This window comes from Rhopalosiphum padi, chromosome 2 (assembly GCF_020882245.1).
Source record: "Rhopalosiphum padi isolate XX-2018 chromosome 2, ASM2088224v1, whole genome shotgun sequence".
Lineage (NCBI taxonomy): Eukaryota > Metazoa > Arthropoda > Insecta > Hemiptera > Aphididae > Rhopalosiphum > Rhopalosiphum padi.
Genome location: NC_083598.1, coordinates 86,465,599 through 86,537,687, shown reverse-complemented (window position 1 = coordinate 86,537,687; position 72,089 = coordinate 86,465,599). Strand labels below are relative to the sequence as shown.

General features: G+C 34.3%; 2 protein-coding genes across 7 annotated transcripts; one reads left to right on the top strand and one right to left on the bottom strand.

The window, feature by feature from the left end:
* Positions 1-9,491: 9,491 nt before the first annotated feature.
* Positions 9,492-14,753, bottom strand: LOC132919117 (uncharacterized). Its single transcript, XM_060980464.1, has one exon. The coding sequence runs from the start codon at positions 14,751-14,753 to the stop codon at positions 9,492-9,494; it is 5,262 nt and encodes a 1,753-aa protein (XP_060836447.1).
* A 10,511-nt stretch (positions 14,754-25,264) lies between these two features.
* On the top strand, positions 25,265-67,318 carry LOC132920320 (homeobox protein caupolican). Of its 6 annotated transcripts, none has more exons than XM_060982609.1 (5): positions 25,265-25,627; positions 44,713-45,252; positions 47,179-47,285; positions 62,410-62,702; positions 66,355-67,318. In XM_060982609.1, the coding sequence occupies exons 1-5, from the start codon at positions 25,574-25,576 to the stop codon at positions 67,185-67,187; spliced, it is 1,827 nt and encodes a 608-aa protein (XP_060838592.1). In that variant the 5' UTR covers positions 25,265-25,573; the 3' UTR covers positions 67,188-67,318. The 6 variants fall into 6 exon arrangements, with proteins under 6 accessions (XP_060838592.1, XP_060838590.1, XP_060838591.1 ...); XM_060982607.1 differs by having other exon boundaries at positions 44,698-45,252; XM_060982608.1 differs by lacking the exon at positions 25,265-25,627 and adding an exon at positions 36,057-36,758 and having other exon boundaries at positions 44,698-45,252.
* Positions 67,319-72,089: the final 4,771 nt, after the last annotated feature.

The following is a 72,089-nucleotide window of genomic DNA, read 5'->3' as shown; positions in this document are numbered from 1 at the left end:
ACGCGTCACTTTTTATATACAGCGTGGTGGATGCGAGTGAAATAATATCGAAAAAATTGCTCTCACAAATGTCGAATTGCGCTCACTATATAATATAGTATATTATTTGAATATATCTATTGAACACGATATATTATACATATTATATATCGTGTCTATACGAACTCGGTATATAGTTTTACGTATGTTTATATATTTTTATCATCCGTTTCGCGATTTAATATGATATAATAATATATGTATATTCTTTATACGCCCCAAATACCTATATATATACGTATATACGCATATATACTGACGTATCGTATCATAGGGATTTAGTTAACAATTCGTATAACATCGCGAAACCATTTGACAAAACGTAATTTATTACGGGATATATCGTATATTCTATGTTTATACATACCTATTTATATATATATATAGATTGGGTGAATATAATGCATATATGTTTACGGAGTATTGATTTATTATGCGTGTAAACGCGTTTTTATTGATCAAGAATATATATATACGCGTATGTATATTCTTATATATACATATTATGCACACACACAGCCGTCTTGTTTATACTTAAAATGCCTACAGTTACCATTGCTATATCATATTATATATACCTACTTACATATAAAGGTATATTACATACACACGTATAGCATATACGTACTATATACTGCTGTAGCTTTGCAGGGTGCGCATATTCTGTGAAATGTTGCAGGTTTATGATATGTCTTTCAGCGGGCATATATATATATAATATTATTAAGTACGATTTCCACCGACAGTTGCGATATGTGTACGGTACCTTATTATAGGCACCCTGCATGGCTCCACCTCTGTTTTATATCAATATATATCGTTTAAATAAATTAGTTTGAACGTTCGACGACAACATTACCTACATGTATACGTATATAATATGTTTTATATTTATAATATTTGCAATTCAAAACGATTTATTAAATCGATGAAATGTTATGGTCGGCGGTGGTGGGGAGGGGGTTTGTACCATATGGCAATATCTTTTATATATATATATTAAAAAGTATGTCTGCATTACTCTGTATAGGTATACCTGTGACGTGATGTCCAATACGTTGCGGTGGCGATAGAACGCGGCGGTATGTTTTTCCGTTATTCGAATCGAGTTGTTTGGCTTGTGATATGTATTATATAATCGAGAGAAATTAATCAAAAACAAAAAAAAAACCGTTCAAACCGTTCAAACATTTAACGCGGTTGTGAGATTGTCATAGCGCTCTCTGTCGGTGAAACGCGGGCTCGATTTGTTTTATGTCATTATATGTATAATATTTATTACAAAGGCAGTAGGTACCTACGCGGTCGTCGTCAACAACCACTCTGGTTGAGAGTTGAAATCGCCGAGGTGCATTTAAATTTTAAATATTTAATGTACTATAATACATATAGATGGTATACAACTATCCCACGTTATAATGTACGTGATATAACCATTATGGTTTGTGAATATCTAACGTCGTTTGTCGCTTGTAAAAAATGTATTTTAATAATATATATGAGTAAAACAATACGATATCAGTTGTAGCGTCGCCGAACGACTATAATATTATTATAATCACAATGTAATATATTATTATGTGACTCGCTGTTATGTCACCTAAAAATTAACTGTGATGACTTATTCTTCTGGAACTGAAAAAAATATAAGTAGTACACGAACGTTCGTTTCATGAACATTTTCTAAAATTATATAAAAATGTACTCTACAACCTAACCTGTTCTGCGGGACGGTCCGACGTTTATAATAATAATAATAATAATAATAATGTTAAAGATATACCTACATTTGATTTAATTGTCATCACAAATGACGACCACTCGTCTTTGTCGTATAACAACTGTCCGTTTTGTCGTCGTTCTATCTCTCTTCACTTTTATTCGTTTTTTTTTTTTTGTATCCGTTCACATGATGTGTACAATATACACGCGAACATATATTTATATTTATATATACAAATAAAGAATAAAAAAAATAATAATACGAAACAATAATACGGTCCAAAGCGCGGCCGGGTCGGATGTTGTACTGTTTGTTTTTTGTCGATACTTAATTTCTTTTGTATATATATAAATATAATACGTATTCCCGAAACAGGCACCTGTTTAAGTGCTTAAACGTGTTTATTGTTCAATTAACCGTCCGAATTCATAAACAATCCGCGGCGAACATCTATTAATCAAACGGAACGGGTTTCGGAGACGATTTTGTATCACGATAAAATAATAAAATTCATTAGAAGAATATAATATAATGTAGTTAATCCTCTCCCCGTGTGCGTGTATACGATGTCTGTCTGCTGTCTTTCTCTCGGTCTATCCAACCGTCTCCTCGTGACTCTCTCGTTTTTTTTTTGTTTTTTTTTTTTAAATTTTTTTTCACTCTCGCGTCGACTTCATTCACTCTTCGACGGCGGCGGCGCCACTCGACGCAACAATACGTGTTATTATATATCACACGTATTCCATGTACATAATATTACATAATAATATAAAATCGGGTGTGTATACACTAAAACTTAATATACACTCGCGCGCGCGTATACCTACCCGCACACCGCAGCGCCGTGTTTTTCGTCGACTGCGGGCCGCATAGAGATTCTATCGATTCGACGCCGTCATCGACATATAATATGATAGAGTATTATACGAGTACGAATTGTTGTTTCGACGGTTAAAAACAAAACAAAATCGTACATCGTTGTCGTCGTTGTCGCCGCCGCCGCCGCCGCCGTGTATCCGTAACAGCAGCAGCAACTATCTTGTAACGTTTTGAATTCGATTTAGTCGAAGCGGGTGTATTTTCTTCTCTCTCTCTCTCTCTCTCTCGCTCCCTCTCTCAGCAGTCCGGCGCTCCCTCGACTGTTTCTCCCCGACCGTCGTCCAGTTCACCCGGTCGTTAATGGCGAATCCGTGTAACAGACACGACCAAAAATCCTGCAGGACAAGTACATCAATTAAAAAAGTATATAATATACAACTCGAATGCTATAGTCGAAGACATCACTGCACGCGAGCGAGCCCGTGTAGACGGTATTATATAACGACAATGGCGCGATAATAATAATAACAATTGTAAATATATAAACAATATAATATATTACAATAATATCGTATAGATTGATATTTTTATTAGCAGTAGCGGCGTTCGCATAGAATTATTGTACTAAAAATATTCTTCTGTTTATTATTCTTTGAAATTAAAATACGCAATAATTACCGCCTACCTACCTATGTACCTATTGTAATAAAAATAATAATAATATAAATACCGTTTTTTGGAGTACAATGTTTTTGTATACCGCAAAAATAACCATTAATATTATTTATAAAACGACGGTTTTAATATTTCGTGATATTATAATTATTATTATTATCGTGTGATTTCAGTATTGTATAGTCGACGCCTGTTATTCCGACAGGTATGCACGAGCGCACCACGCAGTCGCTAAAACGTGTGCCTACAGGTAACGCCTTAAAACGACCGTCTACACTCGATAGTATTTCTTCAATAATTAATTAAATGATTTATTAAATATCCCGCGATGAAAACTTTCTGCAACGGTCGTACACGGATGTAAAAACTTTTATTAGTTATTCAAGATTTCGTTTATTACACACAATTCTCGTTATTAATTTCTATTGTTGGTACCTGGTCATAAACTAAATCCATTTAATTCATATAATGTTTTCATCGGCCCGTGAGTTTGTAATTTCTATGTAGATTGTAGATATTATATTTTTACTTTTTATCTGTTGCATTTATATATGTAATATTTTAAATAAATAGATAATTAAATATTATGTGCATTCGAAATTTGGCCACTTATAATAATTGCTTTGTATTAACTTAGTTCAATTCGACAAAACAAATAATAATCAATGACCTTAGAAATTTTGCTCGTTCGTATGTTACTGAATCTATGCCAACTTTCTGTAGAAAAAAATTCCAATTTTCCATTTTTAATATATTAATTAGGTTTATTATGTATGTTAATTATATTTTAAAATTGTAGTTATATTTTTTACTTATTAATAAATATAATATTTATAGGACTAAACTTCGGTAAAAGTATAATAAAATACATTTTTATATCTAAATATTATCTATAAGTATTATTGTAATACGTATTATCGTAATATTTGGTAAATGTTGTATTACTTAAATCATGCAGTATAAGAAAATAAATAAATTTTTTTATGGAGTACCTCATTTTGAAAACTCGCATGCACAAATTAACTTTTATAAAATTTCAAAATGAAAAATATCTCAACTATATAGTTGCTTGTAAGTAGTCAATACTAAATAATATAATATTTATTTGAGTGCAAAGTTAAAAAAGATATACTATTGTAAAAACCACATTCCAAGGTTAAAATAACTCCAAATCTCTGTGTGAACAAATCAGATCTTGTATCCAGTTCAATGTACAATGCAAACATTGCAAACACCAAAAACTGAAAAAATCTGAGCTTAGCCCACGACCCAAATGCAATCGCATCTCTTAAATTAATATACGTTCGATGTGCATATCGTATATTAATACACTATTAAACTTTTGTGATACATCCTATATAATTATATATAACATTATTATATCGAAATTAAAAACTATAAACTATGGTATTTTATTGCAGTTAGATATATTTTACACACGGCCCGGTCGGACGACGAGGGGGATAACATATAATAATGATTATCAGACACCGCCGCTGTCGTTTCATGGTTAAACTATACGCGCGTACCTATATAGGTAGGTGCTGCCTGCGATATTATTATACATATATAATACAGCCAAACTAGCAAACGGCATTAAGACTTCAAGTCATATTTGTTTATGGTATGTACATGTCGTATTATTATAATAAGTGGTCCTCTACCGAACGAAAAAACAAATACAAAATACATATATATATATATATATATATACATAATTATATTATATTTCACGGTATCCTATATATATGTACATTGTACACCGTTAAGTGGTGTCGAACAGATAAGACGCCGCCGTCACTATACCGCCAAAGCACAGAGGCGTATAATAATAATAATAATAATATATATCGAACAAATATACGAAATCGGTGTACGATTGATTAAACGCCGCGCGCCCGTGTAAACACGCCACAAGTGTAAAGTAGTCGCCTCCAAATACGCCTATAGTATACCTAAAACGAATACGTCTTATCTCGGTCACTGGTCGGTAACCACATCGATAATGAACGTATTACACTGTACAATTATATATAGCACACGTGCTACAATGTTGCATTTTATGTATTTATATTGGTGGAAATCAGAGGTGACTGAGAGGTTTTGGTATTATAATAATATAAGCCCTGTATAATATTACCTATTACTAAAAAGCGTCAGAAAAATAATTTTTATATTTTTCTTTTTGTAAATATCATCAATATATCAGTGCTTGTAAACAATATTCGTGTTTATAAATGTTTAATTAATTTTAAAAAAAAAATCTTCGTTTCATTATAGTTATTGTTTGCGTTGATGACATAACCATTAACCAATAACCACTGGTTATTATAGTATATACTATAATATAGGTATAATACGCACTATGAAAAACATCCATTGGTAGTTTTGATTATAAAAATTGTTCTATACAATAATATACAGTTGTCGAACAGTTGTATGTACGTATGTAAATCTAAAGCATTTTTTTTTAACATTGTCTGTTATAGAATTGTAACTAATGCAGTTTTTCGAGCAAGTTTATATAGGCTAGAAAATATTTTATTTTTATCGCACATCAAGATATTTCAAAATGTTAGCGCCCCTCCCCCAGCATTAATTTTACCCGATTTCCGTTTATGTTTATAATGTTATATAAGTGTGTATAATAATATAATTAAATCGGCGGCGATGATGGCGTGCACACAGTTTTTTCCCCGTATAAACATATACGCGTTGTACCTATATAGCAATAATCGTATACATTATATATTATAATTATATTATATACATATATATTATAAGGTACCTACTCTCACTGGTTTTTTATTCGATATTTTTTTTTCGTTTTTCGTTTTTTTTTTCCACTCTTTACGATCTAGACGCCAACACGGCCGTTCCGGCGATGGGAATCACATCGCATTAATAAAAAAATACTTATATAGGTACGCACCGTCGTCTGCGGCCAGCGCCTCATCTCGACCTGCGGCAGCATCGCTGCAGTGTGCGCTGTATACGCGCGAGCACTATCGCTCACACGCGCATAATAATATAACAGTACGACATGTATATACATACATACATTATATATGCACCTATTCGACATTTATTATTATTATTATTATTATTATTATTATTTTATTTTATTTTTTCTCTCCGTGCGGTTCATTAATTAAAACGATCGTCATCGTCGTCGTCGTCGTCGTCGTTTCATTCAATGTACATGGCCAGCTCGCCTCAATGAACTCTCCATGCAGATAGATCGTTATCTTTTACATTATAAACACGAACCTCTTGTTTTCTGCCCTCCCTTCCCGTCGCCACTCGTCTCCGTGTAGTCGTCCAAGTCGTCGTCGTCGTCGTCGTCGTCGAAGGCCGATCGATCTCACCGTAACATCTTCGCCGAGTGTCTCTCCGTATGTGTGTGTAAAATATTTATAAATTACATCACGCAGATATATACGCGTGACGATGAGGGACGTTTTTCGTCTTCTATGGCCGCGATTTTATATCGTGAACGGGCGCGAAATACTATATGCACTGCTGCAAAGTCCTCGCCGGCCGTTTCCCGGGACGACGTCGACGGGTGCGTTGTCGTGTATAATATAACTAATATGTTTATGTGTATAATATATATATGTATATATGCGTATAGTTTTGCAATGGAAATTTTTCTGCAGAAAACTTTACAAAATGTTAACGACGTATATATTATTACACACACACACACACACACACACACACACATATATATTTATATATATATATTATATACATATCTAAATTCGCTTTGTCAGGCATGATTGCACGATGCGAAGACGGTCTGCGGCACATGACCGGCGGTGCAGTGGAGCGGTGCGCGATGATGGGCCGGGTAGACATCACTTATTTACACAGTGAAAGTTTGCGAGCTGGCAACAACTTTTGCGCAAAGTTTTTCAAGCACTCGTTTATACAAACTTCGGTGTTTGTCTTCACGGAGAACGCTGTGCGGAGTTTTTTGATAAACGCGTAAAAGTCGTTTGTCGCACGAGCGCTCGCGACTAAATTTAAGTGAACTTACAAAACCCCAGAGATAATTTCGAAACATTTTACATTTCATAAAGTGTGTATCTGCAAAGACTACGCTAGTATTGTATATATACATAGAATTTAGAAGTTGAATTATTGTGAAATTTATAAGTACACATTTTGTATATACTGTATATATATATATGTATCTGTAAGTATATATATCACGCATATGTTCATGGGCTCATGGCTAATGTACTTACACATGCACGCATGTGACATATACATATGCATATAAATTCATATTGATAAGATTCTCTTATCGGACTGCAATAATTATCGGTTGAATATGCATATATTATATAATACGTATCATGTATATGGTTAATAATATTTTTTACGCGGACAATATACCTATTACACGAGAGCCCTGTGGGTAAAAATACATTTATTATGTTATAATATAATGACCGGCGTTATATAGCTATATAATCACCGAGTATATTATATACTTACAAAAATGTAGTTTTTATAGGTATATTATAGTCGTGTATATAGGCACTGCTAATATAGGTAGTGCTATATAAATTATATACCTAATGAACTGCAGCGAAACGAGTTATATACCTATTAAATAATAGGTACCTGATTTCCTCACGGTATACTAATACATGTCTATTCTATAATATATTATAAAAATTAGTCGAAAAAACTTGTTACACGCTTTCGTCTAATTATTATTTTATTCGACAAACTGACCATTCGGCGTTTGATGCGATTTGCAGCATTACACCGTGCACACACCAGGGGATATCGGCACGTGCCTAACACCACAACCCACAAGTCTCCTTTTTTTTTATATATAGAATTCGAATAAAACGAAAACTGAATAATGAATTATTATCATCGGAATATAAATAAAGATAAACAATAATATTATATAATATTATATAACTATAATACGGTATATAACTAATGTGGAGATAGAGTTTGAATAACATAAATATTATAAATTATAATATGCATTATACGTACAAACTTTTCCTCCCAATTTAGAATTTTCTTTTATTTAATTGCTGAACTTAACACGTTCGCTGCGAACAACGCCAATTTACTGGATGTTGAAGATGTATTATTTTTACTGTAGATACATATTAATAGCTACTTTTTTACACCTCAAAAAGTAGGTAAAAGTCTAATATAAGGCAAATCAATTGTTTATTATACATATACGTTTATATTTATTATTAAATGTATGTTCAACGTATTACATAATGAAGAATTTACTGAACCAATATGAAAGGTATTTTATCTTATAAATTAATCAGATAATAAAAACAAAATGTTTTTGATGGAGACGGGATGAGGTAAAATAAATAATTTCTGGCGACCACGAAAACAACTTTCCTAAAAACTCAGCAACTCCCACAAATAAATCCTTTTTGCTACTGCTCTAAGTACACTGCACTAAGGGTGCAAATACGACGAAAATAATATATTATTCCTCGTTGTTTTTCGACTTGGGCGGTGCTGTTGTTACACATAAAATGCTCGACGTGTGTTGTTCAACCGCAGACGACATTTCGCATGTCGTTGGCATTTATTTATTTATTAGAAAAAACGGTATATACAAGTCCTGCAATGTACAAATTAACAGAAGCCTTAAACATAAAACATTTTCAAGTTTTATAAATTAATTAAATAAAATATAATGGCGTATAATAAAACACAATACCACACGAGTACAAATTGTTCGTAAAAAAAAATTGTCACAAATGTAAAATTTAATACAATATTATTTGTAAACTTTGTGTTGCGAGCAATGAAAACACTAATTTTGAATCATTGAACGACTTTTGCTTTATTGATACTGGTTCACTTTAACAGCTTTAATTAATATTAACTATGGCGTATTATACTGCCGTTGAGCAGAGAGCCCGATATGTCCACTACGCCGTCCGTATTAATACTGACTAATGCTTATCTTGGGTACATTATTGTAGGCACCCAAGATAGTCGCCGAGCATATCGAACATACCGGCCACCTTGAAATACTATGTTTCAATAAAATATACATAAATATAAATAATAAATCATGATGACAATAATAATTTACAATAATTGCAAACAGATTGCAATAATACATACAAATAATAGCAATAATAAATACAAATAAATTTCGATAATAAATAGTAATTGCTCACATAATGAAAATGATAATAATATACATGTGCAGCAATATAGATTACAATATATTGCCATCGAAAGGTAATGGACATAAATTACGCACAGCGCGTTTGAAGTCCCCGCGATTTGTTTTAACAGTCGCTACACGCACGTGATCATCTGTGCCCACATGGATTGCAATGACTCGACCTATTGACCATTGAAGCGGTGGGAGGTTGTCATCTCGGATGAGGACCACTGTTCCTAACTGAATACCAGGACCCTGCGACTTGGACCATTTATTGAGTCGTTGTAACTGACCAAGATAATCTCGGCTCCATCGGGACCAAAGATGCTGGGAAAGTTGGGCGACTCTTCTCCATCTCGACAAATTACTTAGAGCTGTGGTTGTTTCATACTTGTCAGGCAGCGCACGAAGAGAATCGCCAATGAGGAAATGCCCGGGTGTTAAAGCAGACATGTCGGATGGATCGGTGGAAAGGGGTGTTAAAGGACGGGAATTTAATATCGCCTCAATTCGTACTAAAACCGTATTTAGTTCCTCAAAGGTGAGTGATGCGTTACCCAGCGTTTTATATAAATGTGTCTTCAATGATTTTACTGCCGCCTCCCACAAACCACCAAAATGTGGGGAACGGGGTGGGATAAAATGCCATTGTATGCCATGCTTTGCTATTTCGTTGTTGACCTTATTTTGATGCTCCTTGGATAAAAATAATTTCTTAACTTCCTGTAATCGGTTATTAGCGCCCACGAAATTGGTTGCATTATCCGAATAAATGTCGGTACACAATCCACGACGATCGCAGAATCTTTGTAATGCGTTTAAAAATGATTGTGTAGTTAGATCGCCAACTAATTCTACGTGCACCGCCTTAGTAGCTAAACATACCCAAATGCAAGCATATGCCTTGTTCTTAGGTGCATTCCGACGTAGACTTACCTTTACGTGAAACGGTCCCGCAAAATCTACGCCGACCCTTGAAAAGGCTCTGGATGGTTCGACTCGCTCCTTTGGTAAATCACCCATAATAGGTTGCACGACTATAGGCCGATATTTAAAGCATTTTACGCAATGATGAGCGATCATGCGCGCGATATTTCGTCCGTTTAAAGGCCAGTATTTTAAACGAACCGACGCCAACATAGCCTGTGGACCGCCGTGTAACAGTATTTCGTGTTCGTGTAAAAATATTAACTTAGTAAAGTTGCATTTTGACGGCAGCACAATTGGGTGTCGTTGGAATACGTCTAGCGTTGACGCATGCGTCAGCCGGCCACCCACTCGGATTATGTCATTTTCGTCTATAAAAGGCTTGAGATGACGTAATGAACTTTTACAATGTATTAAACGTGAATTTTTTAAGTCAGATAGTTCACGGTCAAAATATATTGACTGAATTTGTTTTATTATAAAAATTGTAGCTACATCGTATTCGTTGGCTTGTATTGGTCCGTAATATTTATCAACGTATTTTGATAGTGTGTTTCGAATAAAACGTTTACAATATGCCACAACACGTATTAATTTTGTTAACGACGAAAATCGATCGTAAAATGTCTTATCGTGATCATTAGTCGTCGTTACACACGACGCGGTTTTCGCTTCCGTAATCACATCAATACTGGAAATAGTTTCTGTCCCTTTCATCGGCCACTTGGACGAGCTATCTGATAGCCATTTCGGTCCGCTCCACCACAACTCGAGATTTTTGATCTGCGATGGGCAGCATCCACGCGACACTATGTCCGCTGGGTTGTCATGAGTACCTACGTGGGACCACTCATGTATTAACGTGCGCTCGTGTATCTCTCCAACCCTATTAGCCACGAATGTTTTCCATTTAGACGATTGAGATGATATCCACGCTAAGACCACCATTGAATCGGACCAGAAAAATCTCCTTTTTATTGGCAGGTGTAAATTTGGCGCATACTTGGACGCTAAACGTGCCAATAGTACGGCGGCTAGTAATTCTAGACGCGGAATTGAAACAGTTTTCAACGGGGCAACACGTGACTTAGAACAGATTAAATTTGTAATACATTTGCCGTTGGTGTTTAGTACACGTAAATATAAGCACGCGCCGTACGCGGTCTCGGACGCGTCAGAAAAACCATGCAATTGGATATCGGCTATCTCACCGTCACCAACTAATGATCGGTTGATAACGAGTGAGTTTAAATCACTTAGTTTCCGATGGTTGTCTCTCCATTCCTTCTCGATATTTGACGGTAGCACAGCGTCCCAACTCGTATTTAATTGCCATAGCCGTTGAATTATTATTTTAAACTTAATTATTACCGGGCTAATTAGGCCTAGTGGGTCAAACACTGATGCTATTTCGGATAATATTACTCGCTTCGTAATACGCGTATTTTCGTCGAACGGCCGTATAGTATATTGATAAGCATCAATATTTTGATTCCAATACATACCTAATATTTTGGTAGTATTTTCAACGTCCATTAAAGTGTCATTAGCATTTACATTAATTGTTGCCGTATCAACGCCTTCTAGCAATCTAGGGTCATTACTAGACCACTTACATAATTCCATACCGGCTTTTTGTAAAACTTTAATTAAGTCATCACGTAGCTTTAGTGCTTCCGATATCGATCCTGCACCGCCTAGGAAATCATCGACGTAGAAATCATGCTTCAAAGCACTACAAGCTTCGGGAAATTGCAGAGCTTCATCACTTGACAGTTTGTCTATGCATGCTGTAGCCAAATACGATGCGGTTATTACGCCGTATGTCACCGTTTTTAAACAATATGTATTTAGGGGCTGGTCGGGATTTTCTCGCCACAAAATACGTTGGTAATCGCGTTGACTCTCAGTGACCCAAATTTGTCTGTACATTTTTTTAATATCTGCGGTAATAGCATACCTGTACGTTCTAAATCGTGCCATTATAGAAACCAATTCCTCTTGTATACATGGGCCCTTTAATAACACATCGTTTAAACTAAGGTTGGTGTCTGTTTTCGCCGATGCGTCAAACACTACACGTAACTTGGTGCTTGTACTATTGTCTTTAAACACGGCATGATGCGGTAGGTAATAACACTGATCCGCCGCTGGAACAGAGTTCGTGATCGACATATGTCCGAGCTCTATATATTCGTTCATAAACTTAACGTAACCTTCTTTCAGGTTTTTATCTGCTTGAAAACGTCTTTCCAATGACATAAATCTGCGCAACGCTCTATCGTACGAATTTCCTAACTTGAGCGCGACTTTAAAAGGTAACGCAACAATAAAACGACCATCATCATTTCGTTGAACGTTTTTTAAAAAATGCTGTTTACATGCACGTTCTTCTATAGTGTATAATTCATCGGACTTTACTTCTTCGAGGCGCCAAAATGCGGCCATTCGCTCTTCAAGTGTTTTTGTTTCGTATGTCAATGACGTGCGGATGAATAACGATACACTAGTTTCTACACAACAAACAGTAGAATGGGGCACTGGGCCGGAAATGATCCATCCTAATTTCGTATTCTGTAAGACTGGCCCGTGAGCCATTGGACGTATTTGCTCTTTATTAATTAAATCAAAAAATATTTCTGCGCCGAGTATCATATCTATGGCTTGTGGCGTGCCGAATGCAGGGTCAGCCATTGCTAAACCTGCGGGAATCTTTAAATTAGGTGCCACTATAGGCATTGAGGGTAAGTTTGTTGTCAATTTAGGTAAAATGAAAAAATCTAAATTTGACAAATAATCTGTGATGCGCGATTTAATTGTTGTGTTTACTATATGCGACGCAGTATGTGACGATTCGTTAATACCTACTACGGCACACGACGTTTTCGTGCGTTTTAATCGTAAATACTGTGCTAGAGCTTCTGTAATAAAATTATGCTGTGATCCGCTGTCCAATAATACACGACACTGTATCGGTTTGCGATCAACATTGTAAACATATACGGTAGCGGTCGATAATAAAATTTGACTATTATTGTTTTTACGGTAAGCACACGCACTCACTGATACGGCTGTATTATTGCTATTTTCGCCTTCCTTCCCGTCGTCGCGGTCAATAACCTCATTAGTGTGCGACGCGGTTTGTTTGATTGGCTTCTCGGAACGCGATAAATGTAATAATCCATTATGCGGGCGCGCACATATTGTACAGCGCCTCGAATGACACCTTTCTCCGTCATGTGATCTTAGACATATTTTGCATAACTTGAGCTCGGTTATTCGTTTTATTCGATCAACAATCGCTAATCCTAGGAACGACGGACAACGATAAATAGTGTGAGCTTGTTTACAGAAATAACATTTAATTTCGCTGGTAGCGGCAAATACGCTGGATCGCTTCTTTTTGTTCGGATAAGTTGCCATGCGATTATTTTCTTGAAGTGAGTTAATTTGTTGAGACGTCTCTACTGCCTCTAAAACGCGGAATCTAGATTGTAGAAAATTCGTAAGTTTTGAAATACTAGAAGCTTCTGTTTTTGAAGATGAGATTTCCCACTCCCTCATCGTCTTTGTGTCCAACTTGGATACGACCAAATGCATTAATAATGCTCCCCATTGACTTGGCATCTCCCCTAATGATTCTAATGCCTTCATATGACCTGATAATGTGTCAACTAACTTACGTAGTTGTGAGGACGATTCCTTTTTTATCGGTTCTAAATCAAAAATAGCTTGCGTATGTACTTGTATTAAAACCTTTTTGTTATCATATCGCTCTATCAAACTGTTCCACGCTGCATTATAATTGTCGGCCGTGGTTTGTATACATTTTATAACACTTTCGGCGTCTCCGGATAATGACGACCGTAAGTAAAAGAATTTTTGTATGTCACTTATCTTGTCATTGCTATGTACTAAAGCCGAGAAAATATCATGATACGCCGCCCACTCTGTATATGCCCCGGAAAACTGCGGGATCTCTAGCGGGGCTAATTTTACAATTGAATTAACGTTCGGGTTTGTAATTGCGGCATTATCGTTCTTATAAGGTATATGTGCGTTACTATCTGCATTGCTTGAACTCGCATTTGTACTGGTACTATCCGCTATTTTGAAGATCTTTTCAGATTTCGCAATGTTTTCAAAATATAAATTTTCAAATTCATCTCGATACCTTTCGTTGTCTTCATTTTCGCGATCCTCTTCCTCTATCTGTTGCTGTACGCACCGGAAATCTTCCCAAGTTTGCTTTGCTTTTTCTGTTCTTACTTTGATTTGGTCGATGTCTACGTTGTCACCGCCATTAGTTCGTAAGTATGTGGCGAAACGCGTTAATTGGGCTTTTATCTGGCCCCGTTGTGCGATAAGAGCGTTTAAATCGGACATTATTAGTATTAAGTAATACCTTCTACTAATGCTATGAACCTACAAGTGGACAATAGCTAATGTTACTTTATTACTATATGTTGTACGTTTCGTCCCGAACGTTTGCGCGCTATGATTAGGGAGATATAACGATAGCGAGCGCGCTAGATTGTAACAACGCGGATCTGTCTTATCGCTTGTCGCAGTGGCCTCGACTTATAAATGCCAAACTTCTATTTTTGCGACCTTTACTAATCTACGTGTTTTATTACGAGGACGATATATAGGAAATAACGCGGGGGAAAAATTAAAGAAGAAATAAATATAGAAATTGGCCAATTCTCTTACCTGAGCTGAAGGCTTGACTATTTGTTGCTTGACTGCTTGATGTGTCCAATACTTGTAACCTACTGGTGGCACTTGTGTATGGACATTAAACAAATTGGCAGTCCAATATGCTGACTTGAATTTCACGTTCGCGTTCGTGTATTCGAATCTAGTACTGTCGAAAATACACGAGAAATATTTGAAATTCGTCACGCGCTGACTTCACGTTCACGAACTCAAATTTTCGAAAAATACGTGAGAATACTATGGTATTGTACGAGAAACTATAATTCGGCTTTGAGTAATAAATACTGACTTCGACGTAGTACGAACACGTGTTTTAACAAAACATAACTAAAACACCGATTTTTCTTTATATGCGGTTGCGAAGGACCATGTTGCGAGCAATGAAAACACTAATTTTGAATCATTGAACGACTTTTGCTTTATTGATACTGGTTCACTTTAACAGCTTTAATTAATATTAACTATGGCGTATTATACTGCCGTTGAGCAGAGAGCCCGATATGTCCACTACGCCGTCCGTATTAATACTGACTAATGCTTATCTTGGGTACATTATTGTAGGCACCCAAGATAGTCGCCGAGCATATCGAACACTTTGAATGATGCCGATTTGACGCACTAACGCGTCTGTCGAACGACACGAATATATTATAATAATAAAATAACGGGTAAGTTTATTAATATAATTGTTTAAACAGCTGCACCGCGGAACGAATATATAATATTTGATCAAAAGTCCACATTAAAAGCGCGCGTCTCGTCATAAATAACCGTTCATAATATGAACCGCTATATAGGTACCTTCAATTAATCGTGTATATACTATGACATATAAATATGTACAATGTGTATGCATGTGTTGTGATGCCGAACAAACGTCTTGGAGTGCGTGCAGCAACTAGTGTGCCCATATCAATATATTAATGTATATTAGTTATATATATTTATTGTTTAATATTCGAATTGTCGCGACGGACGCGAACTATCGTTTATAAATAATTATATAGTCGATATTCATAAACGGCGTCGTCTAGTCGTATATAATAATATTATTATGTGTGTGCTCACAATGACAAGTCACACGCGCACACTATACGCCATACACACGTAATAATATGTATGTATAATCGTCGACAGGAACCGGGACCGCGTGATTGCGGAAGTCGACCGCCGCCGGTGTACATTATTGTTATTATATTTATGTATATATATATATACATAACGATATTATATGTTTTACCGTTATATGCGTATACACCCGCGGTTGTTCGCCTCGGAAGTGCAAGCGGCCAAGATGAGTCACGTCGCAGGAACCGGAACTTATTTCTTGGCCGTGTGCACACACGAGCGGGAGTGCGCGAGCTCCCGCTCGGGTATTATTCCTCCCGGTACATACACACACACACACACACACACACACACACACACACGTTAATCATATAATACATACATATATGTTATATTGACGCGTGCTGGCAAACACAATAGGAAAAAACATTATATATTTCGGTTTTTTTATATTATATTATTGTATATCGTTACGTTTTTTTTATCCATCGTCATTATTATTCCGCACGAACGTCACGTGTAATGATTATTGGTGATCGTGACTTCCTGCGTCTTACAACAAGTCGGGCTGACGCGATGACGTCGAATCCGTCCATTAACCGCGTCGAGCTCCACTATATTGCGCACTGCAGCACATCATAATGCATATGCGTATATGTATACCAATATATTATTATAATAATATATGTATACATTGTACATAATACGACGTATATATTATACCTATCTTAAGCTACCATATTTATACCATATTATTTATTTTTATCTTAATCATATTTAGGTATAAATATATATACGCTGATGAGCAGGCCTCGGATTAAAATATAATATAAATGTCAACGATTCTGCGTCTGCTGTATAGTTTATTCAGATAAATCCGGTAGTCACTAATTTAATTTAATATACATTCAATCGAGTACATGTGTCATTTTCACAGTCATTTAATTCGACATAACGTAATTTATTAATTCGTTTGTTATTTTATTTACGCGATGGGCGTTTTAGCTAAGCTCGTATTATATCGATATCGTGTAGCCGTGTAGGTAATTTTGTGTTTTACGAGACTGCGGAAAAATAAACTCACTTGCAGGGTTTGAGCCCGGGTTAGTCACTACTCACTATTAAAACGCCTATCGATTGGTTTATTGTGCGGTGTATATATATATAAGCGGGCGCGATCGAATTCGTGTACAGACATGTGTCGAATACGAGCTTTGCGAGATGAATTGAGAGGAAAAATAGTATAAAGTGTAATTAGGGGTCCGTCCGCACGAGGGTCGGCCTTGCACGTCGGCTTGTTTTCTTTGGTAATGGATGACGGAATTATCGCGGGGTTCGAGGCGTACGTCGAAGACTGCTGCTGCTGCTGCTTCTGCGGGAAAGGGCGAGTGGCGAGGATGTGCGTATAGAATGATTATTACCGAGTCCTGTCAAAATAATAAAATATATATCGTTAATTGTTCTAGTAGGTGTACGTGTAGAAAAGTTGATCATTGCAAAGCAGACTGCAGATTGACAGGCCGAGATTATATATAGAGAAATAGCCGTTCTGAAAAAAATAAAATATATAACAACAAAGCTGGTATTATACATGTATATATATATTGTATAAGGCCAAGGAGAAATAATAGTAATTCCTTTTTATTGTTAATTCTGTTGATTGAGGCGTAGGCGTAATCGAGTTATATAAAAATAAAACTCGTGGCAAGCCTCAATCATTAACATTAAAAAAGTAATATAATATACGAATACTTTATAGTTTTATTTAATATATACCGCACTTTCGGTAATTGTGTATAATAATATTTATAGTATTGACGTTCATTTTTCAGTAAACGAAACGACACTGCTATACGATGGACTATCTTGATGGACGTTTGGGTGGCAATGGAAATCGGATATGAACAATGTATATATGTATATAGTGACAACGCAGTAAACCGGATGGTTTCGGAATTCTAAAGAGAAAAACAGTTTTAGATCGATCAAAGACAACCCAGTGAGTGATAAAATACTTAATTATACAGGTTGTATTACAACCTGTATAATTTAAATACATTTAAATATAATTTTGATGATGTGAAGTGTTTAGATATATCCCTGCGATACACTCTGCATGTAAGCCATCATCTATCGGCTATATGAACATTAGCAGTTAAACGAATAGGTACACGAAATAATAATAAAAAATTTATTCTCCAGGATAACATGAAAATGTATTATATTATTTTTTCTATTTTTCTATTTTATTTTTTTTTAGGGGGGTGGTTGTTAATATCCATCAAATATTTGGTATTATGCTGTCATATGCTGATGCCATGAATGTACAAAATTTTACATTTAATATAATACGATATATTACTATAGCCTTAGTCATCACGGTGACCATAAATGTATAAAGCAATATAGATAATATTATTAGTTTTTTTTTATTGTACAGTTAGAGTATAATATTACACATGAACGCGCTGTGGTCTTATGGTTTTTTGAGGGAAAAAGTAACTCTCTCTTAATATGTTATACTTTTGTCCGTGTCTACAAGCACACGCACTTACTAAAATATAATGTAAAAGCGGCGGTGTTTTAAATGAAAAATAAAAAAAATCCCGAAAACGAACCCGCCCAATGGAAACTACGTGTGCACGCCCACGGTATATATGCTGTGCGTAACGTGCGAGAATCGTGCTGTACCTTATATTATCATACTCTCCGTCCGTATATACAAAACACATATACGTATATATAATAATAATAATAATAATAATACATGCGCATACGTAATCATGTCGACTCGAGTTTTAAATTATTTATACGATTTATATTGTTTTTTTTTATGCAGCCTCGTGCTTTAATTAAACGCGCGCCCGTATTCCGTGAACAATATTCGCACGCCGATATAATGATGGCACATACGCCGCCGACGACGAACACACGCATACAGCATAAACTTATATTTTTTTGCCAAAAAAAAAAAAAACGATTTCACGCGACGAGGTGAATATCTCTGTCGTTCGAAACGATGGACGTATATACTACAATATATATATATATATATATAGTCTCAAGGACCTTATTGTCCGCCGAACGCTCTTATAAGCCGCTTATGCGCGCACAAGTCCAAATACATTTACGATCGCCGAGTGTCATCTATATATAGTTTATTTTCCGTAGCGGAAGACGGAGAGCGATACGGACGGGGGAGAGAACGCGAAAAATAATAACGATAATCCGATTTCTGTCCACTAGTCGCTGTGTGTACGTTCGGGATTTCGTGATAAATATGACACGTATGTTTGACACGCGGATAAGACGCGGGAAATATATCACAATATAGATGGGATGACCGAGCCGTTATATATATATGAAAAACGATCGGATTTTCTAATACGCGATTTTGACGGGGGCAAACATTAAGGTATACTACATATTATATATGTGTGTATATAAAACAAATACTCCACAACCATAGACGTGCGCATAGGGGGTTCCGGCTGTGCCTGGGCACCCCCCGACATGTAATTGGGGCCCTAAAATTTAAGTCCTATAGCATATATATGGGTCCATATTTTAGCTAATGTTACTAAATATGTTGTAAAAAATTATGTTTTGGGATAAAAAAAAACAATACAACTTAAAATATTTTAAATTTGCGTGGTAAAACTTATTATGATTATAACAGCTAGATTTTATTGACTACAAAAGTAAAAATAATAAATAAAATATATTGAAATTATTGAATTATCTTGAAAATAGATTTTAGATCCAACTATCTAATGAAATATTATATAACTTGGTATTAGTAGTAATACTGCTGATTAATATGTGATATAATGTAAGTAATGTTTATTCATGCATTATAATTTATTAAAATATGTACATGTCTTGTTAAGAGAGGGCCCGAAAAAATTGTAGGCACCCCCCGAAGTTCAGGTCTGCGCACGCCTATGTCCACAACGCCCGTTTTTACGATCGACGGCGTCACCGCTACGTATACCGTATTACAATATTTTAATAGAAATACTACTACGAATACAGCGGACGATATTTCTATGATGTACAGTGGTAGTAGGTAGCTGGTACATAACGTTGCGTACAGTTGAATACATCAGGCAATGCTCCTATATTTTGCAATAAACGTTAAAACGACGATCAGTTCGACCGAAAATATAGTGTTTTGTTTCTTATATACTATCGAATCTCGAAGTGACGAATAACAGAATAAAATAATATAGCACTGTAGTTCGTGTAGTAAGAGAGGCGAACAGATAGAGCCGTCGGTTGCGCTTAGATACAAACACACGTGCGCTTCCGCACGATGGCAAGACGCGCAGTTTGTTGCGCCCCGGTCGACGACCGTGGTATATAAAATTGATGTTAGGTTACCCTTAGTAGTATAATAATATGTTGTCATAGGTAAACTGCTGTTATTATTTTCGTCAGTACCGCAACTACGCCTATGCTATAGATAGGTATGGAAAATAAATTGAGTTATACAATCAACGTTGAACGCTCGTACAATACACCTGTATTGCAGCTTTATTCGCCTATAGATTTGATTTTGATCTACGGCAGAACGACACTATATAGAAAATTCCATCAATCGAATTTCGCTACTTTTTACAACCGTTTAGATTTTTACCGATATAAATACTATGATAAAACAAAGAACTCGGTCTAATTTAAAAATATTTTTACACATTCTAACAAAATATTATTCTTCTTCTTCTTCTCTCTTCTGGCTTTATCTACTTTACAAGAGTTTTTGCCGCCATCACAACTTCACGCCACTTCTCTCGACCATGAATTGTATTTATCCAATAATTTACTCTATCATTTATTAACAAAATATACTGACATTATATCATTTAGATCATCGTTCACTCTGCAGCGTCGCATATATTATGACGTACGACTCGTACGAGTATATGAATCGTGTTTCGAATAATTGTAAATAATTGCGCTTTTGTGGTCACAGGCAGATCTTACGGTTTTGCTTGAGATTTTCCTTTGTAATCTGCAGGACTTGAAGATAATAAGTTAAGTAATGATAAGAAACTCGATGTACCTACATTAAAAGCAAAGTTATTACCGACGAGTGCGTTGACGTAGGTACATATATAATAGTATGGATATTATTGCAGTGTCGTCGGGGAGTAACGTTTAATATTGTTATAATAATATATTATTATTCTTTGTTTCGCACGGTCGTCCGTACAGGCTTATATATGGCTTGTACACGCACAGCAATATAATATCATAATATCGATTATATTATTACAATACGTCGACGATCATGTCACGTATTTTATTTCGTTTTATATATTATTATTTTTTTTTTCGGCACAAGCCGGTGTATGTGCGTGGAATATTTTCTCGATTCCGGCAAGTCGTGCGAAATCCGGACACGCGTAGGTGTACCTATATAGATATAAAATATAGTGTGTCTGTACACGCAGGTGTAATATTTACCAGTGCGCCGATACAGGTAATATATATACACGTATAATATATTGTGATAGAATATTAATTCAATTTCTAATCGTCGGGCTTATATTAATGTAATAACCATTATTTTTTTTTTTTTTGACAATCCGATATTTACAGGTCGTGTCTTTTCGTTATGGTAATATTTGACATTATAATTTAATAATATATACTGTCTGCACGTTGTCGAAAACTCGAATAATTGTACTATGTTATATATATTATGTTATTATTATATATGCAAAACAATGAATGATTCTTTGTATAATATTGTAAGCTGTCATTTTTGTTTTCTATTTATAGGTAGGTAGCTATGATGAAATATCGATACATTTAAATAAAACGTGTTTGGCAGTAGTGCGAATTGCCGGTTATTGCAGGACAACCCGTATAATAAAAAAAAGAGAAACAAAAAATGTTTTTAAACTTAAGTCTAAATAAGCTACTTACTTTAAGTATTGAACCAAACAATAAAACGCATTTAAAAGTATAATGATATACTATATTTTTGAGTACCTAAAAAAAATCTACTTTAATATAATATTATTATACGTAATAATAGCTAGCTAGTTCTTCAGTTAAACGCGTATCTATATGGTATAGTGGTGTAAGCATTTTCGTATGATATATCGGTAAACTTATATAAAGTGTTATATGTAGGTATAAGTGGAATATATCATTTTAAATGAAAACGCGTGTACTACATATCATGTACCTATGTTGTATGCATATGGACACATGGAAAATATGAATAATATAACTTATTATTGTATATCAACTCGAAAATTTAAATCTTTTTATCTCGTGCTAGAAATAACTACAGTACAGTATAATATATATATATATTCTCTGTTTCGCCCAAATAAATTATATTTGATATAACAACTTGAGTGTTAAATATAATTTCATAAAACATATTTATCAAATAAAACTAAGTATATGTAAAGATTAATTTATAATATCATTAAATTATTAAATAATTTATCACTCACTATATGTCCACATCATATTAGTTATTAGGTAAGTATTATACAATATTATTTGTACATTGCCATTGCTATATCGTTGTATGATACTTGACATCTATCAATATTTTTCTTAGTATAGTATTTGTTTTGAGCAGAATTAACTGTTAACTAAAATTAACGATAAACGAGACGTATTACAAGTTAGAGTAGTGAAAAAGTTGTTATATCTGCTTGTTATGAAAAAGTGAAACTGTGTAATTTTCTGCACCACACTATATATATATAAATAATAATCAATCATTAGTAAATTGTATATAGTTTTACAATATCAGCTCTATTGATAGATATACCTATATTATATTATATGGTATTTAAAAATAACGACGTGATTTTTTTGTAGTATTCTCTGTGGGCCTAACGTTTTTATCCACTTTTATTTATTATGATATTCCATTGTATAAACATAAACAAGTAAAACTAGTCGGAAATTATAAAAATAAATAAATTACACATATGATATTTTATTTATATTTTTATTGATTTAAGTGATTTTTTTTAACGTAAATTCATAATAATTAAACCCATTTTATAAAACCATCACTGAAATAGGTACTATGGTTTTATTTTACATAACAAGCACATTTATATTTCACTAGAACGAACATAATTCCATTTTACTGTACTAACTGTTGTGTAAACCCATATAATAGTATGAAAGTTGATTATCTATTCTTGTATTTAATTGGATATGTGTGACATATTATATAAATCAAAATCAAGTTAACGATGAACGAAGGGAAGACATGTCATAAATAATTGTAGTTTCTACTGGGAAAATCGAATAATGATCATGCTCTGTATAAATTTAATTTTAAACAAAACTTATAACTGTAAAATCATAAATTTTATTACTTTTTTTAATTGTTTTTTTTCTTCAAATATGTAAGTATAATACACATCAACACTGTATAAAAAAAAGTTTAACTACTCACTGTTAAATAAATTAAAAATAACATTATGTAATATAATATATAACAATTATTGCAAGTACGTTATAGAATAATAGTCTATTATAATATATTATTCTGCATAAACTATATTAACTCAAGTACATCAAATATAAATTATAAATATATAAATGTTATTATATACACAGGATAGTGGAGCAAATTGTATATTATAATATGGTGTATAAATTAGTTTAAATTATTACAAAAAAAATCAATATTATTAATATACTATAATTTTTTTTATCCGATTCTTAGCGTGTATACTATTATATATTATACGCGCGTGTAAATGATTAAAATGATTATATTATAACTACGTTTCGGAGCAGTGCAACAGCTAGGATACAATAAAAGTGCTGCGCTCTGTGAGCAGGGCGCCTTGATCTAGTCAGGAGAAGTTTGTAATATATACATGTATAAACACACACAGAAATAATAAAGGGAAGTCCTTTAAAAGATAAAAAGAAAAAAAAGGTCGTGAAATGATCTTTGGTTCGCGAGGTCAGCTTGTTTAACACGAAGACCCGGGACGACCGCCGCGCTCCGCCTGCGCGCTTCTTCATCTATATATAAAATGCCTCTCCACCACCTTCTCCCTCCTGCAGGAAACTCTTGTTTCTCGTTTTCCTCGGTCACCGCTATACCCGCAATATAACTCCGACTGTCCCTATTTTGTAGAACACACGGGCGCGTGTTGGATCCAATATATAACATAAACGTATAGTTGGGCGTATTTCGTTTTCGTCGAGCTATTCTATTTTTTAGAAATATTTTGTCACCAAAATGATTTCACAAATTCATCAGTAGTAAATACTTTAAACGTTTATAAAAAAAAGTTGTTTAATATTAATTGTACTTTAATATGATCAATTTTAACACAGCTCTGAAATACTTAATTTGCAATAAAGATAGGTATACTATAATTATTGTGCACCTATCAAAATCAACTTAATCCTGAAGATTTATAAATTAAATTCAATAAAATGTACGGCCTGTGAACGGGTTACTGATTTTAAAATATTGTTTTGGAAACTGTTCAACATATAATTGGTTTTCATCATAACATTCGACACCATCAACTATATATATTCATTTATTCATTTATTATAATTTACGGATTTATGTGTCCCAATTAGGTAACATGATAATTAATAATACGTTTTATACGAGACAATTACGATTACATTAATATAACATGATAATATTTTCAGAATAAAAAAATAACACTTACATAATAAAGGTATATTAACTATACGGCAATACGTATAAACAATTAATAAATATGTGTAACGTATTAATGTATTTTTAAAACAATAATTACTATACATAATGATATCTGAAATGAAAAGGTCTACCTATAATATAAACAGAGTTTCTAAAATGCATAAAATGAATATTTTCTGGCGAGAATTGTATATATTTAAACACAATGTAAAATGTTATTTAAATTTTAAATGAAACAATCTCGCTTTTCTTAATGAGAGATTGTTTATCGTTGTATGTAACCTTTTACTTTGCTGCAGGACGCAGGACTATAAGGGTATGGACGGGATGAGCTTTTTTTTAGCGCTGAAAATGGGTAGAGATGTACTTCGGCCGCTGCCGCCGCTGTACTACGCGTGCAGTCAAGCGCAGTCCGCGCGAGTCGCGCTCATCAAACGCTGACCGGACGCCGCGCGGGCAACATGTCGGCGAAACGCCTGCAGCGACGACGATTATTATACGACGACCGACGCCAACACTCCGAGGCCACTGCCGCCGCCGTGTTTTTTTCATCGTACTGCGACTCGACCTGTATTGCGATCTCGACGTCGTATCAATTATTGTTCCTGCTAAATTTATTACTATTGCAATCTCTGTGATCACAGTACGCATTTCGGGCGCCGTAAAAATTATTGTTTTAATATTATATATCATAAAAAAAATATACTTAGCCGCAGTTTTCGACACCGCAACCATGCAAATAGCAGTGTTTCAGGCCCGGTCGTTCTCCGCGGACAACGCCAAACCGGTAAGCTGCACATTAGATCAATATAAAACATTATTTCTATAATTTAATTTAATATTGTTTTCACTTATTATAATATTACTCTATATGTTGATATTTCGCGTTGTTCAGTATACTCTATCGTTTTACCACAGATTCCTATACGTAGGCTATATATTCTATATACTCTTAATCACTATTAAAACAACTAATACAATTTATATATCTAGGCATCTTAGAGAATTTAGAAAAATTAAGTTTTTAAATTTGTTTGATTTTATACCTGCAGGTGTGAAAAGTATTGTACATTGATTTAGGATCCCTAAAAATATTACATACTATTAATTATTAATTATACTTTATACGATCCCCGTGAATTATTTTTTATACTATAAATATAATAGGTATGGGCTAATAATATTATTCACCGCAAATTTTACTTGTTATCACTCTCGTGTATTTAGTATGATGTAATTATAAATTAGTAGATAATTTCGAAAGTATATTTATAAAAATCCGCGTCGAGTTTTCAAATGTATATAAGTAGGTACATACGAGCTCTAATGTAATATTCATTCATTAATTTCATTCATTCGTTTTATCCGCTTAAACTTTATTTTCAAGCTTTTGTTTTATACTTACATAAAAATAAGTAATTTTACATGACAATATATTTGTTATGATCATTATCTCCTACAATAATAATACGTTCTTATAGGCACCTATAAATTATGTTTTTGGTTTTTGTATTTAATATTCATGTCTACAATTTGTAGTGAAGCACGTGACCGGGTATGTAATATATATATATGTTAACCATATATAAAAAGATTATTGGCTTCGTTCATAAATTATGTATAGGTGTAGTTGTTGGCTACCTATATGGCTAGGTAGGTATATAAATATTATTAACATCATACTATTTTCGTAGTGTTTCTATTTGAATAATTATTATTGAATATTGTGATTAAAAATTATATAGATATTTATATTAGGTATAATATTCTTCACAGTATATCAAACTTTGTATACCAAAGATGTATTTATCTATGTAAATCTAAGTAATAATATAATATCAATATTATAATGAAGATTTTAAAAAATTAGTAATAATTTTTCTCTTTTAATACATATTAAAATCGACCAAAAATAAAAAGTACTGCAATTTATAGAAATATCATGAATCATTTTGATTGAAATATGTGTTTATATACAAAATCAAAATAGGTGCTAATTCGAATTTATTTATTGACAATCGAAAACGATAATTATCAAATTATATTATATTATATTTATATATAAAGATACATTTTAAAGTACCTATAGTATGTATGGTTTAAGGAGAATAAAGTTTATAAGAATATTAGTATAATAATGTGATTTCTTTATATCATTTTATAAAATATAAATAAAATAAATTCAAAGGAGAGTAGGTACAATAAGAGGATATTATGAAAAATCGTGTAATATAATTAAAGTATGAAAAATATATATGAATTTAGTTTGTAAACTATATTTATAGCCTTGTTAACTATATGTACATACTTATTTAAAGAACTTTTTTTGTAATTTATATCAACCTATGTCGTTTATTATTTATATATATATAGAACTTGTACAGGGTATAATAAACGGTTGTTTAACGGTGTACACTATACATATATACATGTTAAACTGTTATATGATAAATGCTGTTAATTTTTTCACTTCACGCCGTGACTATAATATAGGTGTACACGACGAATCTACTTACATTTCGTCACCTATCCATTAGTGTAGACGACATATAATAGTAAACGTTTTATTATTATTATTATTATTATTATTATTAGTTAACAGCTTGTTGAGTTGGTGTTTGCGTATATAATAATATATTATATGCGCATATATATATATATATATAATTATTGTTTGCCTATAATATGTAAATATGCGGTGCGATTGTATTTGTGCGTATGCGCCTCATTTATAATACGCCCGTTCAATGACACAGTTTTGTATAGATACACCTAAATTGTACTATATTCCTTATATAATATACACGTATTCATACATACATATATATATAAATGTAAAGTATATAGTATAATATTAAATAATTTAAGCACGATAACGCGTAGGTATACGTATATCTCCTATTATAATATCGAAAGTGGTGACTGTAATTCATCGGGGATTGGGTGTTTTACACGAACGGAATTATTATTTGATTGATAGATGACGGGGAAAAGCTCACGAGTAGTTATTTTTTTTCCCGGTGAAAATGTTAAGCGCAAGTCCGAACCTACAACGACAAGGGTGGTCCATCCATCATCGCCTACGATCCGCTCCCATTACTCTTTGTACACATACACACACATACATAAACAATAAGTATATATACTGCAGCAAAAGTAACATCGTCATTTTAAGAGCACATAATATGTTTGAACACGTTTCCTGTTGTCATATATATATACCTATTATTGCGATTTTTTTCTGCGGCGTAGGTGTACCTATATATACACACACAAACCCGCATATATATATATCTGTGTGTGCATAAACAGTATATATTATTCTACTATAAAACTAGCTATTAAATATATATGAATAAGAATATATATATATAGGCATACCAATTATGGATAATACTATATACAAAATTGATAGTGTACCTATATATAATAATATATAAATATATCGCGTGTAAAATAATAGCTTTATGGTTATATTATTTATTAAATTATGATGTCTATTATATGTATGCACATATTGTTATAAGATACTGTAATTTTAATTTATACATTATTATTACGTGTTAATTGACTCATTATTATACAATTTTAACGATATTATAAGTACATTAAAATATATATTATATATAATATAATATATATGATGTTATATTATATGAGCGTACTACGTGTTCCATCGTGCTTAAAATCTCGACACCGCTACGATATCGTTCAATAAAATATGACATGACTGCTTGAAACGAGTGCGATAGCCGATGACGGATAACAGCAATATACCTATAATATATATCGCATAATGGGATAAATCGTTTTTGCATATTAAATTATTAAAATATTATTTAAAATAACGGATTTTTACAATAAATTATGATAGGCATATTATATTATGATGCATAATAATATAATATATGTTTCGTAAAAATATATAGTGAACATCATAAAAATGCAAATAAAAAGCATAAAAATATAAAATTAATATTTTATTTATATATACTCATCTTTCAATTCATGCATTAACTGTATTGATTGTGTAAATTTATGTGCATAAATGTAAAATTTAAAACAAAAATAGTTTTGTTTTATTTTATTTTTACTAATGCGTAGTCACTTTATATAACTCAATTTGATGGGTAACCTATGTATCTAATATTCGTATAAAACGGCGTTTGGAGATAGTGTGTAATATACCATATATATTATGTTATTAAATATTTATCCTTATAAAACACCATCTAAAAGGCGACACAACATGAAATCTAATATAATAATAACATGTTATTATATATAGATATTAATATAATATTATACACAACATCTCTCGTTCTCTCTCTCTCCTTACTATATAAAAAGTGGTGACAGTAATCGCACGTTTTACTTGACATATATATAATGTACACAAAAGTTTTTAATAATATTATTATTATTTTCATGTAGTAACAGGTACACACACAAACACTTACACAAATGTAACTAAATATATTAAACACGCCGTTTACATAAAGTATATATATATTACTATATGTAGCTATACATAATGTAAATAAACAGTATTAGGTATATATTATGCATAAAATATACGAAATCTATACGCACACGGTGATTATTATGTTATAGTCAAATCGTACTAAATTAGATCATTAAATATACATATAAATTTACGGATTTGCTAGTTGTTATATATATATATATATATATATATATATATATATATATAGGTATATAGTTTAGCGCGTGGATTTGCAGTCGTTATCGAAACATTGTAGTGATGCATAAATTCTGTAATATATATATATATATAATCGTATATAATAATGCAGAAACAATATTGCAATATACTTATTTAAGTATATACAAAATGAAAATATACATAGATATATTGCTGCGCGATATGAAATACAATATAATGTACCTACATAATATTATAATGTTTAGAGGCGCGTTACAGTAGTATATAATTTGTGCAGTCTATATGTACCCCACGCGCGTAATAATATTATTTCGCGTCGAAAGACTCGCGGAATCGCATAAATTAACGAGTTATGCGTTTATATTATATATATATATATATATGTATATAGTAGGTATAGTTTGTCACATCGTATATATGTATATGTTTCGAGTGAAGTACAAAGGTACTGTTACCTATAGAATAATATACATATATACTCAATAGAAATGCAAGAAATTAGCGTCGGCGGAACAATATATATATATATATGACTAATACATATACACAAAGTTCTTACGACCATCATCATCGAAACTATAATATTCTCCAAGCTATAATATATACGTATATATATATATATATATAGTCACGACGTGTACCCTATATATACTATACTTACTATATATACATATAACTGCACGCGCTTTCTCTCGCACTATTATTATTATTATTGTTATTATTATATACACTACTACTACATTATATTATATATTATGATATTCGACATCGTTTCAAAGGCCGCCACCGATTTCTTGCACCTTATTTGTGTGTATATATATACTACTTGCAAACAAAGAGCAATAGTATATATATATATATAAGTATGGAAGTACGGGCGAGGGGTGGGTGAGGGCGAGAAGAGATGCGATCGAGGGGAAGGCATGTGTTTCTCGTGTTCTCGTGCACACTGTAGATATATATATACGGTGCGCATATACCTACCTACCTATATATATATATATATATATATATATACATCACACTTTGCAGCCGCTTGTTGTTTTGCAACAATTGCATCGCCCGCCCGCCGCGACGGTAGCCCTCTTTTGTTTACAATGTCGCTAATGGATTTCGTCGTGTCCCGGGAGCTCGGTTGTTCGCGCGCGACACTTGTTTCAAACGCTCGCGTCACCTCACCGCCGTCGCCGACGTCGCCGCTGCCGTCACACACACATGCGCGCGCATATCATATACATCTATACATGGTCGTTTGCCCCACGTTCGTCACGCGTGCGCACCGCTCAAACGTCATATCGTTTTCTTACCAAATGTACTTTATACTACTTACATTTAGTGTCATAAATAGTGGGTACGCGTACATTATATTATATATTATATATTATAATAATAATGTGAAATGATTTGGTGGCGACGCATTATATGTATATTACACGTGAATATTTTGAATAAATATGTTAGAATTATAAGGTATACTCATTACACTCATATAATTATACTATCTATTACCTATATATAAAGAGGAATTTCAAAAATATCAATTTTTTTGATTTTTATAATATAATAAAATTATATATGATAATAAAAGCCTCGAGCAGTAAATGTTGAAAAATAGTTACTCATCGACTGATATATTATTATATTCTACGACGTCAGACCTATATGCATAATCTATATACCTATACACATAAGTAAATAGGTAGTATGATAAATGATTCTGAAATTAGCACACAATTATTATTACATTTGATGACATTGTATAGTTTTTTGAAGCGATATGCAAGTAATAACGTATCCTGTATAGCTGCTTTATTGTTTTGCGAGATTATGATAAGAGTATTTATTTATAGTATTTATAGTAACATTTTTCATTGTAAAAATCAATTAGGTACACGTAATTTTATACTTATCTACTTTAATCGTTCATAGTATTATCACAAGAACTTGTCAAATAAAATATTAATTATTTTTTATCTCATTCTAAAATACATATTATATATAGTACTATATACCTATATATCCATTCTAAATTTAAATACATTTTAGTCATTTTACACAACCGAAAAATGCTCCAAAATAATATATGCATTTTTGTGAATATAAATATATGAACATAGTATACACCTTCGGATTTAACGGTGTCGTTTGAGATTTTCTTATATCTATTATCTATTATTATCTTATAGGTGTATTGTATTTTATTTTTCAAACTAACAAAAAAAAATCATGCTATATAATAAAGCGTCTTACATTATTTTACATAAAAGGTACGATGATTACATTGGCATTTTTTCATCATCAAAAGTATAAAAGGAAACTTTAAACCACTGTATACCATATATAGGTGATTATTATATGATGGCTAATCACTAGCATTTTTTTGGAAATATTTTTCGATTTTGTCATCATTAGAACATATTTTGGAAAAAATATAATAATATTTGTTACTATTCCTTTCATAATAATTTTTTTCAAATATTTTCTTATACATTTTTAATTTCATATCGTATTTTCGAAACAAATCTTAATATTTTCTGAACCGCATCACGCATAGATAGATGACACTATACGCGTATGTGCATTTATATACTTGTCGCGAACGACTGAATGTTACGTGACAAAAGAACCACTCTGTATAAGTAAATATAATATATAGAATAGACGCTAACAATGATGTCTGCGGTGTGTGCGTGCGTCTGTGTGCGTGTGTACGGTATTAGAGTGTGTGTGTGTGAGGGGTGACGGTGTGGCCGGGTGGAGTATTAAAGGCGGGTAATGCGATTGGGAATGGGCGCGGCCTCTTCGTCACATCACCACCCCTCCCCCACGGATCAGTGTATCGGTGTGTGTGTGTGTGTGTGTGTGTGTGGGTTAGTAGTAAAGGAGAGGTGACAACTATATATAAGGATATAATGTGTGTCTGTGTGTGTGCGTATACTATACATCTAACGATAAGCATCGTGTGCACACGACCGCGGGACACGGAACGACGACGAATAGCGAACAAAAGTGTATAATATAATATACAAGTGTGCGTGTGTGTATGTGTGTGTGCGTTAGTCGAGACAAATTCGAAAATGTAAATCGAAGTTAGCGTATATCAGCGTAGTGTACACACACACATACACACACACACACACATACATTTACAAAAGAGAATAGACTGTTTTTTTATTATTCGACGCGTGCAAGTATATACGGTGGCGGGACGGTTTTTATGTACACGCACACATACACACACATATATATACATATATATATTAAGTATAATCGAAGATGCGTTATAACCGTCGCCATATATTATCTGCACCGCCTATTATGCGTATATAGTAGCGTAGTAATAATGATAATAAATATATAATAATATCATACTATTATTATTATTATTATTTGCGTTATAGAAATATATTGTTTTGTATAATAATATTATATTGTAGTGTCGCGGTCGTATACCGACCGCCCGCAGAGTTTTTGATTTTCATTCGTTCACAATATCTGTGTGGTACTTGCCTATTATATATTATAAAAAGAATATCGCGTGTTATTTATGTGGTTTTAAACGCGACTGATGGTATAATAATATTATATTATGTACTTTCGCCGGTACGCGTGTGTGCGTGAGTGATTAAAACGACCTATACGCCCCGCGAGTAATGGACAAATTAGTGCGGTTTCGGCGTACCCATTATACCGTTTATACGCCTATAATATACATATATATTTTGAAACCAGTCGATTTCCTCCCGTTTTCCATTCACCCGCCATTCGGTTGCCGCCGAGCCCGCATCAGCGTGACACACGTCATTGGGTTTACGCCGCGACGCGACAATCGTAATTTAAAAGGCCATTTTATTATACATAAATATATATATATACATATATGTATATGCCTACCTGTGTTGTGTATACATATTATATTATGAATTCACCATGGCGGTTGAAGAGAGTGAACGGTAAATCATATGTACAAATAATAAATATATATATATATATATATATATTAGTGATAATAGTTTTAACAAAATGAACGTCAACGATTTATATCGGCCGACCCGTTTCACGTTTGATCGGCTGCTAAATTTATAATAATAAATTACACATCGTGTGCGTATTTGAATAATATATAAAAACATAAATAATCTCGTATAGTTTATATATGCTACGTATATATAGTATAGGTTTATTATATACATAGGACGTTATGCAGCGAGTGTAACGTTGGTGACGTTTGGATACGATAATAATGCATTCTGCAGTATTTTACTATTTAGGATATATACCTAGACACCAACTATTATCTATTATTGTTAATATTCAAAATCAATTTACATGATAGCAAATGTGGATATTATATTGAGACCGTGATCATAAAATATATTATACATAGAAATCTGCAATCGACAGCTATATATTCCTATATTTAAATATAACAATTCATCTAATTATATATACATATATAATGAAATAGGTATATATACTTTTACCGAATAACTTTTTTTTAATAATGACTAGGTTTTGCATATATTAGATAGCTATAGTGAATATTATAATTTATGAGTAAATTGTAATACAGAATAGGTACTATATTATACTAGAATCTAGATGCATTAAAAACATGGAAAATGAATTTATGTGCATATAATTGGCATTGTACCTATATAGATATAAATGGAGCACATCGTGAAACAACTATATATATATATTAAAAAGTATAAATAATGTGTATATTTATATATATATACAATATAAAATTTACATAACATATACAAGCGCGATCCATAAGACGTATGAAGTTTAACCCACTGCACCCTTATTATACTGCAGCAACTTATTGCTTTCCAACTATATACGTCGAATAAGTAATATATATATAAACAAGCTAATGCTGTGACATTTCGCAATTATATTATGTGATGTGAAACAAAAACACAATTGCAGCACTCTTCGTAAAACTATATAATTATATGGGCTAATTTGAGTGATGACAGGTATGTAAAAACATCAGTATAGGTATATATAAGGATTCGGTTTTCGAATATATACGTAGTATACCTAAACAAAATTGATAATTAATTAATTAATTATAGGTACCTGTTATATTATTATACTCATATAATATTTATTTCTGCAATTACCTAAAAATTAACATTTTATAATTATGTATATTATAAATTAGAAAATATTGATACATTCCTATTCGCTATACCGGAGGTATGATATATAGGTATGTGAAAATATAATTCAATGCCTCGGTGATGTTAACATTGAAAAAAGGTGCGCTGTTATGGTCTAATATAGATAAAATGAATACCTATAATTATAAATGTATAAACATAATATAAATAATAAGATCATCATATACACAGTCGTTAAAAAACCAAAACACGGATAGTAATTAAAATCCACGTATATACTTCAGCAGACTATAAATAGCGCACGCTTATTATATAATGAATAATATATTTAGACATTTAGTCATTTACAAAGGGGTGCGTATATATATATGATATAGGGACGGTGCATTTTAAATATATACACGCGCGATGGATACGGGCGATACGGCTCGTAACTTTTAAGTCTCTCCGATTAGGGTTGTCACTGCAACTGCAGTATGTATATAATATAACAGCTAGTTATATACGAGAAAGGGTATCGCGAGCCCTATATAATAGGCGCATGTATTAAAAAATACACAAGACACGATGAGGCCATCGCTTCAGTATAGTTGCTGCAGCAATGGCTTTCTAGCTATCGCACTAGGTATACTCGTTTTTCCGCGCCAGCTTCACGAGAAGAAAACGCGCGGCGGCCCTGCACCCTGCTGCTGCGATATAGGTATATACTATAATATATAGTAGTCCTACAAACGGATATTCTTTTCCCCGCGTATAGTATTGCTATACAACGTCGCGGCACGCTTATTCAAAATACTCGAATATATAATTTATATAGTAAACGGCGGTGCAGCCACCGCGATGACAGTAATTATATATAATATTACACCTACCTATGATGATAGTACATAGAAGATAAAATACCTAACAAAATAATAATATTACACAAGTATACGCGTGTCGGGGGAAAACACGTCTCGTCCGACGGCGGCCGACTGCGCGCAGGGTGTGCGGTAAAAAGAACGACGGCTGGCCGCGATAACCGTCGGTTGGCGTGGTGGTGGTGGTAAACATGGTCGTGTCGCGGGGAACGGTTGGCGGGTTGGGCGTGCGTAGGAGGCGCTATCCGTCGAGGCGGTGCTCCGCGCGCGCGCGCGCTCGTGTATGTGTGCGTGTTTGTGCGTGTGTGCGCGTGTTCGCGCGTTCCCCTACCGCCGCCCGCAGTCCCCGCCACCGCACCCGCGGCAGCCTCCGCCGCGACCCGTTCGTTCGTCCGCGCCGACACCGCCGCCGCCCCGTACCGCACCCCCCCACCAGCGGAAGACTCGCGGCCACTAGGCGCGCGCGCATCTACACCGCGCGCTCGTGTGTGTACGTGTGCGCGCGTAAGCGGTCCGCTCCTGTGCGTGCGTGCGTCCGTGCGCGTGTAGTCGGCCGTACTCGCAGCGCACGTCTCTCATTATAGTACGCCGCGCCGCGGACAAGTCGCTACCGCGTATACGTCGTCGTCGCTGCTGCCGCCGCCGCCGCACAGCAGTCTGTCCCGCATAACCGACCCGTGTCGAACACGAACGCGCTGCTACCTCGTAATACCTATAATACATATAACAGCGTACCTATTTATAATAATATTATAATATATTATATTATATTTTATACACATTGCCGCCCGTGTACGCCGGTAAAACGATATCATCGCAATATTATTATATCGTAAGGAAATAATAACACGACATTATTTACGGAATAAGGTACGGCCGTTAGGTGTGTTCGAGTTTTTTTTTTTTTTTTTATAAATCTTGTGCCGTCAGACTACGGGATTTTTCGGTTTGTTTTTTTTTTTTCACATCGCATTTCGTTTTTCGGTTTCGTTTTTCGAATCGTCGTCTACTCCGACCGCATAGGCGTGCGGCCAATGAATCGCTGCGCGAGTACCGCAACCACCGCCGCAACCCGCACCGACGCCGCCGACGACTGCACCGCGGCGACGCCGGCCGTTGTTGTCGTAGTGGTCTCGTAGCGCGCGCGTCCCGCGAAAACGTCTCGAAACCGCGGGTCTCCCGCGTACCATGACTTCTCAGTTTTCACAACAACTCGCCAAAAATATCGGACACCAGGTAAGAACGACATGATTGAGATGTTATGACGATTATAACTTACTGTAGCTTATTATGCGACGATTTATGATATTTTGTAGAAAAGAGCTAGTCAAGGGCGCCCCCGATTCGAGGTACCTATTATTATATATTTTTTTCGTTTCGCGATAGTTAATTATTTTCTTTGAATAAACCTATATGGTACACCGTCGAGATAACCACAAGAGCTGGAATGAGCCGCTCGCATAGTTATATTTTAATAAATTTCGATACTTTGGCATTTATGTAGATATTCAAATTCGATTTAAATTTGTTGAAAAATAATAGGTTTATAGGTTTTTGAAACTCATCCCGGAGTTGTTTAAAAAGAAATCTGCTAGTAGGTACACCTACCTACCTATTATTAATTCTTCCAACTGTATATCAAATAATATATGTGTATATTTCTTTAGTATTCTTGTAAATGAATATGTTCTTGTATTTAGTCAACATTTACCATAAGCTTCTTATATGTTTTCTGTAGTATTAAAGTATTCTGTCGAAAAATATATTTTTTCAGCGGTTTTTGAGGAAATGATCTCAAAACTCTCAAACCATAATAACAATTTTACTCAATATTCGTAATGATAATTATTTGAACTATTGGCACATCTATTTCTATGTAGGTACAATATATAGTACATTATTGTGATATAGAAGTTTTAATTTTTTTTTATTTGTGCTACTTTGTTATGTGTGAAAATTACATAAATTAATATGTACCTAGTAGAATTAATTTGCATAACTTAACTTAAACATACTTTTAATAACGACTGTTTATTATTCCGTTGGTAATTATTCTATATAGGTATATGCACATGCATTTTACAATAATCGATCACATTTATACAAATATTAAAACGCTATTGTTCATTATAATTCCTATGCAATAATAATTAGGTAGAGGTAGGTAAATATTATAATAGTCGTATTATTGGGTACTAACTATACATACTACGAAACACTTGTTACACATGATTTAGATATATTTCATAAAACTTTTGATAATACTATACCTGTTTGAAGTGGGATGTATAATTAGAATTTTTTATTAAGTACGTTTCAGTCATAATATCTTTCCGCGAAAGAAAATCATTATCTCGAATTTGTTCTGATTATTTACGAATAACTAAAATATTACGTGTTTATGTAGATATCTTGAGGCGTTATCTAATTTTTAAATACATATAGTATTTATTGAAACAAGCGTAAATCAACACTCTTAAGAGCATTCTTTAAAACCACGAGAAAAATACTATTATCATAGTATATATATAACATACAATTATTGTTATAAACATTTCGGTTGTACCTATACATTTTTATACTCAATTAATAATGTATCATATGAGAATATGAAATTTATCAAAATGGTTAGAATACTATTTACTCTATTTTTTCTATACGTCTGTTTGTGGATCAAATTTACGCTCATTTTTTTCCGTTTGCAATTAAGACTTAAATATTATAGATTTATAATAAATAATAGTTACCTTTAGATATTACTCATAAATTATGATTTGTGACTATCACGAAAACGGGGGGTTCTCTGTACATTTTTTTTCTTTTTAGTAAAGCCGTGTACAATAATATATAAATCTTTAAAGCTATAAATATTAACGCGAAGAAACTGTCTATACAAATAACTGTCAATAACCGTAGTTATACCTTGTTTTATTTTGGAGTGTGCGTTCAGATATCGCGGTATATCCTCTAAGCGTATATATAGATTTACATACACATTATACACATATATAAGTGTGTTTATAAACACAAAAACCGATAAAATGCCAACGTAATCTATAGTGTACCTACATATATAACATCGGCATAATGTTTAATTTTTCCGAAATTTCCGTCGACCAGAGTTAATTTGTGGTGGTGCCAATCGGTCAGATACCTGAAATACATATACGCGGTATTGTAGTGTTTATGTATACCTACGTGTGTGTGTGTGTATGTGATTTAATAATACTCGCGATTTTGGTTATCTCGGGAAAAGCCGCCGCGGCCAATCTACACAGCGCGCCGGTCGCCCACCCCGACAACAATAGTAATAATTTTATTATTAATATTATTCAATACACCCATCACACGCATCATTAGACGCGCGTCCGTTGCTCGTGTCCGATGTTCGCGTATGTCCGCCGAGTGTAGTTTAACAATATAATGTATAAGTAACACTATAAAAATACGCTTTCGCATTTTAAGTCTTAAAGTAATCGTTGTTATTATAATAATATATCGCATAGAACTGTTAAAGTTTCAAATTATACACGTATAATATTTTTATAAATTACGCGTCGAATGCACAATGTTCCTCGTCTACAGCAGAGGTCCCGTAAGTAAAAATAAAAATATGATAAATATATATTACTATAATAGGTATACGTTGATAAATAATACGTGTGTAGTTTATCATTTTGAATTTTAATGATTTCGTTCTGTACACGCCAGCCTTGATCATATAATATGATTTTATATATTATACCGCACGGGATATTGTATAAAGCGACAGCGCATAATATTATATGGACGCACGATCGAAAATTCGTTGTAATTTTTTACAATTTTATAATCCGAAAAGTACTCCATATATTATTGCTGTACTATACGGTACATTATAATTTTCCTCACGAACGGCGACATCGGTATATACCTATACTGTATTATAATAATATTATACGGTCGGCGGCGTATATTGTACCTATATAAAGGTATAATAATATTAAGCACGCGCCGTCTTCTTATAATATGATACATTGTGTATCACTGCACTCATACACACACACACACACACATATATATATATATTATTAGGTATACAATACTTACAAAATGTGTGCTGAGCCCATTGTATATACTATAGAGTAATTCTTAATGTATAACAATAATATATATATATATATGTATATACCACATATAACACATATATATATATATATTATTATAATATATTTATCGCGTGTATACTTATGTGTGTATAATAATGAATTATAATTATTGTTCGGCCGCAACCGTATAATATAAAACCCGGTAATTGTGTGTGTGTGTGTGTGTGTGAGTGTGTCGTACGGTGGCTGAAAAACAAATTACACGTTGAATACTAAATGGTAATGCGGCGACGGCGGTCCTACTGACCTATAGACAATCGAGGCCCCAAAACAATATCACGTTTATTGATTCAATAGTTTGTAATTTGTATTTCATTCTATTGTGTGTGTGTCATTTCTGCCGTCTCGACGAACAAAAAAATCTAAAACAATCGAAATCGAAAAAAAAAACATCATATTTTATTACTATATATTTAATAATACCTGATATCGTATGCAATGACATCATGTTATGGGTATATATAAATATATAGTGGCGTATAACATACAATGTACTTTGGCGCCCACGCTTGAGATTTCAGTTCTTGTCGCCATCGTATACCTTCTCGATATAACCGCCCGCATACCTTATAGTTTGAAAAAATATTTTTTAGCGTTTTTCGTGTTCAAAACTTACATCATAATATATACATAAATATATTTGGTACAATAATACCGCGTATTTATATTTACATGATGATTTGCTTCAGTAAATATATATATATGTGGTTTTAATGCGTAATAAGAAACAAGTTATGTTTATACATATTATATATATTAATAGATTGTATATATAACCTACGTATATACTATACTGCATGTAGTAGGTATACACGCCGACTATTATTGTAGGTATCCGTGTTTGGGGGGCTCATTTTTATCAAGTACATGAATAATCATATACCCACGTTTATATAATAGGTTTCTTATTTAGGTATAATAGAGCACCTTATTAATTATTAATAATCAGCGTGGTAGTTCTAATTAGAACAGCAAAACAGGTCATAGGCATTGTTATTGTTATTGTTATTATTTTTTCGTTATTTTTTTCTCCTTCGTTCTCTTCCGCGCGTGCACAAAATCGCCGCCTTGTTTAAATAATTAGAATATAATTTATAATCGTCACGCTTAAAAACATGCGCTAAAAACGACGTCACACATAATATTATATACCTATGCATAATATTCATATTATGACGTACACTGTACAAATTATATAGTTCTGAAATTTCTTTTCGTGTGATATTACGGTTTTTAGCCCAACGTTCACGGGTCAAAACGAAATTTGAATACGAACCAATAAAATCATAAACATATTATATTGTACACGATGTTCGTTGTATCGCGTGCCTAAAAACTTGCAGCGTGCTGCCTTGTCCGGTTTATACCTATATTTTGCTGTACTATTTTGTCAATGTAACATATATTCATACATATAATAAAGAATATATATAATATTACGTTTATTTAATAATATACTCTGGCACGTTCTATGTCGCTGTGTAAAAATTATGGTTATAATATATTATGTTCGTATTGCCGCGGCCGTCTATAGGCCAAAACAAACGACTATGTTATTATTATAAAAAAACACAAAGTCTCTGCAGTGCAGTATATACATAGGTTATAGGTACACATATATAATATTGTTTTCGGAAATTCAATCAAAACAGATGAATATATTATATGTACATATAAGTGGGTACTTGCGAAAAAATTGATTCCCTTATAATACCCTCTTTCGCACCCCACTCTTGTGTTGTATTATATAACCATATATATATATACATTTATTATATTATTTTTATGTGATTTTTCTTGAGTTATCGCCTTTGCATTACTGCGACCCCTCTTTCGAGAAAAGTGTAGATTATAATATATATGTGTGTGTGTATATAGCGTGTATACGTGTATATTTATTTGTTTTCGACACGCAAACGGATTATCGCGTGGGCGACAACCAGCGCGAACGATGTTTGCACCGCGCGAAATCTAATATCCGACTTATAGCCGTGCGAAGTTCTATATACTCAACAGAGTGAAATATTTATTTATTTACCCACCGGGTAAAACGTTGAAACGACCAGATAAATTTAAACGAAATATGTCATCTTATATACATGCACGCACTGTGCAACACGCGTACCTACTATATATCTATATGGGATGACGGTAAATACTACTATTATATTATTCGAAAACGATTTTAATAGTAAAATATACCAGATTACCAGCTAATTTAAATATATATAAAATAATACCATATAACTATGAGGATATTCGAAATATTCGTGTTGATATTTATTTATTTTTAATATTCTTACATTCATTCGAATATGTTTATTGTTAAAACTATAGCAGATACATCTATTACACATCGTATAATATATATAAGTACATGAAAAAAAAAATTCGGTTTTAATCGAAATTATATTGCAGTGTATTGTTGGTACATACATATATACACATAGATATCTGTCTATACTTGCTATACTTCTTTTATTTTTTGTAATGGAATAGAACACATTTTTATTCGACAACTGTACCTACTGTGGTATAACTTATGAACGTATAATAGATTGTAAAACTTTAGAATAATAACACAATGTTTAATATTTTTTTCTTTGAATTAGAATCATCATCATAATAATATTACCAACATTATAAATATTATAAATAGAAATAATATGAAGAATGTATATATTACAATGTAATAACGTAATTTTATTAAATCGTAAATAAATTTATTTTAATTGTATTATTGCAGAAGGAAATTTGAGACATTTTAGAAGGGTGTATATATAGGGTTTTGCCTACAAACAAATCAAAATCATAACCGTTAATAATAAATTCGGGTACACATGCGTATAATGATGCATCATTATCGTAGCATTAGTTGATAACGTAATATTTTAATAAATATAATAATATACTATAATGTCCGGATTCAAATATAAAATGGAAGACTTGAATAAACAGAATGTATTGTGTACAAATTCGTAATTCAATATGTTTCGATAATATGTTTAATACATGCGGGCTCATTCTGTACTATATGCAATTGGGTAGGAGGAGCGTAAATGGTTGCCGCCATTCGTTCTACTTTCGTATAATATTATATTATATATATAAAATAATAGTATAGAATTTATGGAGGTGTGCGTCTTAGCGACTCTGCACTAATATTTGATGACACGCCGTAACCAATAATAAAACGTGTATTCCATATATATCCTAGAATTTTTATGTCAGACTATACCCAAATGTCTGGCCGTCTAGAGATTCCTATATAGTTTTCACGAAGCGGATTTCCGTTTTACCAGTGACTTCGTCATTTTGCTGGTTGTATGATAACGCGCAATGATTTTAAAACAAATTATCGCTCTTTCGCGCTAATCCCAGTCGCGTATCCCTTTAAAAACGCGCGTTTATCGTGCGGTGTGAACGAGCGGTTCGTGTTACAAAAATAATCTCAGTGGTGATATGCGCCTAGCTGCATACATTCTCATACGAAGTCTTCAAAGTTTTTGTAACGGGAATTTTCGTTTAACGGGTCACTCTCCCATAAGGGGGTATAGTACATACTATATACCTGTGTTGTATATAAGATGGGTAGGCGCAATACACGTATTATAATACAAGTATACCGTTCCCAAAACCCTAACCACGCGCACCTATATATATATATATATATATACGATCGCGGTTTTACGATGCGCGGATTCGGTAAAAAAAATAATTTTCTACAAATCTATATCCTGCACTTTATCGATAGCCGTATCTTATTTCCGCACGGTGTCGACAATATAAAGGTACGTAGATACGGCTATTACCATGTGTATATATTTAGGTATACAGGTGTAAATCCGTTGCTCGCTATTACCGCAAAATATATATATACACCACTATATATAGGTATGGGGTAGGGACGCGAATCGTGAGGTAATCGTTAGATCGAACGAAATCTGGTATAATACATTGTATATATATATGTATGATGTGCGCTATACCACATCCCTTTTGAACGCGCGCCCATATAAAATACTACCATCGTCATATAATATATATTATAGGACTTGGTGTACCGTTATACCCGTGGACAGCGCGCGGTATACGTCGACAACTCACTGTACTATATATATTATATACAACGACTGCTGTATATACACCTACCATACGGTGGGCTTGTCACTCATACAATATGTGTATCGTATAATAAGTCTATACGTATATATCGTGTGCCTTTTCGTCCGTCCGATCCGTCGCGTAATATATATATATCGTTCTGATCTCGTTCAAAATATAATAATATCATATCATATCGTATATTGTTCCGCGTCAAAAATCACGTCCTCTTGCACACGCCGCAGCATCAGCCGTATTATTATTATCATGAATGTTTGTGTGTGACGCTCGTCCAAATCCAATCATCCGTGTGACACCGCTCGTCGCCGACCGCTGCAGCAGACGACAACTGTCGAAAAACCTAACAATATAATAACAACAACAACAATAATGTCATACGCATGCGACACGGTTTTTAACGGTATACGAATCACACGGCTCGTTGACTCTCTGGTCTGTCGTCGACGACGTTTAGGCGTATACCTACGTATGCGTCGTACGCAGTATATCGTTTTTTCCTATACATTACACGTGTATAATTGTACTGCGTTTTTTGCGCGCGTCTTGCAGTTATATCGTATAACATTATATTTTGTGCGGAATGCATAATAATTGCATCGGGCGGGTACTTCTATAATACTTTGTTGAATTCCCCAAATATACATTTATAGGTACCTCCTACTGGCGTTAAGTTCTATTCCGCCGACCTACACTCACACACACACACACACACACACACACATTAATATGTATCTCGAATCGAACGGCATGATGCGTATAACAAGTGTACAATATAAAATATTATGTAGTTCACTGCAGTTATATTATATCATAGCGAAACACTGTTTTATAGTATTACATATATATTATTATTGTTTGGGTGTATATACGTTTATAATATTATCATAATGTGCTTATTATAGATTTTTCGTTTGCAGACCACATCGTTAGCGCCGCCGCCGCAGTCTCTGTTACCGCAGCCGCCGCACACGTCTTCGTCGTCGTCTTCGAGCCCGCCGCCCTTACAGCTATCGCTCACCGCGGCCCGGCGACACACGTCCGTATCGCCGCAACCGCCATCTTCGACCGCAGCCGGCCACAACTCGTCGCCGCCGCCACCGCCGCCGCACCACCCGCGGTCCACCGTCAGCGGATCGACCGGACCGTCGGCCGCACAACCGCCGTCGTCCACGGCACCGTCGTCCGTCGGCGGCAGTCCCACCACGGCCGTAGCCACGGTCAGCACGTCCACCGCCGCGGCCGCCGCACCTCCGCGGTGCTGCGACACCGGCCGGCCCATATTCACCGACCCCATCACCGGGCAGACGGTGTGCTCGTGCCAGTACGACCTGCTCAGCTACCAGCGACTGGCCGCTTCCGGCGTACCGGCCCTGTCCATGTACACCGCACCGTACCCCGAGGGCATGGCCGCCTACTTCCCGGCCCTCGGCTCTGACCAGCCGCCGTTCTACTCTGCCGTAAGTCTGCTTTTTGTGTATATTTTTATTTACTTATTATTGAGTCGGACGGATAAAGGCGATGTCACCTTTTGAATTTTTTTTAAAAACGTCAGTTATCGTAACGCCCCTTAAATTTTAATATATAAGTCTAGCTATTAGTATATAATATAATGCTCAACCGTGTAACGTATAGATCCGGATTTATTCACGAGGTCCGTCGTCATCGGTGATTTTTATGTTGTTAATTTTTCATAATTGAAAGATCGCTTGTTTAATTATAATATATTATATAACGATATGTTCGTAAACGGCTATGATTACAACACCGTACTTGGTATATCCGATCGCAAATGTTCACAGAAATAATATTTCGTTTTAAATTTACGTTTAGGTGTATATATAGTCAGTCGTTGATGTCACCGTACGATTAGGGGTTTTTTTCTGTGCTGAGTATTTAAGAACACCGATTCCGATGTTTAGGCTATATTGTAATTATAATTATTTTATATTGAGAATTAACCTGCGCGCATTTCCATATAATATTATATATTACCTACTAATCAGCTGAAATTGTGAACACAAACAATTTGATTTAAATTTACCGCGATGTGCGTACGAAACGATAATAAATTACCTTTTACATTAATATGCATTTTAAACAACATTTTATAATAATTGCGGGGAATTATATTTAGTATTATCTATTTATACCTATGCGTGTAATTTACTGCAGTTTTGTGTGTATAATAATATGATACCTGTACGTGTGCACGGGTAATATATCATTTAAGAAAACTATTTCGGTTACATATCATTTTATCTGTTACCCTGTTGCCGGTATAATATCATACAATATAATATTATAACAACGGCATATTATTATGTACTATTGTGTATACTCCGAAAAATTTACCTCGTGTGTTATCAACCTTTTAACACGATTCTCGTGTGTTAGGCACATAACTCGTGTACGCCGCTGTATCCCGAACGTATAAAAATAATTTATATTATAATATCATATGCGTAGTACCTTCACGCCAAATGTCGGTCGTCGTTCTTAACGCAATATTCAATCCCATGCCCACTCTTGTCCACCCTGTATATCATCCGGAGTATCCTATGATAACTGTAATATAATATAGTATAATATAGTATACTATAATAATATTATATATATATATTAAATAAAATACGCGTTTGCGGGCGTTTCATAAATCGCTATAGTCCCGATGCGTATATATAATGTTTGTAAATTCGCATATATTTATATAATATTTTAATGTATCACTTAACATAATTCATAAATATATTTCATATTTATCGAGAGAATATCAATATAATATAATATCATTATAAATTATAATATACGAAAACGATTTCACGAAATCATTCTCCACTATATACATATATAATATATATAAATATATATTCTATGCAACCGCATTACTTTTTCACAAGATGCTCATGTATATACATGTAAAGGTATTTATATAAAAACGATATAATTAGCATAATGTACATGGCATTTTTTTCCTCGCCAAAGGATATACTGCAGAACGGACAAAAACCCATATTCCGACACGTCACGTCTGTGTCATATGTGATACATGCATATCGCGTCATATGTGAAGTGACGGTTCGGCGATCCATTGTCGTGCATATATATATATATATATATATATATATATATATACCTACACGATCTATATTAGGCATACACTTAAGTCGTCTGTACCCATATAGTACATAGCGTACACATTATATTGCGTATAACGACCGTGGTGTACACGGTATATATGCGTGTAGATACTACTCATATTATATTTGTGTTATAATAACGTTAATAAACGAGTTCACCCTAATAACTACGCTTATTGTATGTATATGATAATCTATTTTATTATTATTATTATTATTATATATATATTTTTTGTATGTGCGCAGGCCGCAGCGGGACTTGATCTCAAAGAGAACTTGGCAGCTGGAGCTACATGGCCGTACCACTCGGTCTATCACCCCTACGACGCGGCGTTCGGGTACCCTTTCAACGGGTGAGTACCCCCAAAAATACACACATATATACTAGGGTTATACTAGGGCAGAGGCACAACAATATATTATATTATTTTACGCGTGATGCGTGTGTGTGTTCGATATCGTGAGTATATATGTATGTACGCACGTATGTATATATATGTTGTTCACCTAAAACAACAATGCGCCAAACTGTCGTCCGTCCAATAGGAATGGCGTATATTATATAATAATATAATGTAATATATAAATATAAAGGTACACGTATATAGATTGCCGATGGGGTGGAGGAGGGTAGGAGGTACAGTACGTCACCGCGGTTAATGTTCAATTTTTTTTCCTGTCGTCTGTTCTCCTATATTGTATTTTATTCGGTAAACCTATTCGTCCTTCTACATCGCGAGTGATTACAAAAATGGACGCCGTCTCTATTCCTCCACCCATCACAGTAGTGGTACTTATAAACGAATACGTTTCAATCATTTGGCAAAATATACGATATTATTATACAATGTTATGTGTAGGCAGGTACACCTACTTTTTGATCTTCTACATATAGGTACCTAAATATATAGTTCCATAATGAATTCAATTGCGATTTTCCAATCGACGATTTCGCGCACATGCGACGCTTTTATAGCGTCCGTTCCCTTTATACCTCGTCGAATTTAATTATTAAACTTAACATCATATCCTTTAATTATTATGATAGTGCGTATAATATATTAGTATAATTATTAAACTCGATTTTTTTAATATGCCAACGCATTATGAATTATACTCGTAATGTATAAATATTTTATGCGTAGGTATATTATCCACTATATAATAGTTATATATATACTATGCATGATCGTTTGATCTCATATATATATATATATATATATATTCTATGTTACAAGACGTATACCTACCTACAGATACACGGTATTGCATACAATATCATGTACAACACAAGCACAATATAGCATGCTTAAACTTTAGGTTTTGTAATTTTGCTAGAATAACATGTTTCATACATAAAAAAATTTGTTTACAACATTCATTCTATAACCATTCGTAAGATTATACATTGCAGACTTGCAGTACACACACACATATATATATATATACTTATGATTTGCCGTGCACTTTTCAAATAACATTTTTAAGCTGATATTAATAATAATATCTGTGCGTATGTTATATACCCATGTATTATACTTTAAATATTATGTTATTACATAAATGTATAGATATATAACAAAACCATTATTTTTATACAAGCGCGTATAATTGTAACTTAAATAAAATTGTTTGTATAAAGTATTAAACACCCACGCAAAATTAAAATATAAATGTATAATTATATAAATTACATATTATATATTCTTGTGTTACAAATATATATTATACTTATCCTAATATTATATATATAGTGTATACCTCCGTATTACTATATATGCTGAATTGCATTTGAAATCTTGTAACATTTTTTTCGTGTAGGTTAGGTTAGTTTTCTTTCGTTCAATTATACAATTTTAACAATTGTTCATTCATATTTATACTGTAGTTATGTAATGAGTTATACAGATAATAACATTTTTTTTATATCTTATATCGATTTATGTTGATTGTATTTTACCACTGTATGATCCGCTTACGCAATACCTATAACTATAGTAGGTTGACAACATTACAAATTCTAATTCTTGAACATAGAATGTTAATTTTGAGACATTGTAAGTAATGTTTTTTTTTTTTTTGAAGAACGTCTTTCGTTTGTGTTAAACAGACTTTTGATTACGGTTAACCTTTATAATCACCTCGCGGTCGTCCACGAACAATTAAAACGTAGATATATCTATATGTATATTGTATAACGTTATTATTTAAATATACAATGTGTAATACGATTTTTATTCGTATATATTTTAATTTTGTGTCTGAAATTCTGAATTATATATTGGATCTATACGAATTCGTTTAAGTGCGCTCGGTTTTTTAATTTTTCATTGTATTTTACAATCAAACATATTTTCTAAAACTATTGTTTGCCGCTCTAAACATTATGTAATAATAATGTAATTATGTATTTGTAGGTATATATAGTGTACGCATTTAATTGATACAATATCTCATTTATTATAATATGTATGTGTATGTAATATACACATAGATAATATGGCTTATAGCGGCTGTTTAGAATTGCGAAACATGATTCCAGCCGATTAGAAGCTTTACAAGTACAATATATATAATAATATTATACTACTAATACTATATAATATATAAAATAACATACGTCCCACATCGTATTATGACAAATGACAATCGGTTGACTGAACGGGAATAATATATGTACATGTGTGTAGGCACACACACATAAGGGTACCGTTGCAACGCTATATAGGAATTAGGATATGTTATCCGATATATATTATATATATATAATATTATATTGGCGATGAATAATTATTACTATTATTTTTCCGTTTAATACCCCCCACGTGATGTTATAGTAATGTTTTCTGTCAGGTATAATGTATAGGTAATATTGTATGATAATATAATATATATAGATGTGCGATTTTGTATTTAGGACGGACGTTATAATATAGTATTATGATTACCGGTCAGTGCTTTATAATTAAAAAAAATACATTTATATATTAATAAACAACAACAACAACAATAAAATAAATAAAAGTCTATCTCCGGTGGTGTATAGTTTATATTATATAGTGTGCCGTTGGTTGACCGGATAATGTTTATAAAAAAAAACCATATCGCGTTTATATATATTATATAGAGAGCTGACGATTTTTCCATTGAAAAATAATAATAATATTTTAAACACCATTACGAGTTTTCATCTTGCAAAAAAATAGCCAGGCTCGCGTATTATTATTCGCGCGCGGATGGGGTGAAAAAAAAGTTCCATATAATGGGCGATTCGTGTTATCGATGTTGATGATAATGATGAAAGCCAGTACGACTATCCCTTCGGAAAGCCGATTTTTTTTTCGCTCACGACCCCTGTATAATATTGTTTCACTTATACATTATTCCGAACCGGAACGCTATAAAAAAAAAAAGGAAAAAGTGTTACGTTAAAAGCTTTGTCCACTTTTCAGTAGGTTAATTCTTTTTTTCTCCATACACGTCGCGTATATCCTGCAACGACAACGATTTCTATGTCGGCCATATTGGTGGCCTTTGTAAATCAGTAACTTTTGCGTGTTCAAACGGAATCTTATTTGTTATTTGTTTATACCTATATATTATAAAAACCTATACCTATAAATGTATTTGTGTGTGTGTAACTAGTATTATTAGACTTTTGCGAAACACTATTATAAACACAAGCAATATCGTAATATTATTTCAAATGCATTTTATATAGGTAAATCACCTACTCTTTTTAGAAAAGTCTTATGAATAAATCTATCGTCTAATTTGACTATGAGGAGTTGTGTATGTTTTTGTGTAATGCCAAATGGATATCGCGTATTCGTATATAAGATTAAATTTGTCTACAAATAACATCATACGCCGAGGAAAGTGTGAAAAAAATTAATCGTTTAACCAAAAATGTCAGATCATCAATTGGAAAAATTCCAAAATGCCTATATGATATATATATATATTTAACTCAAAATTATTAGATATAAAACGCGCCAGTGATAATATTTATTCTTCGGTCGTTAACGAATTTTATCATCATATTTTCGACATCAAACAAATTTTGTTATTATATATTCTTGTCTTATTAAAATAGACTTGTCTTTTTAATTTCCCTTCGGGTATACTTAATGCGCGACACGCAGTAAAATTATATACTATACTTACATTAATAGATGCGTATGATGATATTAAGTTTTTAAAATTATCCTCGAGCTCATTTTTATTGGCAAATCGAGTTATTTTGTACCTTGTTGTTTTTATATAATGTAAAAATATTATATTTTTATTAAGACGATTTAATAAATAGGACTAGAATTTTACTCATTAAAATTATAACCGCTGGCGTGTTTAAATAAATATCTGGTATAATATTATTACATTGTGTGTGTGTTTCGGTGTTATGAGAAACGGGCAGGTTTGTTTTAAAAAAATGATGGTAGCTATGACAAATGTAAAATTTAAAAATTATCAGGTGTTTAGTGTTTCAAAATTTGGTGTTATTTGTGGATACAAAATTGATAAATGAGTTGAAAAAAGCCTGAAAATATTATTTTGACTTTTACTATTAAGCTTACCCATATTATTCAAATAATATGTGTATGGGTATTCCTATTGTCTTTAGAGGTTGGTAGCACTGAACCGTAATTTTGTTGTCGTTACTTTTTTTTTGCACATTCCCGTATATATACTTTTATAATATATTACGTGTTTCATATATACCCTTATTCCCTTTGGTCAACTGACACGTACCTACCTATATAGTCGTCGTGGTCGTGGTAATATCGTCGTGGTCGCCGTCGTATTGGTCGTCCGGCAGATGGTTATGGATGGGTTCTGGGCACGAACGGGTGGTACGAAATGAAAAAGAATTAAAACAAAAAAATAGGTAAAAAAAAAAAAACAGTATTTATACCTCAATGCCACACACACACACACACATTTACACATACACACCACGCACACTTACACGAGCGCGTTTTGGGTGTGGTTTGTTGGCACTGACTCTCTGGGAAAAGATAACAAATACCGCCGTGCTTTTCGCCATTACACCCGGTAGATAAGGACGCAGGAATTTTTATTTTTTCGTTTTAACACTCCTCGTGTTTTATCTGTACATATATATATATACAGCTATACAGTGTATGTGTGTAGGTATTATATATATATATATAATATACTCGCTTCTGTTTTTCACCGTCGCCGCCGCGGTCGTTCCGACACACAATTTGTTAATGGAATCACGTAGGAAGCCGCTCGGCGACGTGTACTGGTTAAGTAGCCGATATGCGTGTATAATAAATCATACCCCGATAACTGTGCCGTCGCCGCAGCAACCGCGGCCGACCTCCCTCGAAGTATATATTGCAGTCGATTCCGAAATTTGATCAATTTATATCGATGCAGCTGCGCTGCAGTTGCAATCCACATATTAGGTACTATTATTATATTGGCGATTCTTATATACCATTACCAGATCATACCGAAATTTATAACTTAATAGAGTATTATGGCTATGCGCAATAATCGTATAGGTACTATAGGTAGGTAGTACGATTTTCTATGATATTATACCTACATATGTTTGGGAGAACTTGATGAACTAACGTTGATGAAATGTATTTGACGGCTCACTGCAGTGGTGTTACGCACTGAAATATTGCACCTTTGCCTATACCCATAAATACTGCTGCACGTCACTCATCATGGTTACCCGACTGTGCAGTGCACGCACCCCTAACACGGTTGTAGTAATAATAGTAATGCGCCGCCGACGACGATGATAAGACCGACACACACACACACACACAAACGACGGAGGCCGTATAAAATGGCGGCGAAGGATTGTTTTTTTGTTGTAGGGCTTGCGCGACACGCGAAAACGCATGTCCAACCGCTGTTATACACCACCGCAGCCCTAACATTTTATTTTTTTTTCACACACACCTTTACACATTGTTATAACACCGCTGCACACACGTATGCCCTCCCCTTTCCCATCATTCGTATGTTATGATGTGTGCTAATCGAATGTATACTTTGGACTGGGTATCATTTCATTAGCCCGCGCGACCATATTGTATACATAGGTATTATATGGTTGACTGTTCAGCGTATTATGTATATTTGTTTGTACATGTCGTTTTGATTCCATATAATATATGATGACTATACTGTTACATTCGCGCGCTTATGTAAGATGTACGTATATAACGTGTATATTGTAATGGGTATCGCCAAAGGGGGTCGCCCTACCAATGTATATAGCCGTTTAACCCTATTATACTTAGTCCCAAGCAGTGGCAAAAATACTCATCACAGCTCTTATCTTGACTTTTTACAATAATTATTTCAGTATGGGAAAGCCCGCGATGCTTAACGACCCTTATTATTTCGCCATATACGAATGATATAATATATTATTTATGGTGTCTACTATCTGCAGGCTGTTGCAGTGGCCGTCGCGTCAACTACGTTTTCGTTTTCATATCGAATATAATTCATCTGTTGCAGCTGACCTGCACACGACAGAGATCTTATTTATTATTTATTCAGTATATATATAGGAAATACGATCGCGTGTTCTACTCACACACACGCGTAATATCACAAGTCTCAGTACACTCGTATTGTAAAAATAACGAATAATGATATTTTATATATGTGTGTTTAATAGGAATTACTCGTATACGATTGTGGTTTGACGCCTTTTTCGCAGCGACACGAGTTTTTTATTCGATTGCTGCGTGTACAATTCATAAACGCGTCTCACGGCTGTACACCCGAGAACGAAACGACCTGTGATGTAGTCTTTAAGACGCGTATATACGTTCTGGCCGTAGTTCTGCTTATTATCGTACCACAGTGCGCGTAATGCTTGTATACTGTTTTTTAACCACCGCCACCGTACATAATATTATTACGTATATACGTCGGCCCGACAAACCGAACCGTTTAAACAAATACACACAGTCGAACGCTTCGGTTCTGTTTCCCTTCCCCGAAACCAGTTTTCAATTTTATCGTGTCCGACAACCGAACGCACGTATGCATATATACACATATATACCGTGTACGTATCAAATAATATATTTAAATATATAATAATAGTAATACATATTATTATAATGTACGTTTACATATATTATGTGTTAGTGTGTGTATGTATGTATAATACGCGTTTTGTCAATCCGATTTCCATTAACGTCGTCCTCATCCTGTTGTGGGACAACTTGCGGCGTATACCATAATACAGCGATAGTAGATAATATATGTATATGGCGAGAGTATAGCTCGGAGACGAATTCGTAATTTATAGACGGGCCGCGTGTATAGAGCGCGGTGAAGATCTACACGACTCGTGTACCTATATAATATAGGATATAAAATAATATTTGGTGTTGGAATATATAATTATAACGTTATACGCATGTACCAATACATCATATTAATATATTATACACCGCGCGACACGAGCGATCTTTGTACACACATATATATATATACACATATTACCTATACGGAAAATAAACTGTACAGCGGTACGATGAAAATGATTTTCTGTCCGTCACAACACACGCCCGGGTATAACAACTGCGTTTTACCATAATTTACCATAATATATAAGCCCGTCGTTACACATCATCCAGACCTATATACATATAAATATATATAACCTTGTCTCGTCGTTAACACACACACAGACATAGGTATAATACGCACACGTGTGTGCGGGCCAAGTCTCGCTGTATTCAGTCCGCCGCGATCATGAATATTCATAATAAATTATATAATATGTATATAATATACGCGCACCCCGGTTGTCGCACAAAATCGTGAATTTTGGGTCGCGACGTGTTATAAACACATATAATAATACTGTATATTATATAGTGACGTGTCTACTAATACTTACTACGCGTCGTCGACGACGACGACGGTGTGTAGTGCTGCCGGAAATCAGAGACACCGCCGCCGCCGATATGATCGAAACGCCGAAAATCGCGCAGATAATATTTTGATGATATCCATTGAAAGACGTCGGGCGTGATGTTATTGTTTTCGTCTCTGCCGCGATCGTAAATCTGCCGATCGATTTTCAATAACTGTCGCGGGGGGGAGCGGCGGGCCCCCGTCCCGTGTTTACACGCGGCGCGCGCGGTGCATACGAATTTCGACAAATCCGACAGATAACATTATATCGTACCGCACATGTGCAGCGTACGCGGGTATATTATAACGGGTGAAATCGTCTTTGGTGTACGCCGCCACCGGATGTGCCGGACGGGCGCGAGGAATTCCGTTCGGTTATGATATACGTCGCATCGAAATCCGATTCGTGCGACAGGTTCTATATATTAATGTATATTATACACAAACACATATATATGTAGGTACGGTGTACACCTACCCGGTGTGGACGACTGCAGTGCGACTTGGAAATCTTTTTTATATGCGTGTGCAATGCAGTATGAAAAAACAAAAACGATACGACTCACGTATAACGGAAACAGTCGTAATTTATACAGTAGTCGCCAAAGTGCGCTGCAATATTGCACTACCGGGACCTATTATAATAATAATTGTTGGTATATATACGCGGATGTGCGCGCGGACAGGAAGTCGCGCCGCAGTCGTCGTCTCCTCCTCCGCACAGTGTAATATACGTATTAATAATAATAACATGTAACTTGATGGAATATGAGGTGCACATAATATATATTGTAATGTACCTATAATATTATTACACGCTGCAGCAGTGACCGCCGTGCGATCGGACGCGGCGAGGTCAGTAACCCCTAGTCTTAGGTTCGTCACCGCTAATCGGTTACTTCCTTCCGATAGATTTATTTAACACATATATTCATATAAATTCATATATTATATAATATATGTATATGTTAAAAACACCTTCCGTGCGTAGGTTTCGATAGATTTTCACACACATAACGGTTACACGTGTAAATATGTATGTATACAATATAAGTGTATATGTGAAAAACGTACGCGTGTGTTTGTCATTGACGCCTTAGAACGAAACCGGTCGTTAAAATCGTCGTCAAATCCGCGGTCGTTCCCATCGTTCGGTCCGAGTCGTAAAATCCGCGATAGAATTTATTGTATATAATAACTACTACCGAAAATTTGTGCGGACACAAAATGGCATTCCGACGACATCATGCATGCACACGTCACAGATATCTATAGGTATATACACATTTACAACTAATATTGTTTTATATTATTTACACTCGCGATGTTATAATGATGTGCACTCCGCTACTACAGTGTTATATTATTATGATCGGGCAACACCTCGACGCAGCCACTGATGACGACGAAAAAAATAAATGTGTTTAATATTATAAACGTTATTAAAATTAATAATATTAATATAATCGTTATCGTCGTCATTATTATTATAATAACATATTTTTTTCCTTTCTTCGTTTCGCACACTGAACGAACTGTATAGCCCCGCGCCACCGCCTCCGACAGCATCGAGTTATATATTTGGTTACACGCCCGATTACAAATCATCCGTGAAACGAAAACGACAATCGGGACCGGTCTTCAAACTGAACGAAAAAAAAATATATAAAAAAACGTGGATCTATACATAATATAATACTTAAATTACTGTATATAGGTACAACGCGTATATTATATATCGTACATGTATATAAGTTTGCCGTGTGATTCTCGCCCTTCGCCGCCGCGTATATACGATATATAATAATATTATACACAGCACACGCACTCCTCTCCTTTGTGTGGAAAAGCCGACACCGGTGTTACACGCGGTTTTACAAGTTTATCATTTTTACACCTTTCACGCACATCGGACCCGTCCGGCCATCACCTCCGCTGTCCGTTCGCATTTTCCGCCGGTGAACCGACGAGGCGGACTACGGATTTCGAAAAAGGATTCTCGTCGTGTAACAAACGTACACACACACACACGCGCGCGGCACATAATATTATATATAGGTATTAAATTATTATTAATATTTAGGTGTATATACACAGCCGAGCGGTGCGGGGATATACACTCAAACGGTTGGGACGGACGGGGTGAGGGGGTTATAAATACGTAATACCGCGGTGGCACATCAAAAAAAGGGTTAAACACACGCCGACACCGATTTAACGGGTCTGGTTTTGGAGGAAAAAAAAACAAAACGGATACGGCGGCGACGACGACGAGGGGCAGTGTATACATATAAATATATAATAGTCGCGGCGCGTCCCGGTCGTGTGTTTTTCGTATTTTTCGTTTTCATTATGACGATTATTATTATTATTATTGCCCACCTAGTATTTTTTTTCTACTCCATATATATATTGTACTCGGTCGACCCTCCTTTATACCGCTCGCAATATATTCGACTGCGGTTGGCCGGTAACCATAATAATATTACCTCACCGTAACTGCACCGCTGCACCGCACATAACCTCATCTGTAGTGTTATATATTTTACGCGCCCATCATTGTTCCAAATATGTGTGTATATTATATTATACACGCAGTGGTTGGAAGTTACTGTACTATATATAATACTGTAATACATGCATGCATATATATAATAATTAATAAAATGTTCGATCCAAAATCGCTACTTTTAGGCTAATTTAGAACGTTTCGGTTAATTAATAACATACGTAACTTTTTTTTTATTTAGTTAAAAATAAATACTTATATATATAAATATATAGTGTAGCTGCGGAATCTGATAAATGAAAATAACACAATAAACAGTAATGCGATAGTACTGAGTTTTCCTGTGTTTAAATACCGCGTTACTTTCAACCACTGCGAATATTGTCTTATTAAAATGAATTACGATATTTAATATCGTCGGGCTTATCATACTCATAAGAACATTCGTATAATGAGACTTAGATATTTATTGTAAATTTTTATCGTAAAAATATATTAAGTATATATAAATATCATAGTAATTAATAATATTCGTAGTCGTCCAATAAAATTCCTCATATTATTGTGGTTGACCGTCATATAATTATGTTTTCCAATATTTCCATGTACGAATGATAAATACATATTATACTAATTATTATATAATGTATTATTATTACGTTTATCTTGACCAGTCAAAGAACAAAATATCATGCGGGTTATATATTATTGTACAAGTCGTAAATCTCCCCACAAAATCACATTTAAGCCTGACGTTCTATATTTATTACGATCATTGTACATTTGTACCTTAAAACTATTATAATTACATTAAGCAACAACAATATGGCAACCCACTAATAAAATTATTAGTTTTCAAGTATTTTTTTTTTTTACGTTTTTTACGATTACCGTTGTACAACGATTCGACTTGCAAATTCTCTGCAAAAATGTACTTACATAATAGAAGCTATATAAAAAATTATAAGATTTAATATTATTATTGTTATAGGTACTCATGAATATGTTTCAATACTTATTATACATTTAGTTTTATATACGACAATATTTGTTTCGAATTCTCGTTTTGTAAGATTTGTTCGACTTCGGGGATTATTATTGTTATTATATTATTATATAATGTTATAAAACGATCGATTCGTTTTATTGTCGTGTTCTGGTCGTGTATACGTTTACGAGTTTTATTTGTGTCCTAAAGACGTTTCACCGAATGTTGGTTATCTGTTTACCGCAATTATTTAGACATAGGTACCTGTTGTTATATTTTACGGTTCGTGTTATTATTATATTATTGCTGCGCGCATTAGCGCCGTATTTAATATTTAGTATGTCCGTTGACCATTAAACTTTTCACGAACAGTACACAATTATTCTTAATATTAGACTTTTAATTGTGGGTCGGTTCGGATTAATCGCCCAAATCGAGCAGATATAGCTCCCGAACATTATACCTAATAATATCGTATGTAAAAGTACCGTTATCGTACTATATATATATAATATAGAGTATGCGCCAAATCTGAGTGGAAAATTCGTACATGGACACACATATAATAAAATCGTCGAACCGCTGTAAAAATGTATAAACAATAAATTGCCCTCGTCGGTACTGATATAGGGTACACAATTACACATAGTATAATATATATTATTATAATATTCTATGTACGCAGGTTAGTGAACCCGATATCGAAATATCCCATGATTGTTGATATACCTTTCGGTACTATTTCGGTATTTTATTATAATGTTTATATTTAATTATAACGTTTGTTAAAACCCAGTTACATATCTATAACGTCGACCTTTCTGAAATTAAAACGTATTGACCAAGGTCGTTGAACGGATCGCGAGTACGGTTTTTCAGTTTTTGACTATAAAAGCTATAATATTAATTTCTATAGGACACAAAATAATATATTTCTGTTAGGTATAGGACTATAGGTATTGCAATTATAATCGTGACATAAAAGTACCATACGTCTTAAATCTTAATATTATTTTATTTTTATTAATAAAATTATTTAACTTTAATTTTACTCTAGGAATTTATATTGGTAATTATTGCGAGTATTCGTTTATTTTTTTCACTCTGGTTTGGATATTAAAAAGTTCAATATAGCTACGTATAAGAGTAAATGTATACTAAATCACACATGTTTTCCCTAAAATACATTTTTTACCAGATACAATAATACTTATATATAAACCTACACTATTTTTTATGATCGCAAACTGCACATAACTGCAGCAATTTAAGTTACAATAATCTCAGATTCTCAATTATATAACGTACATGCCTGACATTATATTTAAGATGTATATGCATACAATATAGTATACAATATTAAATTTTGTATTCCAAACACTTGTATTGAACGCAAATTCAGTATTGTATTATACATAAAAACTGGGAAAAATTTAAATGATTTTTGGTAGATATTATTGAAATGATATTAAATCCATGCGAAAAACACACTGCATCAATCTACCAATTTTTCCATAACATGCATTAAAGCTAAAATATGTATAAATAACTGTAAATAAAGTATTTTTATATTATTGAACCTCTTTTCCTGTTCTAAATGTAGGTTATAATAACCTTCAATTTTTTCGTTATTATTTTCAATAGTTAACGAGTATTCACTTATTTTTTTCTGTCGTACATAGGAACTTCAAGTTTTGCGTCTAATACCCATATAGATAAATGACCATAAGGTATATACATATATATTTAAACATATAAATATAGAATATTGTAGGTCAGGGTTTTAATACCGTAGTAAAACTATAGTGCGCGCGTCAGAATGGCATTATTAATTACCGCGGTGCAGATATAAAAAAAATTGTATATAAGGCGATCATCGTATATATATTGCGATTTTACATAATATTAAGTACATAATATTGTACTTACATATATTATATGATTATATAATATCATATTGCAAATGTGGTCGTTGCGGGTACGAAAAATATCGCACTAAAATAAATTAAAATAAGCGTAGGTATACAAAAGAGTATTATATTGTTATTATTATATAACGTGTAGGTACATCGGTTATATTTCGTTACAATAGTTTCGCGGTGAATATTATCGTCGTCCGCGATGATCGTATACCTATCGTTTATCATCTTAATCGACACGACCTACGTACCTATATATACCTATATATGTATATATATACATGTTTACGGCCGTTCTTGTGTTCTGTTAAAATACGTCTAATTTAGACGAAAAACATTGTACACCATATAAACCGATTTTACCGGCCTAAAACCGTAGGAAAATTATACGCAAACGAATCGGATATCCGAGCTGCGCCGTATATACGCACACGCAAACCGTCGTCGACGTATACCATCTGCTAACACCTGGTCCGTTTATGTGTGCTTAAAGAATTTAGATGTGTATATAGCACCTATATGCACACCGTCATTATGCCGCTTGGTCGATTGTTCGTGTGTTCATAATGTCACAACCTATATATCCGTATACGTTTATATATTATGCTGCATGCCTTTAGCACCTATACATAATGTATAATATGATATAGGAGTATTCATATTAAAGGAGCGCTTTCACGCCGCTATTAGCATTAGTGGTCCGCTAAATATACCTATATACTTACATATTATAATACTGTACACGCTCTTGTTTTTTGATTCAAATATTATTTTCAACACTAATTTTTAGGTTTGTTTATTATATAATGTATACAATTTTGTATCAGTGTATTTCAGTGTATAATAATAATAATATATTTTTGTCGTCTGGCAAAAACAAAATTTTTTCGTCCACTGCAATTATGTGTTCCTGTTGTAAAGTTCTAAAAAAATAAAAGTTGACATAATATCCAAGTCACGGGTGCGTTCAAAAAATTACACAAAGACAGATCATAAACTTATAATATGTATATAAGTACCTTTATATATAGTATTTACTATTTATATTATAAATTCTATGTCGGCGTTGTTGGCGTAAAAAAATCAGTTTATTTCCGTTCTGAAAAACTTAAACGAGTTTCAAAATATATTCCAAATCAAATTTATTCCGCCGTCTCCATGACCCTAAACCCCTGCTGCAGGTTGACAATAATAAAAACTGAGTGGATTTAAAATAAAAAATAAAAAGGAAAAAAATGTAAATCGGGTTTTAACGCCGTGACAAGTAGAGATGGCTCTAAATAAAAATCCATTAGTTCGTCGAGACGTTAATTGGATATTTCGCCTGAAGAATCGGAATCGTGATTAACGGAGACGCTGTATATATATATATATATATATAGATGTATGTGTTTGTATATGTGTGTGTGTGAGTATAGAGTGTATAGAATGAGTGGTGAAGAAAAGTCGTGGTGTTCAGGTCGGTGGCTTCGTGGGCGGGTGTGTACAACGCTGCTGCTGGTCGCGAAGAGGGAAACGATGAGAGTTATTCAAATTCCATTAAACGAAGGGCGGCGCTTAATTGGAATTAATAAAAAGGATCGCCGTCGGCGGCGGGTAAAAAAAAAAAAATCTGCATAAGTTAAAAAACATTTACACCCTACCGCCATTCTATACGATTGGCAGACCCAAGCCCAGCCCGGGGAGTTATCCCTGATTTTTTCCCTCGCTCTCTTTCCGCGGAAAGTTTAACCGCGTGAAATCGCCCCGGCAGTTTTTTTCTCTCGTGATGGCTTCCGCATTAAATCCGACGAACCGACGACGAAATTGTTTAAACAATTTGTGCGATTTCCCTCGTACAATGTATAGTGTCTATATCACACCCGCTCGGCATATACCTAGCGGCTAGCTTATCTCGTTGATAATAATAATAAAAAAAATACTTTAAATTATATAATATATACAATCAACCAGCAGTGTCGCGTACAAACACGCGTGTACCAATATATATTGTACTCAGACATAATTGTTATAATATAATATATATTGTCGTTTTGTTCTGTCCTCTTATTATAATACGCAATATAATGAAAGTTAATACATTGTTATGTCGATTTGTTATTTTTATCGAATTTTTCGTTTCGTTTCAGGTACGGCATGGACCTAAATGGAGCCAGGCGAAAAAACGCTACGCGAGAAACAACCAGCACGCTGAAGGCTTGGCTTAACGAGCACAAGAAGAACCCGTACCCGACCAAAGGCGAGAAGATCATGTTGGCCATCATCACCAAAATGACGCTCACGCAGGTGAGCACGTGGTTCGCTAATGCCCGAAGACGGTTGAAAAAAGAGAACAAGATGACTTGGGAGCCCAGAAATAGGGTCGAAGACGAAGACAACAACAACGAGGATGATCGAAAGAGCCCCGACCCGAAAGATCTCGGTAAATATTAAATACTTACAATTAGCATGCTTATGTATATAAGGGTATTTTGGATAGACCTGATTAGACTTTATTTGCCGTTACACAAAAATGGGTACACGTCTGCAAAGATATATTATATATAATTATGACTTATTAATAATTATAAGTTAGAGCATTTATAAATTAATTACGTTGGGATATAACTGATAGTATTATACGAGTATATGCGAATAACATATAGAAAAAAATTATAAAATTTAAATTATTTAAATTTAAAACTTGATTTGATTAAGTTGCTGGATTGACATTTTATTTTCTCATCGAGTAGTCTATTACGATTTGCTGCATTGATTGCATTGACTTTATCGCCATAATTTATCGCGGGTTCTATCTAAATTTCCATTTGTGCATTATTAATATTGTCTCATCCTTTTTCCGTTCATAAATATATATATATATATATAGTTAAATCTATTTAAATAAAAATGCATTATGTAAATAATTTATATCGCATATAATATACACCGCATATAGATCCAACAAACGTTATATTCATATAAAAAAAATATTTTATTAAAAAAGGTCTATACAAAACACTGCGTAGTATGCAACCATATCGTTTTACACATTCACGTTAATTATAAGAAAGAATTGAAAGTTCGCACACTGACGAAATGATATTATAAGATAAATTTATATTTACTGTTTTTCTATAGTTCGAGTCGACCCCTTTAAATTTAAACGTATAATACATCATGATAATATATTGTCGTATGACCGTAAAAAAATAATCTTTATTGTATAATATTATACTGCGACTATATGCCTGCAGATGCACGTGAGCGTATAAGTACATACAACAACTACAATATATTATATATTTACTCCGCTTTTCGAATCTAATTCGCCGGGTCGATTAATATCCGAATTATTATACGCTATAACAATCTGTTCCCCTTACCCCGTAAATAATACTTATTTATATTAACGATTTACTTTTTAACCAAATCTAAGAACAAAACGTTCACGTCGGGCTCGTACTCGATCGCTGCATTATACTTACTACTCAAATTATTGTTTGAACACCGCGGCAGTACGTCGCGCGAGACCCGAATCACGCGCCCCGTCAGTTCCGATGACCGTTTTGAAGCGCCTCCCTCGCCGTCAACGGTCGCTATACGTATATATTGTACATATTATAGTTGCCCCCTTTTTTTATTTCCCCTATTTCGGTGGTCGTAAATTTCCGGAGCCGAACACTAGTCACGTGCCCGTCGTAATGACAATAATAATAATATCTAAAGCCAATAACACGGTCCATATAATATCTCGTTCGGTTTTCCGTTTGCGTGTCCTATATAATATTATATTAATATATTATAATACCATTATGTCACGTCGGAGGCTTTACACACACACACATTGCATTATACATTTTTTTCATCGCCAGACACCCTCCCCCGCGCTCAGTAAATTTTTACACGACACGTGTGTATGTGTTGTGTGTATTTGTGCGGAAAAAAAACAAATAAATAATATACATTATTATTATTATTATTATCGTTTCGCTGACGGAAATTTCCTGCGGCACACCGCTGATCAGTCGCGTACTAATTATAAAACTACAGCGTTGAAACCGGATACGGTGGTACAATATTATGTGTGTAATATTATTATACACATTATAACCGCCAAAAATCCGTAATCGAACCGTTGACAAGTATTATGTTATAATATGCATATAACACTCATACACATAACACAAACATTTTCCGTGATGTTGTCGTCACTCTGATCCGTGACATAGAACGAGAGTTATATTTATATTATATATGGGTAGGTATATATATATATATACGGGGGTGTATTGAAGCATATACCCGTAATAATATTTATAAAGTATAATGCGTAAAAGCGAAGTAAAAACTATTAATTAAGTATACGGTGAACGAATATATTTTTTATTCCGTTTTAAATTGCTTTTTTTTTCTTTTTAAATTTTCCGGTTCTAGAACCCAATATACTATAATCGTGTAATCATCATAAATACAGCTGTCGTGTGTTATATAGATCTTTTGCTAAGAATTTATTTACGAGTTTTCGACTAATTTTCTAGCGCGAGGAGAAAATATTTTTTCAGAAGCTTTTTTTGAAAGTGTCGCGTGTGTTATACTCAAAATGTAATTTATCAATACGTCCCGGCGGGCACAATATGTATATACGCATTCGTTTTTCGAAGCCGACGTTATTGTGTATGATTTTCACACGCGTTTCATTATTTGGCAACAAATAACGTCCTCTCCCCCGGGCCGCGGCGATTCCGTTGTGTGTGGTTCACGTTGCGTATTATTTTGTTTATACGATATACGTCATCGTCGTAAGTAAATATAAAGGCTCAGACAAAACGATTGTGTTTTCACGGTTTTACGACGCGGTCCGTCGACGGTTTTTTTTTTTTACGCAGTTCAGTGGTTCGTTTTCGTTATCATTTATACATTATGTTTACGTACATTTCGAATAAACGGAAACCGCACGGTTACAGAGCTGCTGCAGCGCGTTCCGTCGGCATAACAAAAACTAATAATAACATTATTACATTATATAGTACATAGTCATCAGAACGCGTACAAACCGACCGCAATGAAATATGATGTGTACGCATACACGACGGGTGCGGTAATATTTTATGAAACGATTTTCGCGTGCGCTTTAAAAACACGGATCGCGGAGTTTTAGGAGCAAACAACTTACTAACGATCCCGCGGGGTCCGCTGCAGTTGTACTCGGCGCGATAACACGGTCGGCGTCTGTGCTTATGATATTATTATTATGTATGTATGTGTGTATATTATCTATACTGCGGAATCGTTATTATATCGGTTTGGCGCCGGCGACGACGTTTTAATGTGCAAAAAAACCGTGTACTTAATATAACACTTATATATACATAATAATTTAGCGTTTTAAAGTGTACGCGCGAGAGTCCGGTAATTATGAGAATATTAACGGCCGTCGGTTGCACATAATAATATATTTTATAATATTGCCAATCGGCGGCGGCGGCGGCGTGTACCTACACGTAATAATAATATGTGCATATACTGTGTGTAAATCGACGTTATGCGTTCTCGTACATTAAAGTGTTCTTAAAGGTCAACGTGCGAATTATAACCCGCGTGTGTTTCTATATACATATAATAATAAATGTTACCGCGTTCTGTTCGACAAAAATAACCATATAGCTTAGACGAGCTTTGGAACTGCTCGTGCGCAACAAGTGCTTAAAGGGGATAAACACAGAAATAACATATTTTCCGATACGATTATAGATATAATATATAATATACTAGTTTTCTAATATATCATTATGGCTTTTATGGACACTATTAACTCTGACCGGAATAACGGTTGCGGTAATCTAAAATCAATAAACGTTTGAATTTGGATACGAGAAAGCACAATTAATAATGTTATATCACGTTATACGCATATTATTAGTTTAAAATACTACCACTTTAGCACAGGCATATCGATTTTTTTCTGTTACCCTCGAGAGTTTACAGCAAATAATAATAATAATAATAATAGTAAAAAAGTGAACCATATTACATTATATAATGTGTAAAATTTATTATTTTTTTACCATATCGTTTCGTTTTTGTGTTTGCAGATTGTAAAGATTCGGGCACGGGATCGAGCGAAGACGGTGACCGTCCGGGCGCCAATCACACGGGCAGCGAGTGGAGTGAATCGCGGGCCGACAGCGGACCGGACTCGCCGGAGCTGTTCGAACGGCCACCGCCGCCGCACTTCCTGCACCACCCACCGCCGTACCACCACGGCCACTACCCCGGTGCGCCGCACCATCCGCCGCCGTCGCACCTCGGCCACCACCATCATCACCACCATTCGTCGGCGGCGCCGCTGCATCACCGGTTCGCGTCCGTGTCGCCGCCGGCCACCGGCGGAGTGGGCGGCGTATTACTGCCGTCGCAGAGCAGCGCCCCGAAGCCGCGCATCTGGTCGCTGGCCGACATGGCCAGCAAGGACACGACGACCACGACGACTGTCGCGTCCGCGGTCGAGACGACCACCCCGTCCACCCCGCCGCCACCGCGGTCGCCGCACCACCAGCAACTGTCGCCGCCGTCCGTCGGCGGCGCGGCGTCCGGCCACCGACGGCCGCCCGCCGTGCCCGTACCGTCGCTGCCGGCCGGTTACGCGCGCCACGAGCAGCTGTACCGGTCGTTCTACGAGGATCCCGCGGCCGCGGCCTATCACGCGCGTGCCTTCGGCGGCGGCGGCGGAATAGTGTTCCAACCGTCCGCGGCCCACCAGCACCATTTGCACCATCACCACCAGCAGCAGCAGCAGCAGCAGCAACAGCAGCAACAGCAACAACAACTGCACTCGACGGCCGCGGCGGTCGCCGAACCGTCGCCCGCCTCGTCGTCGTCCGACGCCGAATCCGTCGTTGCCGTCCAGCACGCCGAACGGGCTTGACGAGAAGCGGCTCGCCCGACGACACACACGTAAATCCAAAGACAAAACAAAAAAATAAAAACAAATAAACATTATTTTGTACATATTAACAGTATATATAATATTTAAGAGTAAACTTTGTACATAAAACATTATATTATTATATTACTATACGATGAACATAATATTATAAAATATAAAGTAAAACGCATATGATATATGATATATGAATATATAGAAAACGGCATGTATAAGACATTGTGCGGACAATAAATAATAATAATAAATAAAAAAAAAAATAATGATATTGCTGTTGAAAAACCAAAAAAAAAAAAAATTAATAATAATAATAAACGAAATAATTATATACACTTATACATATATATATATACGTATTTACGACGAAGAAATAATAATATTATATATTTAAAAAAAAAGCGACGCGATTGATATCGTACACGAGCAAGTGGACATCATCATTATTATGCTCCGGATTATGCAGATCGCGTGTACGTATATATTGTAATACATAAAATATTATATAATATTCAAATATGTGCGTCGATTTCTTAAAATAAAAAAAATTCGGAAATTTCGAGCGATGTGTGGGGGCAGACGGGGCTCGTGACGGGACAGAGACTTTGTCGTTTTCTTTTCACCGAGAAATTATATTATATATATATATATATCATACGGTACGTCATGCGCGCGTTGTGGTATGAGTGTGTCTTATATATACGTACCTATATACACCGTGGGTGTAATAATATATTTATATATTATATCATATTATATTATGTGTAGAGGACAGGCGTACCCCCGAGTCTGTCCGGTTTAAGACGACTGGACAATCTTTTACATTTGCCGCGGGGACACGAGATACACGATATATAAATTGTAATATTGTCATTACCTATACCTATTATTTATTTTTATTTTTATTTTTTATCGTGCGAGGTGAACCGATTGTTGACGTTCCTTTCTATATAACATTACGTTTTATTATTTTAATTTATTTCCTTTCATCTTGTTTTTATTTTCTCATAAACTACGATTTTTAAACATTTATATTATATATATATAAATATATACACACAAACTAGACGGAATGTATGACAAAAACTACTATATAATAATATTATCTCTTCTCGTGCAGCATCATATTATATATTGTTTTCCATTTTAGTGTATATTTAGCGGTTTGTACATTGTATTTGTACGATATATATAATTATATTTATAGCGGTACGCGATATTATTTTATTTTGTAATTAATTGGAATATAAAAAAAAACCATTGTTATAGCTTTTAAATTTAAATTATTCTATTATGTTTTTTTTGTGATATTGTAGTCGGTACTTTTCCTAATACATTGTTTTTTCTTAAAAAAAAAAAGTATTCTATTTTTTTTTTATCCTTTTACAGATCCGTTCTCTTTCTAAATATATTATATATTGTTCACTGCATAACAGTCAACTATTAGTATATATATGAGAATATTGTATGCGACATCATCGTCATCTTTTTTAAACAAAAACAAGTTCTACGAAGCCAGAGAGTTACCTATACCTACGACACCCCGACATGATTTTTTTTCATTATTATTTACTCGTAAAGTAAAAAAAATATGTCGTCTTTACGTCGTTTTGCGGACAGATGGATTGGAAGATAACGCAAAACGGCATAAACTCCAACTGATTGTCTATATACTGTTTTTGTTTTTTCATCAACTTGTGCGTGTGTAAGTCAATTGTTCACTCACTATAGAGTTGTACCGCATGTATTGTAATATAAATACTGTATCGTAATGTACAGATTTATTCTCATACATATATTTAGTATACTTACTTAGGATGTAAATATATATATTATATATGTGATGGTTATGATTGTTTAGCTATAAAAAGTCACTGCGGTGGTACGCGTGCAACATAACTTTTTCCGGATAAAACGTTGTGGTCTGAGGGTTAGTTTTTTGAACGGCGTATGCATAATACACAATAATATTATTTTGCAGATATTTTATCGCCTGAATAATTGATAATAAAAATCGGAATACATATTGCATTATTAAATAATGCAGTCCTGTAAAACACATCGTGCAGTTTAAAAAACTACACCTCAATAATATTTACACGTATACGTGTATATATACGTACGTAATTACAACGACAGGACAATTTATCAATATAAACGCGTTTATATTACACACCTAATAATAATATATGTGAATACCTAACGCGTATTGTGTATACAGTATATTTTATAATATATATATATATATACACAAATGGGTGTGCGTACCTATAGCGCGTAAAGAACGTGTAAAAAACGGCAATCAGATTTCGATTTTATTTATCGTAGTCGTTTTTTTTTTTTTTTTTGTGTATAATGATATGGACAATGCTAATTATATTATTGTCGTCGAAAACTAAACGAAAAAAAAACCAACGATTTATCTTTGTCGTCACATTGCAGCGTTATTGGTGAAGTTATAGGGTTTTATGTATAAATAAAAAAAAAAAACCATTGCGGTAGACGACGTGCGCGTTTTGTGTAAAACAAAAAAAAAAACAGAAATTACACTACACTGAGTATATATATATATATATAGTATTTATTGTAAATTATTTCAAGTGATGAATATATATTATATATACCTGTATATACTTAATACTGGTGTATATAAAAGCTATAAAAATCGTCACCATTGCAGGCGGGGGAGGTTATGTATGTAAAAATCGCAGTGTAGAAAAATTCGGTGTAAATAAAACCCGCGTCTCCGCGAATATATAATAATGATAATAATATGTATTTAAAAAAAAATCCTCCGTGGACGACCAGACACAATCGAAAGGTCATCGCTGGCGGTCTTCACATCTGCAGCAGATATATTGTATATTTTATCATACTGTCGTCCTGGCGACGATCGCTGCTATCGTTTGAGCACATATATATATATACATGACCGCGTATGAGAAACGCATTGGCCGCTGTACATATGTTTACGGGCGGGGGAGAGTCAGAAATCGTCTCGTCACAAACACGTATAATATGATTTCGAATGATTAAAGGAATACAACCGTTTAAACACTTTATTTAGTATTTAATATTTATTCGTGTTTTTTGTAAAACGCAAATAATTACTCCAACATAATATTCACAATATTTTGTCTAAGCCACGTTTGGTTAGGTCCCCGACTCTATTATGAGCCAGGACATTTTTTAAAGAATGATTAGTAATGTATTGATGTATAAAAAAACGACTAACATCAATATGGATGCTGGGGAACACCACAGGTGTATAATATCAAGACGTGACACGTGCAGGTAGCAATGGGAAAGAGTAGATTTAGTGCACACTGTATATTATAATAAGTATATAATAACTAATGAGATATTAATTATCGTATTATGCTATAATACGGGTACGCATATTATATAAGCCGAGAAGTCCCAGGTAAGACCGTCGTCGCAAGAGCGGGCTCGAACGAGCGTAATATTATATGGACCTTTATATGCACACACACACACACACAGCACTGCAGCACAGACTCCTCGCGAGGAGGGATCGCGCCTGTTCAATACGCGCAATAAACGGACAAACGGACAATACGCATAAATACGGGTTGGCGGCGGCGGCGGGTGGGCGAACGAAAGACAACCGGGCGGCGTGAAATATTTGCGCTAGGGATATTTAATGGCCAATTAAACGCGTACGACAAGAATGCGAGTGCGGCGCGCATCGCCGCCGCCGCCGCCGCAGCGTGTGTGTGCGCACATTGTTGCAAAACGCATTCCAAGGCCCAAATTGTGACGGTGGTCGTAAATCACCGCAAGGCACTCGAATGTATATTATACGTACATATATATATATATATATACTTATATATTATATATACTTTACACGCTGCGGTGGCGGTATATATACACTGCAGCATCATCACAGCTCGCTCGCTTTATATGTATATATATTATATATACATAAAATACGTATATACTATGTACGCGTCGGAAGGAGGTGAGAATATTTATATATATATATATTTGGTTTTTTTTTTTCCACAGTTGTTTTTCTCATCGACTTTCAACACCTCCGAAGATGGTTGCGACCAGATAAAGCGAGTTTTTTAACAAATCGACGTGGTGTCCTATAGACGCGTGTACAACGCGCGCGCGCGCACACACACACACACACACAATGTATAATATGTGCGCGCGGCATTTCTGCTGCCGCCGCCGCCGCCGCAACGGACCACCAACGGATTGTCTCTGCTGCCGATGCATGTACGAGCGCGTATAATAAATATATACAAACATGTGTATAGTATATATACATATAGGAGACGGCAATGCACGTTGTGTGTATATATATATAGCTACGCATCTCATATTATTATTATTGTTACACATATAATATATATATATATACTTGTGACCCATATATAAGTACCTAATTTCATGCTGTTAGGTGCGCGCACAGGATTTTTATTAGACGGGAGGGATGAGGGGCTTACAAATTTACTATACTATTATTCCACTCACTCGGAAACATCACACGATTACTAACCGTTTGACTTTCACGACATTGCAGACAGTCGTCAGTATAATAATTACATTATTCTTTATCCCGGTTGTCGATCGAAGGCGACCTAACCGCCTGCAGTAAATTAAATAAATCTAAAAATGAGTGTCGATCGACGATGATTTCCACAGTCCTTATCGCGGAGATACGAACAGTTGTAAACCTGGAACTAACGTATATCGATAACGCATCAAAAAAAAAAAAAGTATAATTTTTGGGGGGGGGGCTTCAGCCGCGGGTGCGCTGCGATATTGCGTGCATTTACTGTGCGACACCAGTTATTGTATCCCGAACGAACCGCAATCCAGCGTCCGATATATTATTACGTCAATATCGCT

Excerpts from the sequence above, each read along its gene's own strand:
- LOC132919117 (XM_060980464.1), bottom strand. The coding sequence starts at position 14,753 with ATGTCCGATTTAAACGCTCTTATCGCACAACGGGGCCAGATAAAAGCC.
- LOC132920320 (XM_060982607.1), top strand. The coding sequence starts at position 25,574 with ATGCAAATAGCAGTGTTTCAGGCCCGGTCGTTCTCCGCGGACAACGCC. Across the intron at positions 47,286-62,409 it reads TTCGGGTACCCTTTCAACGG|GTACGGCATGGACCTAAATG; the intron begins GTGAGTACCCCC and ends GTTTCGTTTCAG. Across the intron at positions 62,703-66,354 it reads CCCCGACCCGAAAGATCTCG|ATTGTAAAGATTCGGGCACG; the intron begins GTAAATATTAAA and ends TTGTGTTTGCAG.